At 47.4% G+C, this 63,236-nt stretch overlaps 1 protein-coding gene across 2 annotated transcripts; it reads right to left on the minus strand.

The window, feature by feature from the left end:
• Nucleotides 1-4,378: 4,378 nt before the first annotated feature.
• LOC126516601 (kelch-like protein 10) lies at nt 4,379-52,157 on the minus strand. Of its 2 annotated transcripts, XM_050166720.3 has the most exons (12): nt 51,785-52,157; nt 44,758-44,977; nt 41,820-41,969; nt 39,807-40,009; nt 28,299-28,377; nt 24,350-24,585; nt 23,698-23,866; nt 19,199-19,353; nt 12,152-12,330; nt 9,172-9,291; nt 5,951-6,076; nt 4,379-4,500 (listed from the first exon to the last, which is right to left on the minus strand). In XM_050166720.3, the coding sequence occupies exons 1-12, from the start codon at nt 52,027-52,029 to the stop codon at nt 4,487-4,489; spliced, it is 1,896 nt and encodes a 631-aa protein (XP_050022677.1). In that variant the 5' UTR covers nt 52,030-52,157; the 3' UTR covers nt 4,379-4,486. The 2 variants fall into 2 exon arrangements, with proteins under 2 accessions (XP_050022677.1, XP_054919762.1); XM_055063787.2 differs by lacking the exon at nt 41,820-41,969.
• Between the last annotated feature and the right edge of the window lie 11,079 nt (nt 52,158-63,236).

Genomic DNA, 63,236 nt, shown 5'->3' on the forward strand with positions numbered 1-63,236 from the left:
TGTTGGCAGGAGGTAAAAAAGTCATTTGATTCAAGATGTGAGACTAGATTAGACTAAATTACCTGTTCTAAAAAGTTGCACTCCTATAATTTATTATAAGGTTTTAAAAATCTGCATCGCTGCCGGTCGCAGCACATCCCTCGGCTGAATTTTAAGCCGCCCCTCCCATTCTCATTTGACGTCATTCACCCCAATGACGTTAGTAGAGCGAGCTATCCGATTGGCAATCCACGGCACGTCATCAATAATTTTTCCAACTTTATGGTGAACAAATGTTGTTCGTAATAGTTGCAATTGTCTGGTTTGCCGAAATGCGCAAAGCAGCTCTTGATTGGCGAGATGGCTGTTGGTGCGGGGGTGGACCCTACAGAGACTACTTCGGGAAACCTGGTATAATAATCAACAATCAGCATGTAACCGCGCCCTTAAAGTTGAAACAGATCGATGCCAATGTGCTGGCATGGCCTGTCGGGCATAACCGTTGGCAACATATGCTCAGAAGTTTGAACTCGAGTCTTGGCGCATATGGCACACAGGGTCAACATATGCTCAACATGCATCTTACAGCTGGGCCATCAAACAGGCTCCCTGGCCCATTCTTGGCTGCGGCGCATTCCCCGATCTCCTTCGTGTAAGCGGGCGAAACTGCCCTGGCGTAAAGCTGAAGAAATGACAAGTCGTCAGTCCAGCCAAAGGATGCTGTCGCATATGCTCAATCTGTCCCTAGCCTTCCAAAATTGAGCGATCTTCAGAAGCACCTTATTTTTGTCTGGTCATCTTTTCATGCAGCACGTCATGACCACAGAGCTGACTCCATCTTGGGCTTGGTGTATGCGGACACCTTCTAGCCATCTTGCTACAAGAGGCGGTAATTCCTTGAAGACTTCACTGACAAGCAACTCCAGAGTGTCTACCCTAACCGTCACAAAGGTCTGACATAGGCAAGAGCTCAAGCCCTCGCCCGAGTCTTTGGCGAAGGCACATCGGACGCACCAGCCCTATACACCGACGTGGCCCGGTACAGATAGGCGGGCCCTGTGCATAGTGGTACAAGATAACACACTCTGTGGAGGCTTCGGCCTCTGTCATCCGTGTGGACAGTGGCGCCGTTTAGGAGGCCTCTGTCACCCTGGCCGTGATACACGCTTCAACCATACGGGAACCAGACCTATCAGTCACAGCGGTCACTGATTCGGAAACCGCCTGCAGGACTTTGGCAAATTATTTGGCGACACCTTACACACAAAGTATCCTTACATCATTACAACCCACAGCGTTACACAGGGTGCGTATCGCCTGGACACTCATACACGCCTCTTTCCATAGTAAAGAATGAATGAATGAAGCTTTATTTCCCATTGAACAAAGCAGGAGAGGGAGGAAAAAGCCGCAGAGAGACAGCTTGAGAATGTGCTAAATCAGTAGACCGAGAGCTCGCTAACTGGGCGCCATTGAAAGAGCAATCAAAACCAGAAGACGCACCGACAGAATCACTGAACTGCACTGAAACGCTAACACACTACATACTTAGCAGGAGGCACTTCTCACCACTATACCATTTCTATAAAGGAGAAGATTCCGTCGCGTGGCGATAATTACAAACAAATTCATTCCCCTGTCTCTTTACCTTCACCTCCTCCACTCCACACAATATCCCTCATACTATGGCCAGGGATGGAAGTGGCCAAGGAAGCTATGGAGCAGCTCTGGGAGCAGAGAATTTGGCGCATTGGAGCAGGTTTCTCGCAGGAATCGTTTCTTCTGGAGCAAAATATATGCGTTTTGGAGCATACTAGGTAAGGCTGAACATTAGTGAAGTACAGACAAATCAAGTAAAGATGTTCTGTATTTGATTTTGCAGAACACTATTAGGTTCCGGTGAATCAGTTCTGCGGAAGCACTCGAGGTGGAGAAACGTTCACTAAAGGAAAAAAAAAGTGTCATACACACGGCAAAGGAAACCCAGCTTCGTTCCTCGGAAATCACTATTAAGTTACATACCGGACATGGCAACTAAATGGGGCCAAGAAAAAAAAATAAAGGGATTTACACGAACAGCCCCCACTGCACGTCGCTAGGCTTTTGTTAATACGAGCAACTAATATTTAAGCTTAATTAGCTAGCATTTATTACCTCACTCATTGGACAAAGATATTGGATAATGCAAATCCTAGGTTGGCTTTAAATCCAATTATCGCTTACGTTTCGACATCCTCCACAGCTTATTTCACTGAGATCTCGCCGGTTAAGTAAGTTCATAAAGTTAGCTAATCAGTATTTCTTGTTCATTGTACGCGAATAAATCTGACTGTGACAACCATGAACGATACACATCAACATACAGTGAACGCTGTTCGCGTAACATCCTCAGTTATTTTTTCAATTCTTGGTGACATTCTTTTGCCACAGAAGATTACCACAGAATAAATGCGAAGGTATTTTGTTGGTCATTGCATCTTTCCCAGTATTCCACATGGCTTGTCGAGAAGAAAATGAACCTGTGACATTTATGAAAGGAATAAATGGAAAAAAAAGTGTTTAGTGGCTTTCCTACCAGCATCACCGACCAATATTTTGCACAAGCTCGGATATTAGAGCTCCCTTAGAGTAATTTCAAAACGGTGACCTTTGTTTTGAATAACAAACTTCCGGACTGGGTCTGTGCAAGTCGCGTCCTGAACACGATTGCCACGAACTCAATTTCTGTCGTTCGCGTATTCTTCGACCTTTTACGGCCGTCATTTGGCCATAGACTTGAACCTGTTTTACTTCTTCAGTTTTGCAGAATATAGAATACCCTGAGTGAAAATTTGAGTGACGAGTACAGTTGGACGTTGCATATTTTGGTCAAGAAGTTTCGAAAAAGCAAGCAGCTCATTTGTCAGCAAGCCGTACTACGATCCTGTGGTGCAGGGGCGAAATGTATTTTAGCGTTACACGCATGGTGTCAGCCTTAATCGATGCAGATTTACCAATAGGGAGCGCAAACCACCCCTACATATGTAACGACACGACCTATTCCCTCAGCTAAAACTGCGGCGTTCTTTCCCGACTGCCCCATTTAAATAGAACCAGTTCAAATCATCTTTAGATGGGCCGAATATTACGCAAACGCGTAAGATATATTTAAAGCGTTCGTAATGCATTGTATCCAAAGGAGTTTCGTTTTCCTGCAGCCAAGTTACAAGGCGCCTCCAAACACACCCACACTTCAAGGACGCCGACGTTGTAACGGATTGATTTAGCTCGGCTTGTGGGGCTAAATGCTAGCCAACACACGGCTGTACGGTTTGTCACTGAGCACGAACATCCCGCAAAATTTCTCGACTTCATTCGAAGTCAATGTTTAGGTGCACGCAAATTCGCGCAGCTCAGTGGTTTGCGCATGATGGAACAATTGGCGCAGCACTTCCATCCCTGTGTGGCCTACATTGTATCACTGCACATGAGAATGCCCGCACCCTCTGGGCTACCATCACATACCTTTATCCTCGCCTTTCTCCCGAGATACTGCACTGACCAGCTGAGACCGGCCGGAGCAGCGAAGGTTTATACAGCGGGCCCGCGGTGCGGCGCGATCCCCCCCCAATGGGGCCCTTCCACTCTATACGATGAAGGCGTGCCACCCCAAAAAGAATAAACCTTTGTCTCTCTCGCTCTCTCTCTGTGCCTCCTTGCGCACTCTTCAGGAACACTGATGGGACGGCAGGCGCATACGGCTAAGCCGTTTTTCATCGTCGCTCCTCATTCTTTTCTTCTTACCTGCGTTCTCCCCTTACCTTTTACTCCAATGTGAAGTAGCAGGCCTGAGACATGATACTCCGGCCAAGCTCTTCGCTTTACCCCTCAATAAACATTCGCCTCTCAGTTTCTCTTTCCATACAAATGTACCGCTGACTCAACGAATAATAATAGTCATCGAGCGCTTAATTTATGTGAAATCGAGGTTTTCATCCCCCTTCTCCCCTACTTTTGGTGAGTCTGCTATTTCAGTGTCTCAGTTGGTAAAATGAAAGGACATTGGAGACATATTCAACTAGGCCAATCTCGAAAGTGCTGCAATGAAAACTGGGCCCATACTGGAGACGGTATAGCCTGCAGTCGTATAAGTTGCGTTGCGTGGTCACGGGGTGCTGTCAATTGGTGTGCTGATGTGGTAAAGTCACCCACTTCATAGATGTGCAACACGTTGTCCATGTTTCGTTATTCAGTGTACTGCATTATATCGAATTACCTGCTATTGCTATATAAGCAGTATTCAACGAAACTGTACAACCGATTTCCAACAAGGAAACTTTGACAATCATTATGAGTGGTTGCTACTGGAATTTTTATTTAATTCTTTCGTACGGGTATTTTGTTAAAAAAATTCACACAATTTTTGTCTTTTCTCAGTTGTGTTTTATTCTGCCAGCCACCTTGCGCAAGTTTCCGGCCCAACTGAAGTCTTGCTTTTCACACCCTGGTGGCTCTTCATCAGGGTGGCCTATACCCAGGTGGCTACCGGAAAAGTAATCAGAGAGGGCAAGAAAAGCAGACAAATGTTATTTAGCTGATAAGAAAACAGATTGAATGAACGCTTGCGATGAACAAGACACAGCGAGAAATTGTGCTGAAGCCGTTCACGATGATAGATGTAAGCGAATAACTGAGCCTTTCTACAAATCAATTTGTCTTCCGAAATAAATGATGCGCTTGAAGGATAATATTGATTGCCGCCACAATATTTAGGTAGGTTTTGTTACTTTATTGCGTAATTCCGTGGAAGACAGAACTCTTAGCCAGAAGATCTGCAGCCACCGATTCATATCATCTGTGTTGTCTCCAGCGGACGGCCTGGGTGGAGAAAGTAACTCACATCCTCCTCTCCCGCAGATGTCACATGGGGAGAGGGTGGCGAGAGAAGAGGAGCGGCATCCACAGTTTCGCCCCAGCGCTATGGTGGGACAGCACGTACAGCGACTAACGCACCCCTTTGAGCCGTGCTCGCGCAATAATTGCACAAAATAGCGCCTCTCTGTTACCACAATATATATATATATATATATATATATATATATATATATATTGTATATATATATATGTATATATATATATGTATATATATATTGTGGTAACAGAGAGATCTCGCACTCCTCAAGTCGGCTGCACAAGAGCACACACATTTTGCGTAGCCGATGATAGACCATGCACCACCGGACACGAAAACGGGCGAAAGCTATAGGGGCAAAGAAAGCCATTCAAGCACATAATTCACTTCTTAGTGCAATTACCAATCTTCGACTACTTCACGCAATTTTTCTCTGCGACCCTTTTGCTATGTAACCGTCTTCCCAGACCGCTTCTCTAAAAAGAAAAAAAAAAGAAACTCGTTTGCTAGGCGGCATCGGACCCACGTCTCACGGGTACCTAAAGCACAGCAGCCCACCGTTTAACGAATTCCACCACGAATTCACTGAATAGGTACTGCTCTTCATTGACCCAATTTCTCGCCATCTTAGGTCACTGGAAGTGTGCCACTGGATATGCGGACAACTCGCAGCGTGGTACCGTTTTACAACGACAACTGTGTGCCCGCGGTTTGGAAACGAAAAGCTGCATGAAGCGTGGCAGTCTGCCTTGTGACTAAGCTAAACACAGCTACCATAAATGCAATGGGTCCGCCCCGTGAGCGTCATGTACGTGTTTTGCAACATGATTGCAACGCGTTTAATTCGGCCGTCGCGCCGTCATCGTCGTCTTTTTGCCAACGCTTCGACTAATGGAAATCTTCAATCGCACTTCCACCATTACGAGGAGCGGTTTTCCATTTCTGTTGTCCACCCCGCTGCATGGTCTATCTATACTCGGTTACCTGCTCCCTAATTCTTCCAATTTACACCTTAAAGATTAATATGGTACGCCAGATAACAAGGGTGACCATTATGGCCATCACAGCGATGAGACCTACCAGGGTTGGCGACGTCCTCAACGATGCAGGCGGCGGACGCGCTGCAGCTCTTTGGGATCTTTGATGCCCTGTACCACCTCTCGGAGGCGATGTCGTAGCGCCTGACGATCTCTGTAGTTGTCACTTCTGATAGGGGATAAAGAAGTGCGGTGCAACAGATATTTGGCGAGGAAGGAAAAAAGGCTTAGGATTTATTTGTACATTCGATATCGCTAATAAGGTGCTTTCGACAATACGTGGACCATCGCCTCGTAGCACACAGTCAGAACTGAATTAAAATTAAATTATGGGATTTTACGTGCCAAAATCTCTTTTCTGAACAGTCATAACTACGGTGCGCGTCAAAGCATAGGCAGTGTTCCGCCGCAAACCCTCTAGTGCGTGATGCCATGTTGAAACGAAGGTCCAGGAACAAACTGTCGTGCACAACACGCACATTGACAACAGCAAACTCAGCTTTCCCGCTACATCAGTTAAGTCAGTTCGCTATGTCCGCCTGTCCTCGCGGATCACTGGCAGATTTATCGTCGTGTTCGTGCTCCTCGAACGGTGGGCTACCGATACGCGGTGGCGATGTGTCGATCTGACACAGCACGCCGGGAAGCTGCTGTTGTGTCTCAGAAATGGGTGCTTCTCAACGCTGGTCTGATGAGGAGCTCCGCCAGCGGCGTTGCGGGCGTCACCCATCGAGAGCGCTCGATTCGACACCGCCGAAAAAAAAAAAAAACGTTGGCGTTCGTCAGCTTGACGTCTGCTGTGCGTTCCACCAGTGTATGCACCACGGTATGTTGGCGCGTCTGCGGATTGTGCATCGTACATTGCGCAACCTTGTTTCCTCTGCAAAAATTATCGAGTAGCGCCAAGCGCACAACGCTCTCACCTGTGGACATTCTTTTTATACCTCCACGCGGGACGCGCCCTCTGTTCTGTGCACGGCGACGACGATGGTGCCAGAGAAAACGCGCTTCGAGTTGCGATAAAATTGCCATCACGAAAATATATGCTTTTCTAGCCCTGTATAGCACCTGCACTCGCCACAATGACGCAACGATCTATAGTCCGGCATTATGTAGCCATCTTCGTTTTCGTAACCATTATTCTAAACGCGAACTACCGTTCAACAAATACGAACACCGCGCACCACCATCACCGAGATTTTAACGTGTCCCCTTGCGCCAATTATTAAGTACAGGACACGTTAGGAACAGAGCTATGGGGCGCCTCTAGTGCGTGGCAGTAAGTCTGTGCGGATAGCCTTGTGCGCGCTGCAAGGGACTGCGGGTAGTGGCGCCTGCGCACGCATCTCGGAAGCCGCGGAAAGCAAGAGGCACCTAAAACCCCTTAAAACTTCGTAAAGTACCGCCATGCTTTGAAGAATGCCGCTTCCTCCTCGCGAGCTCTGGCCAAGTCCGACGCCGCGTCGCTATTGGTCTAATAGCATCACGTGGGCCCTCGCGCCGTGCATCAGCGCCATTTTTGCTCGAGAAGCGTCTACGGAGTGGCGAGGAGCACATGTTGGCGCCGTTGCTCCGTTCGAGCAGTGTAGGCGACGCCACGGTTGAGGAGGGAGCGTGAAAGAGAGGAGAAACGAGGAGAAATGAAGGCAAAGGAGGAGAGTGTCACTACTTTACGAAGTTTATGGGGCTTTCGAGGCGCCCGCAGTATAGCGCCACCTAGCAGTCGTCAGCAGCGGGGTTTACAGCGTTGCTGCACTTTCATCGTTCCCCTAGCAATGACAGCTCTTCGCTCTATCGAATGTCGGCCGATCAAGCGTGGTCGTCAAGGCGTCGTCGCCGGTTCCCCACCGCCGGTATCGTCGTCATACCATTCGTTGTCATTATAGGTTAATGTGCAGCGCATTGCAGGAGTTAAACACGAATGTTGTTGGGCAGTCGGAAAAATGAGTGCGTTCGCAGTAAATTATTTGAACTCGCTCAACCAGTTCTTCGGTGGAAACAGGATAGCACCCTGCCAAGTGAATCGTAAACAAAATAGAACAGCCCGACTCGCAAATTGGAGCAAATGACGCTTGTTGTCGCCATGCCAAAGTCCATGGCTAACACGCGCCTTATAAATGAGCGACGCCTTAATATGGCAGTGAGTGCAGGCTTCTCTGCATAGTGCATCTTAATGCGAAAAATCCAACTGCGGCTAAAGCGGAAGATAATTCTCGACAAGCGAGATCGGTGCTATATTCTAGAAATGCCATTATTTAGCTGTCACATGTTAAACTTCTTCAATGTATTTCCGTCAACCCATCACATGCAGCATGTGTATGACCTTGCGTCATGCTCCACGGTGCACATTCCTACACCTTTACATCGCAGCTGCCCATGACATCTTTAGAATACCGCCGCAAATAATCTCGTTACCGACTTTTTCATCAAGTATACTAGCCGCCTGATTTATGCAAGCAGCCAATCCTTCCCCGCAATACATTTTCCGCAGACTCGAACGCAGTGTTCGGTCGGTGTTCCATCATTGTCAGACATCGTGCCCGTCAAACGAATGCAATCGCCTCCACGCATCAATTGCACCTATTCTAGACGACCATGCAGTCTTGGATGTCATACCTAGCTGAATAGTAAGGAAATAATCGTCGTTATATATTTTATGTTGTATTTGTAGACTCCTGTTCATTATAGAACTTTTTGTTCTCTCAAATCGAATATTCAACAAGCAGCAACTGCAAAATGATTTTGCTCCCTAATTCATAATAACCTCTCCACCCTCTAATTTAATTTTACATTGAGGGTAACTGTAATAAATAAATAAATAAATAAATAAATACCCCGAAGTTGCTTAGTGACAATTTGGCGTTGAGCTGAGGAGCTTCAAGTGGCGGTATGAATTCCGGCTACGGCGCCCGCAATTCATTGCGGGCCAAAAACGCTCGTTTAAAACTTTTAGGTACACCTTATGGGGCACCATGTGGGCAAAACGAGTCCGAAGTTCCTGACTACTGTCTGCCTCATAATAAGATTTTGGTTTATGGCGCGTAACACCCCTGAATTCAAGAGAACTCCCAAGCCATGCTTTTCAGCATGGCACGACAAATAAATCAATGACATTACTGCTGCTTTTTGTATCGTACATAGAGACGATTCCACGGGCTCAAACGCGGACACCTGTGAATTTTCGTAGGGGGCATATTAGGATATACACACACACTGGTTGGCAACACTGCGCGCGATCTCAACAGACCCGTTGGCCGGTCTTACGTGTGACGCCCCCTATGGTGTAGATGCAACCTTCAAGCAGGACGGCGGCGAAGTTGCTCATGGCCTCAGGCATGCCGGGTAACTGTGAGAACCTCGCTGTCCTCACGTCGAACTTCTCCACTGAAAAACGGTGAATAAAAAGTGCCAATAAAAACGAGTCAGAATGCTTGGCTCGGCTTCAGAGTCGAGAAAAATAAGAATAAATCGACATAGCGGAAAGACGGTACAGCGCAGAGCTCGAGTTTCTTTACGCCCTTTGCGATAAACAGAATTAGAAAAATTATGCAGGTCTCCTTGCATTGCTGGAACCGGCGCAAGATAACTTTCGCATCTATTCCGCCGATGCGGCCGACCGGAGTGCCGGTGCTCCATGCCACCCCTCCTCCTCCTCCTCCCTCAGTGCACGAGGTGTCTCCACTTTAAGGCCCAACAACAAGGAACAAGTTCCCGACGATTTTCGGCGTTAAGCGGCGGACGTCTGCCGGCTTTCATGCTGTACCAGACATTTCGTGCGTCGACGATGTGATCTGGTATGGGCAGACTTCGGCGTCGAGCGAGCGTCGCCCCCCTCGTCACATTAGAGAGTTACAGCTTAGCGAGCCAGCGTAGGCGCCACTGCGCAAGTTGTACCGCGCATGCGCACTGGCGCGTACGCTGGCCCGCTGAGCTGTAACTCTCGATTGTTCGTGGTTATGCCGGCCGATGCAAAATCTTTGGGAAACGTGATCCTTCCGGTTGAGGCGGCTTAATTACGTCATCGCATGCGCCAACCAATCGTCGCCGCTACGCGTCCTCTCCTCACTCTGACGTATTACTGGCGTCAACCAATGGCCGAACGAAACTCTTGTTTCTCTCGCCTCCTTCCTCTGGGCGCAGCCCTTTTCCCCCATCGTCACTGCTCGCAACCTCCCCTCCATCACCGCCGACCACAACAACTGAACCCGCAGGAGAGCACTAACCTCAATCAGAAGTCAGCACTCTCAAGTGAAATCGTCAGTTGACGCTTATCTGTTGTACCGAGATTTGTCTGTGATATGATACAGTTTATTAAAAAGGCACATTCAGGCTCCTATCATACAGATATTCAGTTCGGGTCTCAATATTGTTTCGTGCACCTAATAGGACACCAAAATACAGCTATATTGAAAAATTAGGCCTCTCTAAAAAGCAATTCACCATTCGTAGCGCGAGCACGACTTTCGTAATCGAGGAAATAGCAACAAAGGAAAATTGAAGTGGCGCAATCTATTTTTGACTCTGGTACACCTCATGTGACGCCAGCGCTGGCTGATTCACTTAAGGCTCGTTCACACTACAAAAATTCGGCGAGCGAAGCGAATTCGTTCGCCGGAAAAAAGAGAGCGTGTTCTCATCTGTTGACGCGTGCAACGGCGGATCCGCCGCCGCTTCAAGCCTTTCCGCGACGACAGTGACATCTCGAGGCAGTTTCTTTTTTGGTTTCGTGACTTCGCGAACGAGACGAGAGTTCACGTGTGTGCCTCTCGTTGGCGGGCTTTTGTTGCCTCTGCTTGTATTCCGCCGTTTCCACGAAGAAGGCCGGTCGCTCAGACATGCTGGCTGCCATATTGAGATTAGACGGGTTGTGACGTCAAAAGGCAACTTCCGGCGGCGGCGAAAGCGGGAAAAATGGGTCCTGGACCGATTACCTTCACCGCGCCGCTTTCCGCCCTCCTCGGCGTCAAAAGCGGCCGAATCCGCTTCGCTCACCGGATATTTCGTGTAGTGTGAACGGGCCTTTAGAGTGGCAAAGGAGTGAGGTCATATGGGGATTACGTCACTTGAAGCGGGCGATTCAAACCGAGGAGCAGCAAGGGACCAACGGTGGCTATTTTCTATGCAAAAAAGTCGCATATCGGCACACAAAAAACTATGATAGACTTCTAGAGAAATAATCTATCGGTATAATTCGGCCTAATCGGTTGACCTATATTCGAAGATTATGGGGGCGAAATGCGAAAACACCCGTGTACTTAGATTTAGGTGCACGTTAAAGAACCCCAGGTGGTCGAAATTTCCGGAGCCCTCCACTACGGCGTGCCTCATAATCAGAAAGTGGTTTTGGCACGTAAAACCCCATAATTTTTATATTCGAAGATTCAGCTTTCGCGACAGTTAGTTAAAAACTGACACTCTTAACAGCAAGAGGACGATCGCTAAACTAGACATGACTGAAATATATAATAGGGGTGGTGACGCCATCTGTATCTTCGCGCAATACTTAATTCTGTAAATACCAATTGAATGGAGAAAAGACAGAAAGCTTGAGTATTCCGTTATAGAGGTCCTGCAGCACATATATTAAAAGGTGAGAGACTTGCCCGATAATAAAGCCTATCAAACTTAGTCATAACGTTTAATCAAGCCTGGCCTATAGCCGTCGTGTTTATTGATTAGTCAGAATGTACGGCCAAAATACGCAGTGATTACGTCCCTAAACGAAAACGCAAACAATCTTTCTAGACAATTGCGTGCGCTCAAAAGTATGCCGCGGGAGTAACTTGTGGATCGGTTTGTTTATGAGGGCATAGTATAGGCGACTGGACGGGTTCATTAAACATATTCCCAAAAGTGTTTCAGAGCACCTTTATATGGTCGGCGAAAGAATACCGGAGACGTGCGGATTGGCCAGAAAAGACCCGGAAATTTTGCCGCCCCTGTTGCTTGTCTTAACTTAAAATAAAAATAAATGCGTCCTAATTCACGGTAACTTGTTCTAAATTATAATATTATGATGGAAAAATAACGGTATGCCAAACATTTACATCGATGGGAGTACGATTAGCGGTAGGCAACAACATTAAAACAACGAGCCTCATGCAACGTAGCCGCACCATGCCGAATGACCGCGAAAGTGGGTGCATTTTGCCCAGAGCAAATTTTCAATAACATCGATGCCGCGTTGACACATGACGAAGACGATGCTTAGCGCGGTAACGATTTACAACAAATAAAAGCTTACTGGAAGCGCGAGTGTGGGTGCCGTCAAAGCCGCCCATGATGTACAGCGTCTCGTTGTCGGCGACCACCATGAGGCCACGACGGGGCGAGGAGATGGCTTGCAGCCGGGTCCAAACATCGGTCGACGGGTCGTAGCACTCGACGGTGTCGAGAATAGCGCGACCCGTGAAGCCTCCCACGCTGCAGGCGAGAGTATGGTAATGGTAATAATCATCATCATCATAGTTAAGCATACACTATGATTAGAAATCTCCCCTACGGATCTCTATCTCTTCTATACGTGAATATTGAGGATATTACTCCTTTAAAGGTGAGTGAGGAAAGGACACCACTCCCCACTAAAGGGTCCCTAAAACGGTTCAGGCAAATTTCGTAGACGTGTAGGGTACTTCGTCCGTTGTTTTATTTGGTGCCGTCGTTGTAATCATGTATAAACAACTCGCCCACCAGCACGGGCTCGGTAGAGCTACAGTAAAACCATCGCGCCACAATTTTAAGTGAAGCGTCTCATATTAAGATAGCTACGCACGATTACAAGTTAGCCTGCTCCCTAGCCATGTGTTTTCCCCTCAACTCGTTCGCCGAGTGATCGGGGCTAGGCTCCGCCTTCACTGGCTCTGCGTCATGATGCGACGACGTCTTGTCTACTTCCGGTTGTCCTGGAGAACCGCGCGAAGCCTCTCCAACCTCTCCGCGAGCCGCCTGGCCGTCGATCCCCAGCGAGAGCTATCCAAGCAGCGTGCGTTGCGAATGTTCTGTCGCAGTGTAGAGCGTGTCCGGCATTCCAATAACAACAAGCGAGCTGGGCGTTTTGTTAAATCCCCTCTGTACTACTACCGCTGTGATGAACGAGCTTTAGCGTAGATGCAGTAGACGTACGTGAGCCGCCTTATCGGCCTGCACGGCCCAGCCATTTGATGGCACAGAGCTTAAGCAGCCAGACACAGCACTGGTATTAGTGTAACCAAGTATCAAACATTTTAAACATCTAAGAAGACAATTTGTTCGTGGTTATGCTCCTTTCAAACATGTACACCAGCAGCAACGTAGAATACACTTGGTTACTGATATAGTGTAGTAGTAGACTTCACTTACTGCTACATTAGCTCTGTTGGTTGAACTGCACGCACCGCACGCGGGCGGTTCGTGAAAAGCGGGCGGTCGTCGCGATAGGCCACAAAATTGCATTTACGCTGAAACCGCATGGTGCCGTGCGGTTCGCATGCACCCTCTGGTTGTCCAAAACAGGCAACCAGCGACTGGCAACATGCAACAGCGAGTTGTCAGCCTCATGTGCTGGCGACCAAGTAAACTTCACGCCGTGCCAGGATTTTGTTATTACGTTTGCTCTTTTATTAGTTATTGTTTTTATCAGCTCGAGCGGTTCACATGTGCCGGCATCCGCACTCCGATTTGGGGATGCGACGTCTGTTGAAAGCTGGCAACCGTTCGGCCGTGTGCAGAGCAATGCAGTTCGAAGTCGGCAACTATCGCAAACAGCAGACGACACTGGCATTTTTTTGTCGATGTAGGTTGAAGCGTCCACATCATCATCATCATCATCATCATCATCAGCCTGGTTATGCCTACTGCAGGGCAAAGGCCTCTCCCATACTTCTCCAACTACCCTGGTCATGTACTAAATGTGTCCATGTTGTCCCTGCAAACTTATTAATCTCATCCGCCCACCTAACTTTCTGCCGCCCTCTGCTATGCTTTCCTTCCCTTGGATTCCATTCTGTAACTCTTAATCACCATCGGTTATCTTACCTCCTCATTACGTGTCCTGCCCATGCCCATTTCTTTTTCTTGATTTCAACTAAGATATCATTAACTCGCGTTTGCTCCCTCACCCAATCTGCTCTTTTCTTATCCCTTAACGTTACACCTATCATTCTTCTTTCCATAGCTCGTTGCGTCGTCCTCAATTTAAGTTGAACCCTTTTCGTAAGCCTCCAGGTTTCTGCCCCGTACGTGAGTACTGGTAAGACACAGCTGTTATAAACTTTCCTCTTGAGGGATAATGGCAACCTGCTGTTCATGATCTGAGAATGCCTGCCAAACGCACCCGAGCCCATTCTTATTCTTCTCATTATTTCAGTCTCATGATCCGGATCCGCAGTCACTACCTGCCCTAAGTAGATGTATTCCCTTACCACTTCCAGTGCCTCGCTACCTATTCTAAATTGCTTTTCTCTTCCAAGACTGTTAAACATTACTTGAGTTTTCTGCAGATTAATTTTTAGACCCACCCTTCGGCTTTCCCTCTCCAGGTCAGTGAGCATGCATTGCAGTTGGTCCCCTGAGTTACTAAGCAAGGCAATATCATCAGCGAGTCGCAAGTTACTAAGGTATTTTCCATTAACTCTTATCCCCAATTCTTCCCAATCCAGCTCTCTGAATACCTCCTGTAAACACGCTGTGAATAGCATCGGAGAGATCGTATCTCGCTGCCTGACGCCTTTCTTTATTCGGATTTTGTTGCTTTCTTTATGGAGGACTACGGTGGCTGTGGAGCCGCTATAGATATCTTTCAGTATTTTTACATACGGCTCGTCTACACCCTGATTCCGCAATGCCTCCATGACTGCTGAGGTTTCGACTGAATCAAACGCTTTCTCGTAATCAATGAAAGTTATATATAAAGGTTGGTTATATTCCGCACATTTTTCTATCACCTTATTGATAGTGTGAATATGGTCTATTGTTGAGTAGCCTTTACGGAATCCTGCCTGGTCCTTTGGTTGACGAAAGTCTAAGGTGTTCCTGATTCTATTTGCAATCACCTTAGTAAATACTTTGTAGGCAGAGGACAGTAAACTGATCGGTCTATAATTTTTCAAGTCTTTGGCGTCCCCTTTTTTATGGATTAGGATTATGTTAGCGTTTTTCCAAGATTCCGGTACGCTCGAAGTCCTGAGGCATTGCGTATACAGTGTGGCCAGTTTCTCTAGAACAATCTGCCCACCATCCTTCAACAAATCTGCTGTTACCTGATCCTCCCCAGCTGCCTTCCCCCTTTGCATTGCTCCCAAGGCTTTCTTTACTTCTTCCGGTGTTACCTGTGGGATTTCGAATTCCTCTAGACTATTCTCTCTTCCATTATCGTCGTGGGTGCCACTGGTACTGTATAAATCTCTATAGAACTCCTCAGCCACGTGAACTATCTCATCCATATTAGTAATGATATTGCCGGCTTTGTCTCTTAACGCATACATCTGATTCTTGCCAATTCCTAGTTTCTTCTTCACTGCTTTTAGGCTTCCTCCATTCCTGAGAGCAAGTTCAATTCTATCCATATTATATTTCCTTATGTCAGCTGTCTTACGCTTGTTGATTAACTTCGAAAGTTCTGCCAGTTCTATTCTAGCTGTAGGGTTAGAGGCTTTCATACATTGGCGTTTCTTGATCAGATCTTTCGTCTCTTGCGATAGCTTACAGGTATCCTGTCTAACGGAGTTACCACCGACTTCTATTGCCCACTCCTTAATGATGCCCACAAGATTGTCATTCATTGCTTCAACACTACGGTCCTCTTCCTGAGTCAAAGCCGAATACCTGTGCTGTAGCTTGATCTGGAATTCCTCTATTTTCCCTCTTACCGCTAACTCATTGATCGACTTCTTATGTACCAGTTGCTTCCGTTCCCTCCTCAGGTCTAGGCTAATTCGAGTTCTTACCATCCTATGGTCACTGCAGCGCACCTTTCTGAGCACGTCCACATCTTGTATGATGCCAGGGTTATCGCAGAGTATGAGGCCTATTTCATTTCTAGTCTCGCCGTTCAGGCTCCTCCACGTCCACTTTCGGCTATCTCGCTTGCGGAAGAAGGTATTCATTATCCGCATATTATTCTGTTCCGCAAACTCTACTAATAACTCTCCCCTGCTATTCCCAGTGCCTATGCCATATTCCCCCACTGCCTTGTCTCCAGCCTGCTTCTTGCCTACCTTGGCATTGAAATCGCCCATCAGTATACTGTATTTTGTTTTGACTTTACCCATCGCCGATTCCACGTCTTCATAGAAGCTTTCGACTTCCTGGTCATCATGACTGGATGTAGGGGCGTAGACCTCTATAACCTTCATTTCGTACCTCTTATGAGTTTCACAACAAGACCTGCCACCCTCTCGTTAATGCTATAGAATTCCTGTATGTTACCAGCTATGTTCTTATTAATCAGGAATCCGACTCCTAGTTCTCGTCTCTCCGCTAAGCCCCGGTAGCACAGGACGTGCCCACTTTTTAGCACTGTATATGCTTCTTTTGACCTCCTAACTTCACTGAGCCCTATTACATGCCATTTGCTGCCCTCTAATTCCTCCAATAGCACTGCTAGACTCGCCTCACTAGATAACGTTCTAGCGTTAAACGTTGCCAGGTTCATATTCCAATGGCGGCCTGTCCGGAGCCAGGGATTCTTAGCACCCTCTGCAGCGTCGCAGGTCTGACCGCCGCCGTGGTCAGTTGCTTCGCAGCTGCTGGGGACTGAGGGGCCGGGGTTTGATTATTGTGTTCATATAGGAGGTTGTGGCTAAGTGCTGCACCAGGGTGGCCAATCCTGCTCTGGTGAAGGAGTGCGTTACCGGTTCTGGTCACCGGGATCAGGCCACACTCCAGGCCTGTTTATGCAATTTTATCAACACGCGGATGTTTTTTTTATCCGGTGGAAAATTTCGCCGCACCGGGATTCGAACCACGGACCTCTTGCACGCGAGGCGGGTGTTCTACCTCTACGCCACCGCGTAGGTGGCGCAGAGCTTCCACGTCATGCGAAAGCTTCCACGTCATGGCGAAAATGCGACTATTGCACCGTCACGTTCTGTGCTGCATGTGTGGCGTTGACGTGGTGACCCACCTTTGGAACACTGTGCAGTCATCTTACCTGTGCCGCTTCTTTGTTTGTTTATTGCTACTGCATAACGTTGAGACAACCTACATCGCTTTGTACTCGGTTGTGTCCGGCGCGATGGCGCATTTTTTGTTGCTGTGCTAGCGAAAGCTTGTGTTGTGTACAAGCGACGCACCACCGCTCCTCGGCTGGACGAAGCACCAGCGCGGAAGAAACAGGAAGCGACCCCGCCCTGAGTCGAGTTCCAAGAATTCGCCGTCACCCCCAGCATCTCGGCCACCGGACAGGGACCGAGAGTTTGCCCCCCTTGAACACATGCGGCTCTCGTCTGCGTCTTTTGTAGAGAATAAACTCAGTCTGTTTTCTGCCACCAACCGATGTGGATTCCTTTCACGGACGGGGCCAGACCCTGTACGTAACAGCTTGCAAGAACGCGCCTACACGAACACACAGGTGTATCTAAGCCAATGACCAAGGGATCTGTCGCAGCAACAGCGTAGCACGCTGAAGCGCAGCAGCGTTATCTATTATCATAATCTTATACAGATGGTTCTGTTATCGCGGAATACAGCTGTGTTGATTGACAAGTCACTTCATCACACGTACACGAAACGTAACATCGATGCATTAGAAAGAATTCAGCGAAAAGCTGTACGCTTTATATTTTCTAAATACCGTCCAACTGACTCACCCTCAAAGTTAATGAAAATGAATAATATACAAACACTAAAATTGCGAAGGAAAATTCAAAGGATTAAGTTCCTCTATCTGCTTCAGAATAATCAGCTATCTATTAATCCGCAGCAATACATACAACCACTAACAGGGCGATTAACAAGGCACCGGCATGCCAAGTCGTCAACTCCGTATGTTGCCAGGACCAACACCTTTATATATTCCTTGTTTCCTCGCCCAATAACCCAATGGAATAACTTGCCCATATCACTTCTTCTTAACACTGAAAGCATTGAATGCGTTCACACCTGACGATGCGATAGCTGAAAAATGTTGTTTGCTTTTATATCTTGTTTTGTTACAGTGTTTCTGAAATTGTTCTTTTTTATTTTCCTGCAATCATTCCGATGTAATTCTTATTTCTGTTTTGCTACTCACATACTCTTGCATTTCCTTGTTATTTTTTCCTGTACTTCTGCCCCTCCTGCAAGGGCCACTACAAGGCCTGCAGTATTTTCTAAATAAATAAATAAATGCGCCCATTGGGATGGAACGACTGAAAACTCGAGGGAGCGGCGCCGCTGCAATCGGAAGCGCTGCACATACTTAAAATGTTATAATAAATTATACGCTTTTCTCGGACCGCTTAAATGCGTCACCTAATTATTAGAAGGACCTAACCTAACGACTCAGTACGCTTGTACACAATCGTCAAAATCGTTTCTTGGTCCCTTTCAGCCAAATGCCAAGTAAATATAGTAAAGAATAATTGCCCGAAGCCGTAAAGAGAACAGCCACGGAGATAACTAACAGCCCGTTCCTTAGCAGATAGCATGCAGGCACCTCTAGCGGGGTACCGCGCAAGTACATGATAACCCGCATAGGACGTCAATTCTAGAAGTGAGAAAACGTACATGCTAATAACATGACGGCTTAAGAAATAAAAAAATAAACAAGCTGAGAAATAAAAATAATCAGAGGACCAAGGAGAATTTAAGTCCGAATATCACTTCAATTTCAACGCACCGACACCCCAGCAACCTTCCAGCCATCGCTTAGCCCCCACACCGAATTTATTTATCTTCCCCTGGCTACCCTCGAAACCCAAATCCTTGAACAGGCTAACTGCTCCCACATTTACCGTTAGATGTATACTGTGACAGTTTAAAACAACATGATCAGCGTCTGTGGCACTTTCGCACGCTGTGCGCGAAACGGAGAAGGAATGACGACAATAAACTGAAGGAGAGATAGGCGAAATTCTAGGTAGCACTTTATATAGAAAAACCGAATTAGGTTGAGTGATTTCACGCTACGCAGAAGTAACAATCATCATCACAACAGTCGTCCATTGGTGTAGTCGATTAGGAAATTTGAAACGAGAGCCGTTCGATAGCATAGGCAAGTGTCACACAGCTTGCACCGAGTCGTAAATTGATCAATCGATTCAGTGATTCTATGAGTGAGTCTTCACTCCCCACAAAGTGATTGTGAAGATAGGGAATTCGAAAACGACCTCACATGTAGATACGTCCTGCAGCTACGGCGGCGCTGGCGTCACTGCGGACGTCGTTCATGCTGGCCACCATGGACCACTGGTTTCTCTCCACGTCGTACCGCTCCACAGTGTCGGTACAGTTCCGGCCGTCAGAACCTCCCATGGCGTAAATGTGACCCTGGGAAGACATGACAGCCCGTGAAACGACTGCCAACAGCTGGGAAATCTCCCACGAGCTCAACATGCTAAATAATAATAGCGGATGAAGCTAAAGAATTGCTAGAAAGCCGTAAGACCAGCAAGTACACCGATAATCAAAAGCCCCGTAGCAGATGACAGGCACCCCTAAGGGTGAGTCGCGAAACTACAAAATAAGCCGGATGTGACGTAGCATACACTATGCGAGGGAAGTAGAGAGAAGCCCCGACGGTTCACTTAAGGCACAGTCCGGGTTCTACGTCACTTCTGGCGAGCTGCAGCTGGGGGGGCTGTTTACAGTTTCAGTATGAAAGACACGTTTTTGATGCATCCCTTCATATTTCGCCTATATAATAACGGACTGCGCCTTTCCTGCCTTCTCTAACTAATACATTATCACTAGAACTAATTTTTATCCAAATTTTTTGCGACAATTGGCATTCGGGCAGTTACGCTGTAATAGCTCAACTGATGCGTAGTTAGCCCAGCTTCAAGCAATTTTCCTGAAGGAAATGAAGGCTCCCTGCAGTGGACAGTAGGCTGGTGCGTAGAGGGAAATGCAGATGCTCAAAGAAGGAAAGAAATATGGGCGTTGTAGTTCCGTTGGTCCATCCAAGGAATGGTGCTTTCAAAACTAAAGAAAAGCCTTTTTTTTCATGCGACAGCAGTGTAACATTCGCAATGAGTTCCCTAAAAGCCCTGCTAGTTTTGCTTCTAGTGGCAGCCTGTTCGATATTTTACCGCCTGTCCCGCCACACCATTGTATGCTTGCGAAATTTCATAGTGCGATCTCACTCACCAACGTAATCATCATGAGCTGATCTTTATGTCCACCGCAGCACAAAGGCCTCTCGTTCCAATTACCGCTTTCTAGAGCTATAGCCTATTCCAAGATGCGCCTGCAAATTTCCTCCCTCCATCGCACCTCCTTATTCTATGGCGTCCTCGACTTCGCTTACCTTGCCACTCATTGTATAAATCTAATATTAAACTAATAATGTAATACTGTAATAACATCTAATGATGTAACTGTATAATAATTTAATAACGTTTAATAATGTAACTGTTAGCCCCACACATTACATGGCGGGCCAAGCTCCATATTTTTCCTTTCAGTGTCGACTGGAATGTTGGGTTCCCCTGTATGCTCTGTAATCCACACCGCCATCTTCCTGTCTCTGAACGTTACACCTGAAATTTTCTTTTCGGGGATAGCGGTAAGCTCCCGGTCATGATTTGGTCATGCCTGCCGTCCCTTTTAGGCAATTGACCAAGGTAAACGAACTCTGGCACACATTCTAGAGGCTGACTGCAATTCAGGAATTCTCGCTTCCTTGCCAGCAACATTGCCTTTGTATTCTGCCATATTAATCTTCAACCATAACTTCCCCACTATCTCTACTAAGGTCATCAGTCATTTGTTCCAATTTATCCCCGTCGTTACTGAATAGGACAGTGTCTTCGATGATGTGTGGTGTTTTCTGGCGCTAGGGCCAGGTATGGCCATAGAGCGCCATGACAATTGGTCATGTTAACGATGTATTGTGAATGGCGTGGACAATGAATTCCTCATGGTATATGTGACGTGGCTGTAAAAGGGCCTAAAACCTGTCGCTGTAAATGGTGTAAAATATATAGGTGCTAAAATAATGACACTGACTAGGTAGTGATGGGGGCTATGGCAACGGGGTTTCGTTAACAACATGATGCAACATAACATAACAATGACACAATAGCTTCAAGAAATCCCTTGAGTACAACGGCTGTTATACGTGTGCTAAAAATTACCTGGCCAAATGCTTTTAAAGGTACGGACACACTGGCGTCAAAACGCGCGCGGCACGCCGCCGGCGGCGCGCCGCGTGCGTTTTGACGCCGGCGGCGCGCCGCGTGCCGCAAAACCTGCCGCGGAACCGGTTTGGTCTGCCGCGAAGAGGATGGGTCGAGGAGCCATTTTCCGCGGCTTGCCGCGTACCGCGAACCAATGAGAGACGTTCGGGCTTTCTCCTAAGCGCCACCTCTTGGCTACTGCCGAAGTTAACTTCCAGCGGCGGCGGCGGAACCACGATCGACGACCGAGCGCTCCGAGCCAGCCGCGACAAACAGCGCTAGTGCTTCGTCTGCGTGCTTTTTGCGCGCGCCGCCGTCGCAACAGCAGAGAACACACAATGACCAAAACGCTCATCGTCGTCAGAACATCGTCGTCTGCATCTGCCATTGCAGGAATCAACGCGATCAGCGCGGTATCTGCTAACCGAGCAAGGAAAAAACGCGCGACAACCGCGATATCGCGCCTATGCTCGCGCAGTTCGAGACAAGGCGAGATCAGCGCTGTCACGTGACTCCGCGGCGGCCGCCGCGCGCACAACCGATGTGGCCTCTCTGCCGCGCGGCGTTCTTGCCACCGGCGGCGTGCCGCGCGTGTCTTGCCGCCGGTGTGTCCGTACCTTAAGGGTCTGTTTCTGCTAAAAACTCTAGGACTAATTTCATATTAAAAAGCGGTTCATTGCTAAGAAAAAACGTCGGGTGAGGAGGTAAATTTTCGCGATATGCAGAAGTGAAATACTTTTTCCTCTGTGCTTCTAATGCAGGGCATTGAATAAGATCCTGCAGGACTGTGAGATTTTTGCCGCACTTACCACAAGTCGGAGGATACCCCCCAGTCAAGAGGTAAGAGTGAGTGCCATAAGTGCGTCCTATTCTTTTTCGGCAAAGGAGCACTTCGCTATACCGTGGTGTTTTCTCCGATATCCAATGTCCTAATTTGGGTCTGATCAAGTGCAGTTTATTGGATATCTGAGTATTCCACTGTGTCTGCCAGTTGAGTTTCAGCTTGTGACGCAAGTATGGTTTAAGATCTGTTGCTGGGATGGGTATGTTTGTGTCCATGTCGCTAAAAGCTACTGAGGTAGCTTTCTCGTCAGCAGCTCCATTGCCTTTTGTGCCACAGTGGCCAGGTACCCAGCATAGGATGATCACTTGTTTAGCATAGGACAATTTCAACCGTATATTGCTGAGATATTCCCCGTTGAATCTCACTCCGCATTCTTTCCAATATCCCCTTCCGCCATGGCATCCACATTTGTGGACGTGACCTACTTTCGCCATTTCTGTGCAGTGGTACGTAGCAAGGAATAGAGCACAAACATTAAGCTTAGGGCAAATTGAGCATACTGATAACCTAAATTGCTTCCATTTTGCTTCTGAATGGTATGTATCGTTACAGAGTACCGCTTTGGTGGATCCACTACCATGTTTTACGTGATGCTTGACGTGGTGCATGTCGTTAGCAACCTTGAAACACAATTTTTTTTTTCTTACATGAAATGCTTGAGGCCAATGAATAACTTGTGCGTGTAATTCGAATGGGGGCTTTAATCATTTTTATGAAGAAACGTAGCATGACTGACTTTACAATATACAAATATTTAGTTACTCGGCAATTATAATGATTCATCATAAAATGCTCAATGAGTCATTCTACCACTTTTGTTTGCTTTCAGTGTAGTCTCGAGCACCACGTCTCACACATGTATCGACAGTCAATCATAATTCGTGACTGAAGGGGATATATTACCTTGAACAGGTTAACATAGTAAACAGTGGATAGCGTTAGAGAGATTGTCTCTGACTGCCTGACCTCAATCTCAATAAGTATTTTTACGCTTTTATTATGAATTTAGGGCCAGGAAGAATTAGTGCAGGATGCCTTTTGCGCCAGTAAGGGCACGTTTCAAGACTTAGACGATCCTAGGTCCAAAGTAACAACGTCGTGGACCCGCCGTGGTTGCTTAGTGGCTATGGTGTTGGGCTCGGCCACGGCGGCCACATTTCGATGGGGGCGAAATGCGAAAACACCCGTGTACTTAGATTTAGGTGCACGTTATAAAACACCAAGTGGTCCAAATTTCCGGAGTCCCCCACTACCGCGTGTCTCATAATCCGAAAGTGGTTTTGGCACGTTAAACTCCATAAACTAATCTAACAATGTCGTGGCTTTTACGCCGGGTGACAGCTGAGGGCGCGGGGTCTCGTGGTTCGTTAGTGTCAATGTAAGATTCGTAGCAGCATTTTAAGTGCAAGACTCGAAAAACCGAGAATGGTAGTACATACAGTAATCAGAACGAGAAAGTGGTACTTGGAATAATATTTCTTATTATTCCAAGTACCACTTTCTCGTTCTCTTTTTTCTTTGCTTGCCACAGCACTGTATGCAATTGTTGCATGCAGTGTGTACAGTTCCCAGAAAAGCTCGCGCCGACCGTATTGTTTGGCTAGTTTTGCGGCAATAGTAATGTGGTTGCCCTTCGTCAACCGTGCTTGCCTGGAGAGCTACAACGCTCACGTAGCTGCGTTCATACGCCATGCTAGCCTTGGCGCTCCATCGGGCCTGAGCCACGTCGAAGCAGTCGACCGTGCGGTAGCACACGCGGCCGTCGTTGCCACCCACGATGTAGATGCACTTGTTGACCACGGCCACGCCATGGCACGCCCTGCGGTGGACGTTGACGAAAACCTTTTTTTTTTTAAATGCGATGTACACCCCAGCAACTTTGCATAATCTAGCCATCTGGCCTCGAAGCTTTATCGACGTTATGCCTCGGTACTGCTGGAGCGCACTTGCATGTATTTTCTAAGGTGTGACCACAAAACTGCACACCCGGAAAATAAGGAAAATAAGTTTTAGCGGTGCATGAAAGCTATAACATCACAGAATGCGAATATCAAAGCGCTTAGTCAAGGCCGCGCTTTCTCAACAATACGAAGCCTTATCACTTGCTTCCATCATTTTGCACTCGGAAGCTGGTACCTGCGAAATATTTGTGCGCGTGGACTTCCGAGCTAGTGGTGACCATTTCTGGCACGCTGCCTCTCTTTTCAGACTGTGCGAAACATCTAATTGAAAAAATCTGCCCTTTTTTCTGCATGCTGACAGCCACTTGCAACAATCTAGCTTGTTGAGGGGGCCACATTACCTGGCCGTAGCGTTCTGGTTCTCCATCACGCGCCACTTGGCAGCACGACAGTTGTAGGTCAGCATGTCGTTGGTCGCGCCCGTTGTCCATCCGCCGAAGAGAAAGAGAATGTCCTTTGGCAAGCGAGGCTTGAGCCACAACCGCCTGTTTAGGTCGACGCGTGCAACATATCCAACCACCATGTAAGGTTCATCGCCGGCGAACGCGCCAAAAGGCATGGAGGGCTGGGTGAGCGTCTGCGGGGAAAAGTTCACGCATGTGTCCGGTAAAAATGACCTGCCGTCCATAAATCTTGGAAAGCAGAGAAATGATACAAAGTACGTAACAGCACGAATGAAAGAGAGCATGAACTTGTCCGTCTACGTGTACCGGGTTACCAAGGATATAGACGAGATCAGCACCGTTAATAGCGCCTTCGTCTAGCGCAGAATTCAGCCGGCCAGTACACAGCTATTATTCCTGCGACCAATCAGATTCTGCTTGTGTGGCTGCTGTGTAGCGCCACGTTGTGCTTGGAAAAAAAGTCACAAGACAACCGTATGAGCGTTGTTACTGCATAACACGCCTGCTATAGGTCGTCATTCTGATGAGCTTTCTGCGGATAAAGAAAAACTGCTAGGATCGGAGCTGCCGCAGCTTCTTACCAGGAAAGGTGGAGCCAATGCTTGTATGCGTTAAATTACACATTGTAGTTTACGGAATATGGGAACACCGGATATTGCACGGCAACAGAACACAAAGCCCATATATACAACAAAACCGCCAGAAACTGTCAAGCTGTTGTAAACGACGAGATACATAAATTGATGATTACGCTGCTGCCGGCGCCTTAACAACTGAAAATAAGCTGCAGTCATAACAATAGTGTTGTGTGCTCTAATTGCATTCTATATGACGCGATGGTGCTGTCAACGCTGCTGTTCGCGTTACGCAGTAACTGTAGGGCAGGAGGATCGTCGTAGCACGAGATCTTACGATATTGCAAGGTCCTGAGCTTCTGCATACCACTACAGTGCATAAGCACTAATAATGCACGACAACATTGCTGGCGCAGCATGCGCCAACATCCCTAACAGCGCATGCGTTGTTTCCTTCTCACTACAAGAGAAAGCTGCAGTAGCTTTCGATACTATCTAAAGCCCGACCGGCCGCTCACGGCACGGGCACATATATGCTGGAATGAAGTAGGCAGGCAGCGGCGCGCCGCGGCCGACTGAACCAATGAGGATAAAGAAAAACTGCTAGAATCGAAGCTGCCGCAGCTTCTTACCAGGAAAGGTGGAGCCAATGCTTGTCCCTCGTTCACCTGAAATAGAGCCTTGCCGGGTGATGTCCGCTTACAGATAAAGTCATTTGGCTCGGTTATGGTGATGCTATAGGCCAATTTGAAAATAAAAGCTGGTTGTTCAATAGTAATTTCTACTGAATATTGATGACCTTCTCCTCAATACAATATGCCAGGATATTCTGATTTGACTCTAATACCAGTAATACTGAATTATACGTAGATAAGCATCTGTCTGGTAAAATAAGCCATGACTAACGAAGGAGGTTGATTAACTCGTGGGAAGTGTGCGAAAAGCGCTTCATCGTTTTCTTCGTTTATTTATAGTTCTCTTCACCTTCGGGAAATACATTCCACTCCAGCAATTCTTTAACCTCCTTGGAATGAACGGTCGTTCCACTGAGGCGGCACTTGGCGAGTCCTAAAGTTTCACCAACAGCGACAGACAATATCCTGCAATTGATTCGCACCTCACGTATAGCAAATTAAGACCTAATTCCAACCTTCTACTGCACTGCTGGCGATAAGGTGAAAATAAATGCATCAAATTCAGGCGCAGCGTTTCACAGTGCTTGCACTAGTACTCAAATATGGCCCTCGAGATGACGTTAGTGCGAACCACTTATGCGCGGATTTCACGTGTGGTAGGCACCGTCATATTAAGTGGCACTCATACTGTGTACGCATGTGTGCGAGAAAAAGCCGCAAAATTTCATTAATATCAATAATTCGTTTCACACACATTTCTGACGACTAAACTTACAGCATACGCATGTCTAAGGTGCCTCGATAGCAGCGCCATTTTTCAGGGTGCAGACAACCTTTTACCCACGGAGCAAGAAAAAAGATAGTAGAGAACATGACGTCACGCAGCCAGCCTTTGCAAGCGAACGCTCCGTGACGCCAGTCCCTTTGCTCAGTGCATTTCTTAGTGTCGGCCCAACACCTGACCTCTTGCATCGAATCACTGAGCAACAATCGAGATTTGCCGAGACGCTTGGGGTGCGATAGTTGGTTGTTTATCCCATGAGCAGTGTCTTAAAACGAAGCTTTCTTTGCTTCTTCCTTCGAGTTTCCCACTGCTGCTGCTGGGGCTGCTGCTGTCGCACACACCACGTCGGGAATGGTTCACAGCGTGTATATAGATGAGAGGCGCGAGTAAGAGAGGAAAGGCAACGGAAGAAACTCGTTTTCACCCCACCGCGTCAATGTGCAAAATGCTCTCTGGAGCTCCCTGGCCGTCGCTACGTTAGTCACTTGACAGCTATAACTATCCGTGACTCCCCTCAGAAGCTTTGCAGATACAGCGGCGCTTCCCTTTCTACTAACGTGCAAGGCCAGAGGGCACGCAGATAGAACTGTAGAGAGGAGAAAAAGAGAAGAAGGAGCGGGAGGGAGAAGAGGCAGTTCCCATATAAGGGAGGGGGTGAGGTGGCGCGAGAAGGCAAGGAAACCCCACTACTATACGACAGCGGTTGTGGGGAAACAGGATAAACTTAAGTTCAAGGTACGGTACAGTACGCTGCTGCTATTTCTGAAAAATAAGCGCCATGCAAATATGTCAATCTGACAAATTACGCAGGGTGTGCAAGCAGAGCTGCATTAATTAAAGCACACCGCAGGGTCCAGGTGACACTACGGAAGTGCTCGACCGTCAAATCAACACTTCTGCGCCCTCCGCATTAGCTTTGGGGCTATGGCATTGCTAGAGATCGTGGATTTGACCCCAATCGCGGCAGCCGCATGTCGATGGGGGCGAAAGAGAAAACGCACGTGCACACACGTTAAAGAACATCACAGTGTCAAAACTAATCCGGAGCCCGCCACTACAGCTTGCCTCCTAATCCGAGTGTGGTTTTGGCCCGTACAGCCCCATAATCCAATTCAAGTTCAATACTCCTCCAGAATGCGATATCACAAGTCAGGAAATGACAACGCTCAACTCTCTCAGTGGTTATAAGATATGGCGCACAACAACGCCTCAAGCAACCACCTCTCTCTCTGTGTTCTGTTTACTACGCAGACAAATATCAGCGGTGCACGCAAAGTAACGTTTAACTCACCACTCTCATGTTAGCCTAAACGGCGAAGAAATTAAGCTTTAGCCGTCAACATCGCCGCTAATTATCGTCAATCAAAGCATCCAGCACGGAAAGCTTCGCTTACACCGACTCCCACAGTGCGTGGGATATGCATATTTTTTATGGAAACGCGCTCGGCCGGCAGCTGCTCGGCTGCTGTACCTGTATATCTGGTCACACTTTGCTTGTATCTCTGGCCACGTGCAGGAACGACACTCCTGGCTTCCATCGGGTTGCGCGAGGCTCCCTCCTAATTTTTTCCTCACTCCATGCTTTGACACATTCGGCGCCACCTATCTGAAGCGCCGGCGCCATATTGGTTATCTCTGGTGCGGTCGTGTACTGCGGTTGCTGCTTGCCGGATGAGTTGCTTCAGCTTTCGTACGCGCTCCGAGGCGGCACCGCAGAGATGAGAACCGATATAGCGTCGGTGGAGACCACGTCGTCCTTTTGAAAGCCTCGCTTCGTGTTAAGGCGCCCTAACGCTCGTCGCGATCAGTGCGCGTGCCCTGTGCAATTGTAGACACGTGCCATCAGTAATAAAGCGAGGCCCCAGCTGCAGTGCACAGAAAAAGCAACTAACCCGTTCAATCACTTTCAGCACCTTCACGCTGTCTCCATCACTCTGTACTTGTGGGTGAGAGACAACCTTCTCGAAGTCTCTGCAGAAAGACGTAAACTCTGCTGTAGAAAGTGAAGCGGCACGAAATGACACAACAAAGCAGGCAACTCAAGGTTAACTACTACATATTTGGTGTGGTGTTCCCACGTGAAGTGTCATTGAAACCAGCTTTTCTGGCGTAATTTCACGGCCCGCTGCCTTCGAACACGTAACAGTAGTGGAAACTTCATCCTCTAGACCGGCTACTAGGCTTCGAACGATGGCTGCATTTGTAGCAGGATTTTGCTATTTGCTGTGATCATCGAGATGGGGCCGTCCTAGAGTTTCGTACAATGATTACTAGAGGGAACGCTGGTGCTGGCGTCTACGGGAGCTGCAAGCGGGGTGGTTCAGCCAGTTTGGGAATGATGGGTAGTAACATGGATTTCCCTAAACTTCGTCCTTCTCGCTTTAAATGACGTTGCGTCTTTGTAAATTCGTCATTTGCATACAAAATACTGTGTAATAAATAGCTAAAGAAACATTAAATAAAATTATGCGAAGGCAGGATTCAGACACAGGACCTCTAGCACAGAAGCCCTATATTCAAAGCATTGTACCACGGACGTCCATATGCATGGACAAGCGACATAGAGCGCACTTACGAATTTCTCGCAAGAAAGCCAGCATGTTGAGACGCTTTGTGCGTCTCGATCGATTTGACTACCTCGACAGGCTAAACCAGAGCAACTGGTAGTAAAAAGTAAAAATTGCTCTGAAATTTAGGAAAATTAAGGCAGACTAAACAATAAACCAAACCGGAAGAACGTCGGAATCCACGAGCACGAAGATCAGAAAGACGCGTGTACTACCCATCAGTAACATGGTGGCTGAGTGATTGCAATGCCAGAGTTCCCTCTAGTAATTATTGCAGGGAAATCTCTGCGGCCCATGGTGCCAAGCAATCTCGGAGGCCAGGCGTGTTCGTTAACTGCTCCCTATTTACCGGTAAATGGCATCAGACGTGAACCACTTCAAAACAGTAAATGGGAAGAGCAATGCTACAGGCGCTTACAACAAATAAGTTGATAATTTAACGAACCCGCGAACATGGTTGCCGTGGGTAAAGCATCGTCAGCATGGTGCTTGATAAAGCAATGGGCGCAACTAAGGTATTCGGCTTCACGTGTGCCACAACTAAGTATACGTATGACAGCCCGCATTAGTAAATACGACGTCGAATTGCACGTTGAAGCCTGTGTTGTCTTCCTTTCTATCGTTGTCAGTGCTTTATGCTGGGAATCCTAGTTTCTTGCAATATGCGAACAAAGGTATCAGGCAAACAGTATTCTATATATCGGTCCTTGCGCTACACTGCAGCCAACACAAAGACGAAAACGTGTATGCAGCCTTGTGTACATGAATGGGACAACAGTTTGTCGCGTTTTTTAGCGCATTCACATACTGCGACACCACATGCACGTAACATATCGATGATGGCACAGCGGTGGCAACGCATCACGTCACGTTCGCCGCAGCGCTTTCAAAAGCAACACGCGAGGCAGAGGTGTTTCGAAGGAGGCCGCGTCTATTCACCGTCGCAACGACAACGCTCATTCATCATCATCATCACTAGCAGCTGCTGCCTATTTTTTTATTCCCACTGCAGGACGAAGTCGATCTCGAATTACCCATGTCTTGCATGAGCTGATTACAAGTTACGTCTGCAATAATTTCATCACCCCACCTGGTTTCATCACGTCCTCTCCTGCCCTTTCCTTTCCTTGGTACCTATTTTGTAACTGTCTCCCTCTAATTGTCCACCGATTATCTACCCTATGCATTACATGGCCTGCCCAGCTCCATCTTTTCCTCTTAATGTCAGCTAGAATGTCATCTATCCCCGTTTGCTCTCTCATCCATACAGCTGTCTTCCTGTCACTTACCGTTGCGCCTAACATGTTTCGTTCAATAACTCTTTCCACGGTCCTTAACTTGTTCTCGAGCTCATTTATTAACCTTCAAGTTTCTGCCACACATGTTAACACCGGTAGAATGCAATGATTGTAGACTTTTATTTTCATTGACAGTGGTAAGCTGCCAGTTAGGATTTCGTAATGCCAGCCGTCCATTTTCTGTTGCTACGTTTCCTGAAAAAGGCGTTCATTATTCTCAGCTTATTCCTTTCTGCGAATTCTACCATCATCTCTCCTCTAGCGTTTCTAGAATCGACGCCTAGGTTTGCAGTTGCCTGTTCACCCGCCTGCTTTTTCCACACATTTGCATTGAAGTCATCCATTGCTACTGTACACCGAGTTTGCACTTTTCTCATCGCTAATTCAACATCTTCATAAAACTGATCTACTTCTTCATCATCATGAGTGGATGTTGAAGCGTAGGCTTGTACTAACTTTAATCTATACCTTTTAAGTTTGATTACAACTACTGCTACCCTCTCGTTAATGCTGTAGAATTCGTCAATGTTGCCAGCTATGTCCTTATGGATTAGGAATGCTACCCCGTATTGCTTCTTATCAGGGAGACCTCTATAGCAAAGGACATGGCCGGTATTTAAGAACGTGTAAGCCTCACCAGTTCTTCTAATTTTACTAAGGCCGATAATATCCGAAACAATGTCTGATAGTTCCTCAAAGAGTCCTGCTAAGCTAGCCTCACTCGAGAGGGTTCGGGTGTTAAACGTTGCAAGGGTCAGTTTCCATTCACGGCATGTCCGGACCAAGAGATTCTTAGTACCCTTTGCTGCGTTACAGGTCTAACCGCCGCCTTGGTCAGGTGCTCCGCAGCTGCTGGGGACTGGCGGCCATTGGTTAATGGCGAAACAAGAAATGGTGAAACAACAAATGAAATTGACTTCATACTTTCTACCGATCCCAGCATAGTGCAGGATGTAGAAGTGATAGGTACAGTAAAGGTGCAGTGATCATAGGTTAGTGAGGGCTAGGATTCACCTCAATTTGAACAGAGAAAGAGTAAAATTGGTCGTGAAAAAACAGGTCAACTTAGAGGCAGTAAGGGTAAAAGCAGACAAATCTAGGCTGTTACTTGCAAACAAATCATCATCATCATCAGCCTGGTTACGCCCACTGTAGGGCAAAGGCCTCTCGAATACTTCTCCAACTACTCCGGTCATGTACTAATTGTGGCCATGTTGTCCCTGCAAACTTCTTAATCTCATCCGCCCACCTAACTTTCTGCCGCCCTTTGCTACGCTTTCCTTCCCTTGCAATCCATTCTGTAACTCTTAATGACCGTTACGAGACTGGCTTCAGAGGCAGCAATTGAAGTGGGAGGCAAGGCACCAAGGCAACCAGTCGGCATGCTCTCCCAAGTAACAAAGGAGCTAATAAAGAAAGGACAAACAATGAAAGTGTCCAGCTCAAGAGATAAGATTGTATTCTCGGAACTGTCAAAACGGATCAACAAAATGAAAATAAGTGATATTCAAAATTATAACGTGAGAAAGGCTGAAGAAGCCTTAAAAAATGAACGCAGCCTGAAATCAGTGAGAAGGAAACTTGGCATAGGACAAACCAAGATGTATGTACTGAAAGATAAGCAGGGTAATATCATCATGATCTCGAAGGTATAATAAAAGCAGCGGAATAATTGTATACTGACCTGTACAGTACCCAGAGGACTCAGGAGTACTCTATTCGAAACAATAATGAACAGTATACAGAAACTCCTCCTATGACTAGAGACGAGGTCAAAAGTGCCTTGCAAGGCATGAAACGGGGGAAAGCGGTAGGAGAGGATGGAATAACAGTCGATTTAATCAAAGATGGAGGAGAAATACTGCTTGGAAAACTGGCGGCTCTTTATACGAAGTGTCTATCGACTGCAAGGATCTCAGAATACTGGAAGAATGCAAACATTATACTAATCCACAAAAAGGGAGACGTTAAAGAATTGAAAAATTATAGACCCATTAGCTTACTTCCAGAATTATATAAAACATTTCCCGAAATTACATCCAATAGAATAAGGGCAACACTGGACTTTAGTCAACCAAGGGAACAGGCTGGCTTCAGGCATGGATACTCTACAATGAATCACATCTATGTCATTAATCAGGGTATCGAGAACTCCGCAGAGTACAATAAGCCTCTCTATATGGCTTTCATAGATTACGAAAAGCAATTTGATTCAGTTGCGATTTTAGCTGTTATACAGGCATTACGTAATCAAGGAGTAGAGAACGCTGACGCAAATACCTTGGAAAATATCTACAGAGGTTCTAGAGCTACCTTAATTCTGCACAAGAAAAGCAGGAAGATACCTGTAAAGAAAGGAGTCAGACAGGGAGACACAATCTCTCCAATGCTATTCACTGCGTGCCTGGAGGAATTATTCAAGCTATTAAAATGGGAAGGCTTAGGAGTAAGGATCGACGGCGAATACCTCAGCAACCTTCGGTTTGCCGATGTCATTGTTTTATTCAGGAACACTGCGGACGAGTTACAACAAATGATTCAGGACCTCAACAGGGAGAGTGTAAGAGGGGGTTTGAAGATGCTTAAAAGTGCGTTCAATCATTTACTGTAATTCGTCCCCAGTGCTGCTGAAGAGGACAATATCATCTGCAGACCGAAAGGTGCTTAGATATTCGCCCTTGAACCTCACTCCTAACCCTTCCCATTCCAATACCTTGAATACTTTTTCTAAGCATGCAGTGAGTAGCACTGCAGAGATTGTTTATTTCATCCCAAAGGAACAATTCAGAGTGTTTATTAAAGATTCATCTAACATAAGCATTCATTACACTGATCCACGCACCCGCAGCGCCGACAAGTGGATTGTTCCTCTTTCCCGAACTACCTATTTTTTGCAGTCTCCTAGATTCACACTGCCGTCCCTACACAATAAATACGAAGAGAAAGAAGCCAACTTTTCTACGTTTACAAAAAAAAAAAAGAAATGCGTGAATTTTTTCTAACTCTTGTATAATGTATTTTATAATATATTCTCCGAACATGATCAAGAATGTTTCATTACCCTTTGTATCGCGTTTATCGTTTTCGTCTTTTTATGATGGGTTCACGCGAACATTGAATATTTCAGCTACAATGTACAATCGTCCTGGAGTGCACTTATATATTGACCTGATTTGTTCTATTGTTCCGTTTTTGTATATGCACAACCTCTATTTAATTTATTTTTTCTAAACTGCATTTTTAATTCTATTCTTGTAAGTTTGCTGTTGAAAGTATGAATTTTAATACCGCTGTCATGTTGCCTTTAGGCATCTTCAAGTGGTGTTATTACCACTTTTCGCCTAAGGGACCCCCAACGGTCATGGGAAGATCTGATTGATTGATTGATTGATTGATTGATTGATTGATTGATTGATTGATTGATTGATTGATTGATTGATTGATTGATTCTTCTTCTTTCCTGACCCTTTTCTTGATAGGTAGCTTTCTACTACGGAGAACCATGGCAGCGGCGCAAGCTTTGCAGCTATTTCTCAAGATATTCACGTATGTCTCGCGTACTCGTTCATTGCGCAATGCCTCTATGACTGCTGGTATCTCTCGTGAAACAAATCACTTTTCATTATTGTTCATCATTGGGCCACAGTAACGGGATTCGGCTTTCATGATAATTTCGTTTAGCCGCGTCTTGATGAGTGGGACTGTATGGCATCGCATTAAGTCTACGTGCAGCGCTCGTGAACTTCCGAGTGATGGCCGACGGAAGAAGCACGTCCAGCGACAGCGCGCGTCGACGATGCACGGAGGTGAGCATTGAAGACAGCCGACACTTTTTCCTTCGTGCCCTCTCGAAGCCATTAACCACTTACACGAATTCGGTAAAGTCCGCTTGCGTTGCCCTCGTCTTGAACTCATCTGAACGCCAGGAACGGAGTAGAACGTTTCGGAGTAGAACTTTCGAAAGAGCAGCACCTCACGAATACTCTACAGGGTGTTTCAGCGAACACTTTCAAAAAACCCTAAAGGTAGGTTTTTCGAGCAAAAGTAGGAATTCTCTTAAGGAGCAAGCTTTCAGGTTCGGCGGACGTCAGAAATTATGAAAAACAGGCGAATTACATATTTAACTACGAAAATTGCATAACGAAATTTTTAATTAGCCACGTTTGGCGGTTATTGCCAATGGCGAGTTCGTAGCCACGAAGACGACGATTCCGTATCAGTCTTTAAAGCAAAGAAAAAGCTACTCTAAGGCCCTGCAGCCCGCGAAAATCAAGTATTTTTTCCCGCATGATATCTTAACGCGGCGAACATGGTACGCCGGAAATCTATTGCAAACGCAACGTCCGCTGATGACGTGTTGCGGTGACTACGGCGCTCAATTCGAAATGTCTGTGGTGATTTCCCAGGCTAAGGAGCCTCAACGCTCAGCTTAGACCACGGCTGGCGTTATCTTTTCTTTCGTTGGTAGGCGGAAGAAAGAGGCTAGTCATCGCCCACTACACGGTCCCCCGTTTTGGGAGCCCTTTTAGGCGTTTCCGGCAGGCTTGCTTTTTTTTTTTTTGTCTCGACTACTTCTGACGTGGCTACCTGAAGAGCTAGATGTGAGGCATCACCATCCGTTCATTTATTCGTTAGGTTTATGTGCTGTTCGTTTATAATCGCTGAGTGTTAGGAAGCGCATGAGACGAAGGAAAGGTTCGTTTGAGGAACAAGGAGGACTTTCGCGGCAGTGGCTGCATGCTGTTAGTTCTTGTGGCTTGTGGCGCCAGTTTTACAAACACGTTGACGTTTCCCTTTAAAGTGCTTGTTTTCGGGGTGCGCGTGCGACATAGCCATTGCATTACCACTGGTGCGACCTCGCCCATTTGAGGATCAAGGTTTCAACGCCGCAGCGTTAATATTGTGCAAATGACCGCGCCAGCGCAACTCCAGTACTCCGTTGCTGAGAAAGTGGACATTATGCTGGCTTATCTGAGCGCGCAAAAGGACGCGGAGCTGGCATCGATGCTGTATGCTGCCCAACATCCTGGCTGTCGTGTTCCAGCTCGCCCCACATTCGTATCGATATTTAATCAGTTTAGGACCGCTGGATCAGTCCATGCACAGAAAAGGGAGTGACCAGCCAGTGCAACCGATGATTTTGACACCGATGTGCTGGCATACGTCGCTGTCAGGCAGGAAGCAAGCACTAGGGAAATTGCCAGCGCATATGGAGCGAGCCCAGCTTCAGTTTGGAGGTCACTTTCAAGGCACAGCTACCACCAATATCATGTGTGTCTTCCCCAAGAGCTGAGACCAAGCGACTTTCAGAAACGGCTCGATTTTTGAAACTGGTGCCTTATTCAATGCGACGAAGACCCGGAATTTCTCAACAGAACGCATTGAACCGACGAGCCCCAATTTTGCAGGGATTCGAATGTCAAATTGCAAAACGCGCAGTATTGGTGCGATCAGAATCCCCACTGGCTTCGTGAGCATAAGCACCAGGTAAGGTGGTCAGCGAACGTATGGTGTGGCATTTATAACGGCCCTATTGTTGGCCCTTATTTCATCGACGGAAACATTACTGGAAAGAAGTACCAAGAGTGCGTTTTAGAGGGCGTCGTCTCCGAGTTTGCCTCAGAGTTACCACTGGCTGCGCTGAAAAAAAATGCGGTTCCAGCAGGACGGAGCCTCACCGCATTTTTGTTCACCGTCTCGTAAATTCGTTGACGAGTCCTTCCCAACCAGTGAATTGGGCGTGGCGGAAACACGCCCTGGCCGCCTAGGTCATCCGATTTGTCATCATTGGACTTCTTTCTCTGGGGATATGTTAAAAATGAGGTTTTCAAGACGGAACCAACCAACCTCGATGATACGAAGCAACGTGTCAGAATCTCCTTCGACAACATTCCCAGACGGATGCTTTTATCTACAATGAAAGAGCGCCTTCATCTGTGCATCGCAATGGAGGGAAAGTAATTTGAGCACATCATGTAAACATTCTATGTTGTCGTCCAAAATGATATTACTCTCGTGGAGTGTCCGAATAGGCCTACAACCAAATGAAATATTGAAATAAACCATTTTTGTTCATTGATGTTTGTTACATGACTCAAAACTGCTAAACATAGCATGAAGTCAGGATTTCCTAATCCTAGGCCAGCACTTACAACAAATGGGACGGGAGCTGTTACGAATCAACCTCGCACTGCAATGTCAAGAAGTTGTCAGCTACGGATTCCTCGTTTATTTAGCTGTCAAGCCCATACCACTTAAATATAACTCCTGATAGTTGCATGTCACGATACCAGCACCACTAAAAAAACCACTGTCGCAAAAGTGTGGCTTTATTCTTTCAACGAAGCTAGCGTAATGTAAATGTAAATTAAAAGATTGCTTCCGGAGGCAACTGCACTGGCAGAGCTCCAGGCCAGTGCCGAACAGCACCTTAAAATGGACAGCTGCATAGTTGGCGATGACTAGCCTCTGCCTTCCGCCGAGTGAGTAAGCGAAAGATAACGCTTTGCTGCTCCCTTTGCTTAGCATTGACGCTTCCTAGCTAGGGAAAATAGCACGTACATTTCGAATTAGCCGCCACAGTCATTGCAATACGTCACCAGCGTACGTTGCGTTTGCTCACGACTTCCGGCGCTCCTCAATCGCAGAGTTTCGTTTTTCAGCGGAAATAAACGCCAGGCTTTCTAGCGCTGCAGGGCTTTAGAAAATGAGTTTTTCTTTCTTTTAAAAACTGATATGACATCGTCTTCTCCGGGGCTACAAACTCATGATTGACAATAACCACCAAATTTCGCTAATTACGAGGTTTATTAGTGAAGTTTAATTAATCAGCTAACTAATTAGCCCGCCCTTGATACCTCCTGGTGTCTGCCGCAGCTAGCAGTTTCCTTCTGAAGAGGTATTCTTTTTTTCTCGAAGAGCCTATTTCTAAGAATATTTGGAAATGTTCGCTCAAACACCTTGCATAAAAAATTAATATTTGATTGAGTCTCGTAGGACTAGAAATACGACCGTGATTGCTGTTAATCTACTGCTGTCCTTGCCATAATTTAGCAAACTACCCCCCCCCCCCTCCCCTCCGCCTACCTTCGTTTCATTTTTATTTTCTTTCCACTGAGCTCGGCGGAAACACTGATGCGACAACCATAATAAAGAGGCCGTGTTGCTTCGCACATTATCGCGCTGACGAGACGGTCATCTCAGGAATCACCCATCGTTTGTGCGAAGGCGCAAGTACAAGCAAGCGCGAGGCATGAAATCTGGGTGCTTTTGCTCCTTGAATATCTTACTTTGCCTATGTACTACGGGGGAGAAGCTTCTTCGATCGTTTTGTATGCGCTTGTTCCTAAGCGTGCTGCCATTGCAGTATAAGGTCGTGTGTGCGTGTTGTAGCCGTGCGTCGTCCACAAGTTTTCCTCTTACTCCTTGGATGTTGCTGGTGAGGTGCGTTTTTGTCCCAACCGTAACGTAAGAAATCATGTCATCGTCACCAGGGGATCATTTAACCTGTGAGACTGACGACGAATCGGATAACTTTAACTCTCTGTATAAAGGGGCGTCGGACGTACGCGAATCACAGAAGTTAAACGTTCGTTGCAAAGACTTTCTCGCACCTGTGGCGCTCTACCTTCAAAATAGCATCAGTTGTTTTCCCGGGGAAGCAGTAGGCGCCGTAGTTGAGTCGGGGCCTGCTCTCCTGGAGCAGCATCTCCGCTCGAGCAAGGCTTTTCGTATGCTACTCTCTGAGACTTTTCAAAGGCGTTTTTAATGGTCCCTTTTCAGGTAAATAAACGTCTTTCTGCAAAAATACGTGCATAAATCGGTAGGTAGTTGCACACGAGAAATCTGGCACGAGCGAAGATATTGCTGCAGGAGAGCAAGCCCGGTATGGGGGCTCCCTCGAGAAAATCGGATGTTATTTTCAAGGCCGAGCGCCGTAAGGTGCGTGAAACGTACAATCCGGCATGACAGACTCAACGCGAGCGCCGCAGGCCCGAGAAAATGAGTCTGACGTACCTTTAGACGAAGTGTTAATGTTATCTAACTCGCCGTCAATGTCACAGATTCAATGATCCGCGCACGATTATCGCGCAATTTCCTATGTTACCGTCGCCACTAAAATGCAACAAACTGATTCGGAACATCCGCGGAGCAAGAGGAAAGCTTGCGAACGACACACGGCATCCACGCCCACACACAACCTCGCACCGACCGTAATGCCAGCACGCCTATGGACAAACGCATACCGAGCGATCAAATCAATTTCTCCTCCGTACTACCTAGGCGAAGTCAGATATTCAAGGAGCAGAAGGCCCCAGATTTTCTCTCTCGCACCTGCTTGTACTCGCGCCTGCGCACAAACGTCGGGTGATTTCTGAAATGAGCCTTGAGGTGGCGTTGGCGGTAACAAAACCCAGCTTCGGGGTGGGTTTTATTTCGGAGGCCAGGCCACCTAGTTGAGTGCATTCGCCATCAGATGGTGCTACCGGCACTATCAGTCACGATGTTATCAGTCACAGTATTAAAATCCTTGGGATTTTAATACTGTGAGGAAAAGAGCAACTGGTCGTTTGAGCATGAATGTCATTATATATGCTTCAAGGAGTTCAGCGAAGTCTCTTTAAGGGGATGGGCAACCCCCGTTACCGCGCGGCTCCTTCTCTTGCTCGATGCGCCACATTTATTTCGTCCAGAAATTATCGTTGCAATGTTTCATATTGTCGCACTAACCTGCATTTCCAATATTTAGCACCCCCAACCTGCAGCGACTGGAACCATCTTCTCAATTCCAGCATTAATGCCAAAGAGTTAAAGGGACACTAAAGCGAAACAATAAATCAGTTTAGACTAATGAAGCATTGTTTGAGAACCCTGCAGGCTGTCATTTCAAAAAAATATTTTGATTATTAGATAAGAAAATGAAGTTCCAAGTATCAGTATTTGAATTTCGCGCCGAAACCCCAGCGCCTCTACGCCAGCGTGACGTCAGCGATTCCAAAGTACGTTTTCGTATCTGGGCCGCGTTGGCTGAATAAAGGTTCCCGAAACTTGCCATGTGTAATATTTGGTTCCTTTATACCAAAATGTAGTCAACCTGTACCGCTATATATAATTAGTAGGCCCTAGAAGATGCCATCAAAATCCAAGACGTCACAGCCACCAGGTGCGGGAACTTAAGTGGGCGTCGCCACCCGTATTTCGTTCTTGCGCTTTTTCTGGCTTACGAAAAGTCTTATCGTTGTAAGAGTGGTGTTTTTGGTGTGGTAGAACGGTAATTTACTGATACAGAAGAAATCATTTTTCACTTTAGTGTCCCTTTAAAGACAGCCTGTACTAACAATTTCATTTAGCCTTATACTATATCCTCGCTGTCAATCTAAGGATGCAATACAAGCGCTTCCCACTAAACCGCTTTGTGTCTTTATGCACCAAGATAAATTCCGCGGAGCGTCATGATTGATAATGTAAGGAAGTTAGAAACGCTAAAACGTTGAGTGCAGACGTGTGGCTTATGACGTCGTGAGGGTGTGCTCACGTCAAGGGGCATGTCCCGAAGCGCACGAGCGGCAAGAACTCGGCGAGGTGGGCCTTCCTCTTTTTCGGGTCGCTGGAGATCCACTTGAGTATGGCGGCGAACGTGTCTTCCACTTCGTTGACAACGCTCAGGCGGTCGTCTGCGAGGACGGTACGCATCTCGTCCGGCCTCAGATCCTGGAACTGAGGGCTGCTCTTCCACACCTGCGTCACGCATACAGACAACCTCATTCGCTGTTGACAAACGAAGGCTCCGGAAGATTTCCAATTCCGTCCCTTTATACCACCAAGAACTGCAGGTTTAGCCAACCGACACGCATAACCTCGCTATTGCGCGTTATGAACTTTTAAGTACATACACTCTCCGCCACCTTTTTAATAAAATGGCGATGCCTGCAGTAAATAAAAGAGAAATAGTTAATTCTTATTTTATGTAGAGTTGCCAAGCGCTAATGCGATGTTCTTTTTTCTTCTTTTTTCTTTTTTTTTTTTTGATGCTGTGGAAAAAATGTCTGGCTCCGATGTGCTACTCGTTTATGCGAGTTCACTGAGGGCAACCTTCTCCACTTGGGATTCCCACGGTTGGCGCATCCAAGACCAGCTGCAACAAACTTTGATTTTGGGTAACTTGGCGACAAGCGAGTTGTAACCTACTCCTGAAACAATCCCGGCAATTATGAGGGCCTAGTAATTGTGTCATTTTCTTATTAGGAGCCTTTAAATTGCACGTAAACACGTAATGCCCAGCACGTCCCCAGCGAGACTTTTCAGCGCACTGTGCGTAGTGTCCAATACCGCAGGTCATGCCGGGGAGCCGCGCGTTTCAAATGATTTGCACTTTCGGCGAGTGGTTATGACGGAGTCTTTTTGACACGATAGTGTTTTATAAGGGGCCTCACCAAAAAAATCTGTCTATTGTACGTACCTCGCGCAATCATCATCACGGAGATCCACGAGACGGCAATACCTTGCCGTTTTGTGCCTACCTAATGCTTAGGAATGTAGGCATAAAAGGGTAGAAAGGTCTGCTCTTTTTAACGAATCATCCCCTTGCTGACGTATATTTGTTGCGATGAAGATATTCAAGTACATTTTCTTTTATTACTGAGTAACATTATGGAAAATGTGGCCGCTGGCCTGTAAGGGTAGTAAAGATGTTAGTATAAATGATAGAAGGCTTTTCTAGCCCCTAATAAAGGTCGGGCTTGGAAGTGTCTTGCGACACACTACGGGCAGCGGCGCTACCACTGCGTTTCCGGCGCTGTTTCTAGGGAAATCCCCGACAACTGCGACAACCGTTACCGCTCGGTGGCACCGCGGCGGCTCATGCTGTTTGTATTGGTGCATATCAAGCATTGAAGAGACTGATAGAACCGGAGTCATTGCAAGCATAGATAACGTAAACTATAGCGATAAGTATGTTAAATAGGAAATTTATGCTCGAGGTCAGATGGGCAAAAGTCTAGGCCGTGATAAATGTACTAGCCCGTTTTAAAGGGGATGCCAATAAATATAATCATCACCGTTTTCACGCGTCTGCTGTTTTGCGTGTGCGCGCATGCCGGGCACGTGTGGACGGCCGCGAGCACGTGACCGCACCCGAGTTCTGACGGCGATGTTTCGCCACGTACGCACTCACCGTCGCGTCGGATGCACCTGTGACGCCTGGTAGCTTATGGGGTGCTGTTTACGCTGCGCGACAACACAGGTCTTCCGTGCTTGCTACCTTGTTCACTGCTTCGCTCTTTGAGTATTTATCTCAAAACTGGCGCAATGTACAAAACTTCTGACAGCTTCAGTGCTACAATTATAACATGTCCTGCGGGCACTACTTAACATTAATGAAATGATGTAATCTCATGGGCGATTCTCACACGTATTCTGACACCAACCACGGCCGAAGAACTTTGCAGTTAAAATTTTCTGTCAAATTCCTGACTTCTCTTAATCGGATGGCCGTCGTAGAGGCGCACGTAATGTGGTCGAAGCCCGTGAAGCAGGTCGCTTTTGTTACCTCGTTGAAGTTGCGAACCAGGTAGCGCAAGGCTTCTTGCGCGAGATGCAAGTAACACCAGCTGGCTGCCAGTTGGTAAGTTCCGATGCAGTTCTGCAGGTCGAGGTCCTTCTCGAGGGTGCTAAGGCAGTGATCCAGTAGCCAGAATATCTGCGTCGTAAAGAACACTGGGCTGAAGTGACGGTGCGCGGCTATGTGTAACCGGGGACATGGTCCTCCTACACAGTGCATCTGGCTGGCAACCTAGAGAACGATTGCTTACCGTGTAGGAAATCCAGGCACGTAACGTCATGCATGTGCTATGGTTGTACAAAGTATCGCTTTCATCAAGTGCCATGCCTATCAAGGCCACCAAATTTATCTAAAATAAATAAATTTGGGCTCCTGTGATTTTACAAATGTAGCGTCAATTTTTACGAAGAATGCACTTTGTTCACGAAAAAGTTCTAGGGGTGTTGAAGAATGGGGCGAGCACTATTGACCATAAGAAAATCCATGCAAGGATGAAGTTTCTCTAGTGCCTGCACCGCTGTTTTGTCGTGATTCAGGGCGTTAAACAGCGGGCTATTTGCTTCCATAATCGTTCTCCGACAACTTTCTAATCCAGGCTAAATGGGCAAAAGCAAGATCTCTGAAAAAGTCACTGTGATCTAAAAACGCTACATTGCTTCCGGTTCTCTGTTGTGCCTAGCTATGTGCTCCTTGTATGCAGTGTCTAAACGTGAGTAATCGTAAGCAGAGTGCGTACGCATCTCACAAAACGTGTGCGATCAAGGCAGACAAGAACGAAATCGTGCGCTGCTCCGTTATCCCACACCCATCGATTTGTAATGTCCGTAAGTGTTTTTACGAATTTTAAAGTTCATAGGTGTGGCCGGCACGCAAATGTTCCCGTATAACGCTTCACTGATAATGACAATATAATAGCGCCCCCCCCTCCCCCCCCCCCCCCCCCCCCCAGCAACGGCGGAAGACGGCTTGCTGCAGGACGAACGTGGCACCCCTAACGCTGTTTCGGTGGTTTGCCGATGGAAGGCTTGGCGGCTGATATAAATACTTGCCTCTCCATTTGCATGGTCTTCAAAGTTTGTTTCACTTTGAAGACCATGCATATGGAAAGGCAAGTATATGTATCAGCCGGCAAGCCTCCCACTTTAAATTCAATACTAATTTCCGTAAAGAGGCTATGCTAGATACGTAATATGTGCTTGCATGAGCGCTTTATGCACTTTGGAATGCTTCTGTTTTGAAATATCGCTAATCAAATTTTATTCAGTCAATTTTGCATTCAGAGACGTCAATTGCGACAAAACGTTGAGTCCCCACTGTGACGTAGCTTGCAGCGTCTGGCAAGTCGTTTGCAAATTGGCCGAAGTAGAAGACAGGTTCGCTCTTGCTCTCAGCTGGCGAAAACAAGCACCTACTGACTTTTTCCCTTTCCCTCACGCGCGCAGCAGAATAGAGCCCTAGTCAGACGTGCGCGTCGGAAAGCGTCCGCACGCGCCGCGCCGCGTCTGCGAGCGTTCGATGTCAAGCACAGAGGCACCGTCGCACGTTGATGCCTGGCAGCGTCGTGACCAAGCAATGCTAAATTTTTCACCGGCATTGGAAGTTGCCGTTTGCTTCGCCCGGGTGACGTGACCTCACGTGAACATCGCGAGCCAATGTGAATCCCGGAACAAAACTGGATGAAACGCTATAAGCGCCCAAATGGTTTCTAAAGACTGAAATATGAATTAAGGTAAAATTATTCTGAATGATTGCCATTTTTAACACATCGCTAAACATGGTTGCTGGACTACATTGAACGTGGCGTCCTATCAACGCTGCACCGTCGTGAGTACAAGCGCGGCAAGGCGCGGCAACTGGTGTATCGTGCGGTTGCGTGCGGTGCTCCTCCGCCGGGCGCGATGCGGCGCGACGCCGAGCGCAGGGCAGCGCTTGCTGACGCGTTCCATCGCGTACGTCTAGTGGGGCTTACTCGTCAGGCTGAGAACATGGTAAAAGTTTTGCTTGATGGTTTAGCGACCCAACGCTTTTATCCACGCCCTTGAATGCGAAATTAGCTGAGTGTCAAATGTTACGAGAAATATTTCGCAACAGAATTGCTCCAGCAGAATCAAATAAATTGAAATCGTCTTCAAATGCGACAATCTTACGGTTTCAAATATTAACATATACCGCTATTGTGATATAAAAAGTTAATTAAGAAGATTTTATTGCTTATGCGTTCGATGACAAATTTTTTGCGTAAACTGTGTGCACCAAAGTGCATAAGACATCTCTTCAAGGAGAAATTGAGTAGCTAGCATCGTTTTTTTTTTTTTATTAGAACTACTTAACCCCTCAAGACCCTCTATATCAAGCCCGTATATGTGCTTCAATGTGCTAGTCAGCGGGGCTCGGTAACTTAATAACTATCTAATGCATTTGCAGCGCTTAAGTGGAAACGGGAAATCAGAAGGAGAAAATACAATCCGACAGGGGGATGCAGCGTCCTGTCTTTTCCTTTTTTTTCTTATTTTTTGGTTTTCCTGTTTCACATTGAGCACTGGAAATGCACTAAATGTCGAAATTCCAGCTAGCCTAGCTCTCTGCCATGATTTACTATCTTTTCGCGCGACTGACAGAGAGTGACTGAGCGACTAAGTGATAGGCCGGACAAGGCAAAGGCAATGCAAGTGACTGAATGAGGCAAGGCAATGGCTAAACAGCCCGGTTGTGAAAGACGCCCCGTGGAAATGCAGCCATCGAGTTGTGCACATTTCAACCAGCGACCTCTACCTTACGAGAAGTCTGACCGGGGATTGTAAACAGGGCACGCCTCTTGCTTGATTCCCTACTGTTTGCTGGCTAACGTAAACTCCCTTCGGCGCACCATCTTCTCAAAATGAAGTTTCGAGAGACCCCTTCACCAGCACTGCAACCCCTGACTGACCCTGTTCTTCTGAGCCAGCTCGAGAAACTTGGCGACGTTGTGGGGGCCGATGAGCTCGTCCAGCGGAGTGTCGTAGGCGAAGTCGACAAGCAGCTCCATCATGTCGCGCTCCAGGTCTTCCATCATCACCCGAATCGATGGAGTCCGCTTGTTTTTCTGTTTCTCTTCGGGACTCATGCCTTCCCTGGCGACATCCAAGAGTGCGTTGCATCCCGAGTACCTGCACACGGAACAACCGACAGCGATGACACAGTGACTTAGCTTAGAGTGCTACGCACAATCAACAAAGCTAGTTCTGGTAACTGCGTTTTTTTTTTTTTTTTTACAAATGTGTAAATTCTTCCCCTATACTCCCTTCCCTATTCGAATGTTTGTGGGCGCTCGCCGATGATGTCGTTTGCGGGTTCATGCTCCAACAACTCGGGTTCAAGGGCTGCTGCTGATCAGTGAAAAATCCATTCGGCACTTTTCGTACTTTAAGGTCATGAGCAGCACGCGCTAATCCAACTTGAGGTTGCCTTCCTGACAAGAAAGTGTGAGAAAAGCAGAAGTGCACGCAAGACTGACCACCATTGTCATTACAACTTATTCTGTCTGATTGAAGTGAATGGAACAGGTTTTACAGCTACAGTCTCCCTCTTTTTTAAAGCTATTTAATGCGAGTAACCGTGAGTAACCGTAAGCGCAAGATACGTGTAGCTCACTGAGCATTTTCGAGTAGACCTGTTCACATGAATTGGACAACGTTTCCGACGAGTTGCTTCGCCCGGCAAAAATCAGTCGTGAGTTAATCAAGTAGGTCTTGGCGGCTCGTAGTGTCCTCCAAAATTTCCCCGGTAAGCTATTATGCGCTTTATATGGTTTAAAGGAGGTGACGACATCCTGTCCTGCTGCGAAGCCTGCGTAAGAATCTTTGTCGTGCTTTGTATACTGATAAATGTGCTGCGTTAAAAGGAAGCTTTGGCTCGGGTGCTCCTATCTAAATAGATGTAAAAGAGAATTCGTTTTATCGGCAACCACTCCACCAAACTTGACGAGGTTTGTTGCATTTAAAAGAAAATCATTATATCTATTGACTGTTGGTTTAAAATTTTTTATTTAGGTTGTCAATTTTTTACTAAAAATTTGCAAAATCGCAAATTTCCAGAAAATGATACTATAAAGTTTACAACTTTGTAACTCGGCAATGAAAAATGACATAACTATTCTGTGAATTGCATCTCATAGTACATCCATCTAAAGCGGACAAAATTGATATGTTACACATCAATCTCAAAAAATTTAATAAAGCACGAATAGACCTTTTGCAAAACTCTTGTACACAACGTAACAAATTCCCATAATATATAAATTGGCATATCAAATTTGTCCACTTTCAACAATCTAATGGATGCCATTTACAGAACCACGATATCTGTTCTTGACGGAGAGCTATTAATTTGTAAACTTCGTGCCTCTATCTTTTTCGAACTTTCACATTTTTGAAAATTCTTTCAATAAGATACAGGCCCTAAATCGAAATTCCGCTTCCGACAGTCAGTATAATTTAACTTTTTCTCTCAAATGCAGCAAACTTTATTAAAAGCGGTCTAGCGGTTATCTCAGAAAAACGTTTTTTGCGTTTTACATGTATTTGAATAGGCCGCGTCGGAGTTGGGCCCGAGCTAAAGCTTCCTCTTAAAGCAATTTCGTGGTCGTATAATACAACAGTTTAGTCTTTCGCGCAAATATTTAACTCAAAATCCTTCCCTCTAGCAATAGCAGTGTTTCACAGTGAAAACAAAAATATGAATAATGAAAATTTGCATAGAAATTTTACAAGCCATCTTTTGCCCTACGCAAGATCTCTTCATTGCATGACATAGTGTTTTACGGAGAGACTGGCTTATGGCATTGAGCGTTTATTGGAATATGTGTCGTTACATCCATTTGGTAACAGGAGACATGGAAAGCGCAATTTCTTGTTATTGATTGTTAGTTCCTTACAGCTCTAGCAGCAGCGCTGAATCTTTCACATTAAAGAAGCACTCGATGATGTGACTGAGGTTTTTACCTCTATGAAATGCCTAGCTGTACGACTCTTGCGCTGGGCTGTCCCTTTCGACTTATTTTTGTGAGAAAAAAAATACAGTTTTAGTTTAGCATACGCAACTTATAGTGTATGCTCTACGCTATAGTGTAGCGTACGCCAAGCAGCGCCCGTTTTTTACAGTTTTAGTTGGCTGGCGAGATCTTTGGATCTCGGAGGCTATATGCCATTGTTGCGGCTATTTCCAGATTATAGCTATAGGCGGCGCAGACATGTCCAATGTTTCTCGAATGTTTCATCTCGAATGTAGGGAAGTTAAAAAGAGTACGCAAAATTAAATAATGAACAGATAGCGCGAATATCGGCCGGCATAGAGCAAGCAATAGAAAAACATCCCATGGAAAAGTACGATTATAATCAGTTAGAATTACTCATTAGTACAAAAATAAAAGAAGTAAAAGGAGTAAACCGCTGGAGAGGAAAGAGGAAACCACGAAGTTGGTGAAATAAGGAAATTAGGGAGACCATCGAACAACGACGGTTGACATCACGGGAACACAGAGAAGCAAAGAAGGCGCAGTTATGGGAAGAGGAAATAGGCCAAAGATGGGAATCTTGTCCACATAAGAAACAACAAGTGCAGGTCCTCGTCCAGGCTAAAATAAAGCACTCCTCAGATCGCTGGCTGGCTGAAGTTCGATGGAACTAAAGGGGGGTCAAGAAAATTCTGGAACCAAATAAGTTGGCTGGGTAAAGCGAATCACAGAAAGCAGGAACAAATTCACGATGCCGAGGGAAAATGTTTAGAGAGAGATGACGCTGTGAACTATATTGGTTCAGTTATAGCTAGGTCATTTAGGAAAGATTATAGGGTAATTGCCCCAAATGAGGGAGCAACACAGTATAGCACAATAGAAAACAGCTTAGAACTGACCAATCTTAACTGGAAAAAGGCGGAAGCAACTGTTCCAAAATGCACGTCCGCTGGGATATACGAAATTCCAATCAATTTAATTAACTTGGCCCAAGAAGCAAAGAAACGCTGATAAAAGCATTGGAGGCAGTCATGACAAATAAGCAAATTTCGCGCAGCTGGAAACAGAGTAAAATGAATTTGATTTGTAAAGGGAAAGGCGATAAGACGAAGATAAAATCATTCCGACCAATTACGATAACATCAGTTATATATAGGCTGGCGATGCAGGCGGTGAAATTAAAAATGCAATCATGTGTAGAAAGTAATAGAATACTCGGAGAACTTCAGAACGGGTTCAGAAGTGGTAAGCGCATAGATGGTAGCCTGTTCGTGCTTACCCAGTGCATAGAAATAGCTAAGGCGGAAAACAGACCTCTGTATTTAGCCTTCCTGGACATAAGTGGTGCATACGGCAACGGTAACAGGGAACTCCTGTGGAACATATTGAAAGATGAAGGTATCGCTCATCAGGTAATTGATTTCCTACAGGAAATATATCGAGAAAATAATGTTGAAATAACATGGGAAGGAATTAAACGTACGACAGCTGTCGAGGTACACAAACGATTAAGGCGATGTTGTCCTCTATCACCGCTGCTGTTCATGCTTTATATGATAAGTATGGAAGAAGACTACAAGGAAGCAATCTAGGGTATAATCTGTCGTACATATTAGGCGGAAAGGTTGTTGAGCAACGACTACCGGGTTTAATGTATGCGGACGATATTGCACTGTTAGCAGATAGCCAGGAAGATTTGCAAACTCTGGTTAATTGTTGTGGAGACGAAGGAGACAGTCTAGGCTTCAGTTTTAGCGCAGCTAAGTCCGGTGGGATGTTTTTCAACGATACAACTGATCAGGAGCTTACAATACAAGGTCATGAAATACCCCGAGTGGCCGAATACAAATATCTCGGGGTATGGATAAACAAAGGGCAGATGTACACGGAAAAGCACGAACAGTCTCTCATAGCAAAAGGGCGAAGAGATGCCGGGATAATGAAACATAGGGCATTGTGGGGGTACAACAGCTATGAGGTACTGAGAGGTATTTGGAAAGGAATAATGGTGCCGGGGCCTAATTTCGGGAATGCGGTCCTGTGCTTAAGGGCAGAAGTTTAGTCGAGACTGGAAGTAAATCAGAGAGCTGTTTGAAGATTAACACTAGGTGCCCACGGGAAAACCACAAACGAGGCAGTACACGGGGTATGAGCTGGGGCATCGTTCGAAGTACAGGAAGCTCAGAGTAAAATCCTATACGAAAAACGCCTGAGGAAATTGGATGATAACGGTGGGCAGCTAAGGTATTTAAATACCTATGCAGAAAGAGCCTTAACTCACAACGGCGGAAAAGAACTAGGAAGCTAACCAGTAAGTATGCCAGGCACGAGGACGGAGAAAGACAGAGCATTAAATGACAGGTTAAAAACGCGGAAGGTAAAAATTGGATGAATTCAATAGAAAAGAAGCATAGTGTTGAACTATATCGATACTGGAAACAGAAGATCAGTAAAGAAGCGTTTTATGATAACTCAAGAGGCAGTACCCTACTCTTTGAAGCTAGGTCAGGATGTCTTAGAACGCGCAGCTATAAAAAGAAACTTAACGAAGAAGACACATGTACTGCATGTGGTAAATCTATAGAAACAATAGAACACTAAAAATGTGATGATATCCGTCCCGATGTCGATGCGGGCACAGTCACGCTTCCTGAGGCCCTACGGTTTAGAGATAACAATAGTCATGTAAATAAATATGCGTTGGAAATTAGCAAAAAGCGATTGGAAGATTGGTGGCTCAAAAGCAGAGAGTGGACATAAGGTTAAAAGTGTAGAAAGAAGTATTTAAAGAAAATGGCGAATTTGTGTAACTTACAACACAGTTAAACAATAATAAAAAGCTGAGCATTGTGGCAACTGCCATCACCCCGTTTCAAAGAGGACGTTCCTACCTTCCATCCATACCATCCATCCATTTCTTTCGTTAGGCTTCGACTCGTTCGAAAGGAGAAGCAATCTCGAAAACACCACAAGGTTATCCATAATTCTCTTTCGTCGAAGCTGCCTGAGACTAAGCGAAAGCCGTTTACGCAATCATTTGCTACGAATGAAGTGCATTTTACAAAAGCAACACCAAATTCAATTCGAATCGGGTAGCCGGGAAACCGCCATGTTTCACGCAAACTCCGCAAACCACTCAAAGACGCCAACGCTAAATCTCAGAAATAGCGTGCGTACGCTATACGCTCTGGGTCCTTTAGCGTTCTGCGCATGCGCAGTGACGACCCGCTATTTTATAGCGTACGCAATGGTATAGCGTACGCCATACCAAAGCTGTCTAATATCGGAATAGTTTTTGGGAGAAAATTTTTTTGGCCCAACTAATGTGTTTAGTCTACTGCGCTAACTCATAATACGTATTCTGCATCAATGCCCTTCGGAGTTTACCCCTTTGAGCGCTGGTTGACACACAAAGCCAGCGAGTAAAATCCCAGTCTATCAAGTCGGGCGACGCAGCGGACGTTACGTGTGCACGCAAATGTGAAAGTATCCCCGTTAGTGAATGCGGTCGCAAGTCAATCACCGTGACAAATCTGAAGCACTTCGTTTTCATTCGCTGCCCGGTCAAGCAACATGAGCAACAACACGAACGCTACAAGAATGCACGCATCAAGTCTAAGGGGTCCACTTGTTCTGTTTTTGTTCGGAACTCATGCGCTTCCTGGCGAAAGTGAAGAGTGCGTTGGAGGCGGAGTACCTGCACGCGAAGAACCGACAGCGACAACATAGTGATTTAGCTTAAGGTGGCTGCATGAATTTAGATGGGGTTATCTGTGGACTTGTCCATGCCGTGCCCATTGCACTTCAGAGTGACCAATAAGAGTACTGCGGTTTGTTCCATTGTGGTTATTAAAGGCTACTCATAGTAAGGTAATTATTACTCATATAAAAAGGAGTAACTGCCAGATCCGCTTTAGTCGTATGAGGTCTACACTAAAAAAATTTACATCACTTAGGGTTTATCTTGTCCTCTAGCAGTTATCATCGTGATTCTTGCGCACGCTTTCCTTATTTACCGCTGTTGGCTCCCTGTGTCATATACACTTCTGTCAGAGGGGATATGTCACGGTACGAATATCGTTAAACGATTCTTCTCTCACCTGACTCTTCTCTCACCGTCACTTGAAGATGTGTCCACTGGGTTGCTTGCTCTCCCGAACCGAAATGCTAAAGCTTGCATGAACCCCCAAAAAAAGTTTCTCACCAAGCTCTTCCTTTAATGCATGAACTCGACAAATTCGGGTTTATTTTTCTTTTCGCACCAAAATTTGACTGCCGGGCTTTTGCACACGTATCAAAATGAGGTGAGTGGGCGATAAACCACATGACTTGCTTGGAAAAACTCACGTAAACATATTCGCGCCTCGTTGGCAGTCGGTGAGAAAACAGTACATGGCGGCGAGTTGCGATCTCCCCCTAAGCTAAGATCTCAAACTAGACCAGCGCTAGCCCGACGCGAAATGGCCCATGAACCGACCAAATTCGTGGTAAGTAAGCTTTCTGTCGGGCCAAAATACGCGGTAGTCGGATTCAAGGAAACGGAAGTGGGTTCGGCCGAGAGAGCGTCGTCGTGGCAGGTTGGGTCAGTCAGATTGCGAGGTTTAGGTTGACTTGCTCGACCTGCTTTGGCGTGACGACTGGCGTGACCTAGACGACCTCGCGTGTTGAGCTCGACGCGAGCGGGTCGAGTTCGTGGAAATGTGGCGGCTAGCGAATAGGGATGACTTAGACGGACCCGCCGGCCGACAAGACCCGCACCTTTCGGGTCCACGCGTGAACGACGCCGCGGCCACTGAGGACTTGAACTCCGCTACTGCAAGTTATCAGCAACACTGAACAGCACCCGGATAATGTACTCGCACAGGCGCTGCAGTTGCCAAAGTCTGCAGCGCGTTCGCAAGCACGCATGTATGGGCAACACTCCTATAGACTAGAGAAAAGTATCACGAAGAACGACACTCACTTGGCAACCATAATGGATCGGTGTGCCCACACCTCGACCCCGCCGGCCACGCGGAAGACGACATCGCAGTCCTGCCGCGAATTCTTCAGATCGCGCAGTGCCGGCATGGCCTTGGCCGCGGCGGCCGCCGTGGAATCAAGCTGTCGGCCATCGTCGTTGAAGAGCTGCGCAGCCTCGAAACGTACGGTGATCATTTTCTCGTCTCCTGTCTCGGTGGTAGTGTCGTCGGCATCCATGGCGTCCATAACTGCTTCAGCGTCCGCCTAGATCCGTGAGTTAAGCCGTAGAGAACCAGTGCACTGAGTCGGGCGACCAGGTGGGCTTCACTTAAAAATGTCTTCCGGCTGGCACTGCCACATCATCGGGGCGGCGAAAGAATGGAGCACGCGGGTTGACTGCACGTTCGTTCCTGGGCCTCGTGCACGGCTCGAACAGCACGCGCAATTGCGCTGCCGGATATTTGTTGTTGTTGTTTTTGCCTATTACTTTTGCGGCTTCTACCCACGGTGGGGGATTGGCCAAGAAATGGGTGGATTATTCCAAATTATAATGGAGCACAAATTTCCTAATATCTATGGAATTAGCACTGAATAGCGTAGAATGCGCTGCCATGGCTCGTAGTTTGTTGCTGCTTTCCTCGTCTTCGTTCTTGTTGCTGTTATTGCTACGGTGGCCTGGTGATGAAATGGCCAGGCTTAGCTTGGTTAAGCCAAGAATTCGTTGCATATTGCGCGCGAGTTGGGGCTCAGCTTTTCCTCCGGCTGTCGTGACGTCACGTCACGTGGTTGCGCTAAAGGTCAATGGTGGCTGCCCGGTCGCGCCCAAGGGCTGAACTGAGTGATTGCAATATGCAACGCATAAAAAGTAGCGGTCTCAATGCCAGCATTCCGTGGCTACGTCTGTTTCTCGTCACCTGTTGCACTTGTGCTCTTTGAGATTCCTGTCATCAAAAGCAAGACGGTAAAGAAAGGTAGTTGTGCAGCCCAACGTACGGGACAACTGTAAGCGCTGGGTGAGTTAAGGTCGCAGAGGCGACGCTGAAGTACTTGGACGCTATAATGCTGCACGTTTTTTTTTTCCTATTTATGTTTTGTTTGATTTCGTGCCACATTACCCCAGTGACACATACAGGAGATGCGCGAGCTGCGTGCCCGTTGAAGCGTTGGCCTTTTCCAATTTCGTCGCTCATGGCTACCTGAGACCACACTGTAAAAAATTTCCGTCATTATACGGAGAATTGCAGGTAAAAATACGGAAAGTATTTCATATTTCAAAAAATATACCGTAGCAAAAGCACCCGTTAATATACGGAAAGTGCTCTCCTTTTTAAGCTTTACGGACATTTCACTGTAATCATACAGCGGCTATGCACTGTTTTGCACGAAACAGACACAGAATTCAGACACAGACACAGACAGAATTCCGTATTTTTGTTATGCGAACATCCGTATTATTGCGAGAAAATTTAAGCTGTCTGAATGAGCGCTCGTACTCACAAAGTTTCAGCTAAGAATATTTTATTGAACACGCAAACTGCACGCATTATGAAGATACGTGCAAAATGTGAGAGCTAGCCTTCTAGCAAAAGCTGCAGTAACACATCGTATAAATATATATACGCATCTTCTATTCCGGTCGCAGTTTGCCGCGCATACCGGGCCTTGTAACGTTGATCATATGCTCAAATATATGCGTGTTCTTGCAATGTTCTCAAATTAAGCGCTTTGCAGTTAATAATACAGCATATATGTTTAAGTGAACGAAGAGCCGTGGGCATGCATGCTGTTAGAATCTCGGCGCTGGCACGAGTTGTTGCAAACTCAGCGCTGACGCCCGTTGTTGCAATCGGGTCGCAAGCCCCAAGGGTAGCGTTGGCCTGGCGGCCTGGGGCACTGGAAGCATCCGAAGGTCTCGGCAAAGCATGAGTCGACTGGTAACAGAACAACTGGTTTATTCTAACATCGCAAAAGAGCGCGCGGTCAGGTCGACCGAAGTGAGAGACGGGAGAGCACGTAACTCGACAGAAGAAATCGGAGCCTCTCTCTTGGCGTCCGGGGGCAGCTGCTCTTATACTTTCGCAGTTGAGGGCAAGAAGGAAGGTCACGGGATGTGACCACGTGACGGCGGGGGACGGACGAGCTGAGATGCATGTTGAGACGAGTGTAGTGACTCAACCGCCGGCCGGGCGCCGGACAGACCTCCTCGCTTCACACTTGGGGAGCTCCTCTCCCCGGCTGCTGCGCTTTGACAAGCGTGGCACACACACACACACGCACACACGAAGACACGTGGCACTGAAACACGCCTGGACGCGCTTGGCGGGGAGGCGTATCTGCGGCGCTGAACGGGCCAAAATGTCCGCTGCTTGGAACGAAGCCCCGGCGTCCGTTGCATCCGCGCCGGCTATACCCGCGCGTCGTAGGCGAAACGTAACAGACCGCCCCGCCGGGGGAAGGAGATCCCGATGGTCAGGGGACTGCATCCGCTGTCCGGAGGGATGTCGCTCGATGATGCTCATAACCGAAGTCGGGCGTCCTTCGGCGTTTCTTGAGCGCAGCGCACAGAGAAGGCCTCGTTCTCTCGTTCAGGTTCACACAGGACACTGCAAAGTGACTTCGGGAGAGTTGACATTTTTGTTCTCGTTCCCGGCAAGCGTTAGAACTACGCCGAAACTCAACCGGTCAGTCAGCAAGCACGGCACAACCCTCACTAAGCCCTGCCAGGCTCTTTCCCCTATTATACTACTGCCTAGTTCCTTACAGTAGTTTAGCAGCACTCAGAACGCGTCCACAAATCGGAAAATTTCACTAGAAAGCACATCATCACTTTGAAACACTACACAAAAGCAATATGTTAAAAATCCTGCCTCAGGAAGAAAAACATCAGTAACAAACAATTTTGAGGCTGATTCCCACGTTAGGGGCTTCGACTTAAGCCATCGGCGTTACCGTTGAGACTCCCCTTTTTGTAACGCACCTCAAAGGAATGTTGTTGCAAAGCGAGGCTCCAGCGCAGGAGGCGGCCATTTGTGAAAGAGATAGTCTGCAGCCATTGGAGAGGGCAGCGATCCGTCTCAATGATAAACCTCGAGCCGGCTAGGTAGCATGACAATTTCTGAACGGCCCACACGATACACGCACACTCTTTCTCGGTGGCGCTGTACGCCTGCTCACGACTGGTCAGCTTACGACTAGCATACAGGACGGGGTGTTCTACTTCTCCATTTTCCCGTTGGCACAGTACAACGCCCATGCCTCGCTCACTAGCATCGCACTGAACAACGAACCCTTTGGTGTAGTCGGGCGATCGTAGCACAGGCTGGCTTGTTAGGGCGCTCTTTAGGGCGCTAAAAGCTCTTTCCTTTGTCTCGTCCCAGACGACTGTTTGCGGCTCTGTCTTTCTTAGAGCATCCGTCAGGGGAGCCGCGATATCAGAGTACCTGGGGATGTACCTCTGATAGTAGCCGGCGACACCTAAGAACGACCGAATATCGGTCTTCGTGCGCGGTTGCGGGAAGTCTCGCACAGCGGCCACCTTTATTTCAGAGGGGCGGCGACGACCCCGTCCAATCACGTGACCGAGGTAGACAACCTCGGCCTGTGCTAACTGGCACTTGGGAGCCTTGACTGTCAAGCCCGCATCGCGCAGGCGGGTTAGCACTGCCCGCAAGTGGGCCATATGCTCAGGCCAGGATGCGGAGAATATCGCTACGTCGTCTAGATACGGTAAAGCGAATTCTTGCTGTCCCCGCAACACTTTATCCATGAGGCTTGAAAAGCAGTATGGCGCGTTCTTCAAACCAAAGCTCAACACTTTAGGACGGAATGTTCCCATTGGTGAAATGAACGCCGCATACCTACTAGCCTCTTCTGTAAGTGGAACCTGCCAATAACCCCTGACAAGATCTAGGGTGGAAATAAACTGCGCGCTACTCACTCTCTCAAGGCGCTCCTCGATGTTAGGGATCGGATAAATTTGATCCTTAGTGATGGAATTAAGCCTGCGGTAGTCGACGCAAGGACGAGGTTCCTTGCCCGGTACCTCAACTAAAATCAAAGGGGAGGTATAATCACTCTCACCCGCCTCAATAACACCGAGCTGTAGCATTTTCTTTACCTCAGCCTCCATAATATCGCTCTGGCGGGGTGACACCCGGTACGCCTTGGATCGTACTGGCTCTGGGGAGGTAAGTTCTATGTCATGAGTAAGGACAGAAGTCCTACCAGGCCTCTCAGAGAACAGACCTTGAAACTCTTGTAAGAGCTGGTGTAGTTCGGTTTTCTGCTCAGGCGACAGCGATGCTTTACTTATTAAGTCACTAATGACTTGATCGGTGTCTTTCCTGTTCGTCACTGAGCCTAGTCCCGGAAGCTCGACCGGAAGCTCTTCGGGAACGTTTACCATCATGCACACCACTGCTTCCCGTTGCTTATAGGGTTTGAGCAGATTACAGTGGTAAACTTGCTGTGCTTTCCGCTTTCCTGGCAGACTCACCACGTAGTTAACGTCCGACAGTTTGTGAACAATCCGTGCTGGGCCCTCCCACTGCACGTCGAGTTTGTTCTTTAGCGATGTGCGCAATATCATGACCTCATCGCCCACCTCAAAACGACGGGCCCTGGCTGTCCGATCATAATAAACCTTGGCTCTCTGCTGGGCCTTTGCCATTGCTTCACCTGACAACTCCTGTGCCCTTCTTAAGCGTTCGAGGAGCTTAAGCACGTACTCCACCACGACTGGGTCGTCGCCCCTGCCTTCCCATGATTCTCGAAGCATGCGAAGCGGAGATCGCAGCGAGCGACCGTACACCAGCTCAGCTGGCGAAAACCCCGTAGCCGCATGCGGCGCGGTCCGTAATGCAAACATCACCCCAGGCAGACACAGCTCCCAGTCAGTTTGATGTTCAAAACACAATGCTCTCAACACGCGCTTCATGACGGAGTGGAGCTTCTCAACGGAATTCGACTGGGGGTGGTGCACTGAGCTGTGTAACAGCTTTACCCCGCACCTTTCAAGAAAGGCTGTCGTCAAAGCGCTAGTAAACACTGTGCCCTGATCTGATTGGATTTCCGCAGGAAAACCAACTCGCGCAAATATGGACAGTAGTGCATTGACTATCTCAACTGAGCTTAGTTCTTTAAGCGGCACTGCTTCAGGGAACTTTGTCGCTGGGCAGATCACAGTCAAAATGTGTCTGTACCCCGTGGCTGTTACCGGCAGAGGTCCCACTGTATCAATAACGAGCCGTCTGAAAGGCTCCGTAATGATAGGTACCAACTTCAACGGCGCCCTCGATTTGTCCCCTGGTTTGCCCACCCGCTGACAGGTGTCGCATGTCTTCACAAAGTGGTCTGCGTCCCGAAAACACCCTGGCCAATAGTACTCCTGCAAGAGACGGTCCTTAGTTTTCTTAACTCCTAGGTGTCCGGACCACGAACCCCCATGCGACAAGCGCAACAGATCCTGACGGTAGCACTGAGGCACGATCAGCTGATCGAACTCCACTCCTCTGCGGTCTAGATACTTCCGGTAGAGGACCCCACCTCTTTCCACAAAGCGAGCATTTTTCTTGGCGATACCTTCCTTGACAATGCAGCGTATGTTTTCTAGGCTGCCATCCTTCTTTTGCTCGGCTATCAAAGCCGACCGGCTGACTTTTAGCAACCTGTTAAGTCCATCTGACGTAGGCGCGATGAGCAAATCTGTGTCGGGAATTTCCTCTCCAGTATCTGCTGCCTTTAACGCTACAGGCGCAATTTTATTCAGTTCGGGCGTGCTCTGAATATCAGCTTGCTGCACCTCTGACCCTTTCTCATTGTTTGACAACGTCGGTCCTGCAACTACCGCCTTTGCAGCGAGCTCCCGAACCTTCGATCTGGTTAAGGCCTGAACGCTAGCCTCACCAAACAAAAGCCCCTTCTCGCGCAGGAGGTGATCGGACCTGTTCGAAAATAGGTACGGGTACTGGGGGGGCAGCATAGATGACACTGCCGCCTCCGTCTCAAGCGCTCCGAAAGGTCCTTCAATCAGCACTTTTGCTACGGGCAGACACACGCTATGAGCTTCCACGGCTTGCTTGATCCATGCACACTCGCCCGTGAACATATCGGGTTCTACGTAAGAAGGGTGAACAACATCCATTGTAGCTGCGGAATCGCGAAGCACTCGGCACTCTTTCCCGTTCACGAGGAGGTCTCGCATGTAAGGCTCGAGAAGCTTCATGTTCTCGTCAGTGCTGCATAATGACAAAAAGACGACTTTTGTTTTTGTTTCTGGACACTGCGCCGAAAAGTGACCCGGCTTCTGACACGTATAACACACGCGCACTTGCCTCGTCTCGAACCGCTTTCTGCGTTCGGCTTCGGCTGCCGCCGTCTCCTTACGTTCGGTCGGACTGCTTTCACTCGCATCCGAACTACGTGTGTCCCCCTTTGCTCTCATGGGTGTGAACTTCGGCCTCTCAAACTTGGAGCCAAATTCACCCTTTTGACCGTCCTTAGCTCCGCGAGCCCGACGCGTCACAAACTCCTCGGCTAGCTCGGCGGCTCTAGCCACCGTACTAACGTCTGGCCTATCCAAGACCCAGTACCGCACGTTCTCAGGTAACCGACTATAAAACTGTTCTAGCCCGAAACACTGCAGAACTTTCTCGTGGTCACCAAACGCTTTCTCTTCTTTGAGCCACTCCTGCATGTTTGACATTAGCCTGTAGGCAAACTCTGTATACGACTCACTTCTGCCTTTCTCATTTTCCCGGAACTTCCGACGGAACGCCTCCGCTGACAGCCTGTACTTTTTTAGCAGACTCGATTTCACTTTCTCGAAATCCTCGGCCTCCTCTCTCTTCAAGCGAGCGACTACGTCGGCCGCCTCGCCGGGTAACAAAGTGAGCAAGCGCTGTGGCCACGTTTCCCGAGAGAACCCCTGCTTCTCGCACGTTCGCTCAAAGTTAACCAGGAACAAACCAATGTCCTCTCCAAGCTTAAACGGCCGCATCAGGTCAGTCATTTTGAACAATACTCGTTCTCCTGCACCGTGTGCCTGACTTCCATTACGAGCGCGTTCCATCTCTACCTCGAGACGCTTCATTTCCAAAGCGTGTTGACGGTCGCGCTCTTTTTCTTGTTGCTCTCGCTCTATCTGTTCTTTACGTTCACGCTCTTCTTTTTCTTTCTGTTCTTTAAGTTCGCGCTCCTGTTTCTCTTTCTGTTCTTTTCGTTCGCGCTCATCTTTCTCTTTCTGTTCTGTACGTTCGCGCTCCTGTCTTTTTGCCGTCTCCCTCTCCTCAATGGTCTCAAGGCATTCCGACAGCTCGTCATCCTCAGCCTCTAACTCAAGAATAGCCCTTAGCAGTTCTGGTTTTCTGAGTTTGTCTGAGACTTCGAGACCCAACTCTCTTGCAAGCTCCAGCAATTTCGGTTTGCGCAACGACTTCAAATCCATGGCTGCTATGAATGCTGCTTTCTCTACTGCCTTCTATTGTCTTGCCGCAAACTAACCCGGCAGCAACGACAACCACAATTACCAGCTCTGTTTCTGACACTAACAAAAGCCTGGCAAAACTCAGAAGAAGAAAGTCCCGCACTCACCAAAACTCGCAGCCAAGACCTCAGCGCAGTCGTTCCGCTGCAGGCAACCAGTCATCACACAGGGCTCGTTGCACTGCTCCCGGATGGTCGTTGTGCTGCTCAGCATACAGTCAACCGCATATCTTCGCTGCTGGCCTCCGTTGTCGCGATCTCACCGCTACCAGCCAGTTGTTAGAATCTCGGCGCTGGCACGAGTTGTTGCAAACTCAGCGCTGACGCCCGTTGTTGCAATCGGGTCGCAAGCCCCAAGGGTAGCGTTGGCCTGGCGGCCTGGGGCACTGGAAGCATCCGAAGGTCTCGGCAAAGCATGAGTCGACTGGTAACAGAACAACTGGTTTATTCTAACATCGCAAAAGAGCGCGCGGTCAGGTCGACCGAAGTGAGAGACGGGAGAGCACGTAACTCGACAGAAGAAATCGGAGCCTCTCTCTTGGCGTCCGGGGGCAGCTGCTCTTATACTTTCGCAGTTGAGGGCAAGAAGGAAGGTCACGGGATGTGACCACGTGACGGCGGGGGACGGACGAGCTGAGATGCATGTTGAGACGAGTGTAGTGACTCAACCGCCGGCCGGGCGCCGGACAGACCTCCTCGCTTCACACTTGGGGAGCTCCTCTCCCCGGCTGCTGCGCTTTGACAAGCGTGGCACACACACACACACGCACACACGAAGACACGTGGCACTGAAACACGCCTGGACGCGCTTGGCGGGGAGGCGTATCTGCGGCGCTGAACGGGCCAAAATGTCCGCTGCTTGGAACGAAGCCCCGGCGTCCGTTGCATCCGCGCCGGCTATACCCGCGCGTCGTAGGCGAAACGTAACAATGCAAATGTAAACAAACTTGCGGCACTCAGGTGCTGGTGCACTGGGAATGACATTGGTTCTCTACGCCAAAAATTGTGCGCACTATAAATCAGTACCGAAACGCAGGGACTGATATAATGACCGTAACTGCGTTTACATTTAGCAACAAATGGTCTCGAAGGGAAATGGCGGCCTATAGATCCAATTACAACGGTCGGATGAAATTTTCGGATGCGGGAAGCAATTAACCCAAGTGTGAAAAGGGCTTTGCTGAACTGCAATGTAGTTGGTTTAACTCATTCCCATAATATTTCCTAAATATTTCGTCTCTATCAATAACTGCCCATTCATTGAGACAAATCGATTACGCATAATCTTCACTGTTCATGCGTTAATTCTTGCGGTAAGATGTAATCGCAAACATTTGGCGCTGCATGTTGAAACAAGACCGGTAAGCGCGCTCGTTCTTGTACGGCAGAATAAAGAACGCGAACATGCAACGACATGTGTGCAAACTATTGGAAGGTGACTGAAAATCAAGGACCTATGACCGTGCTAGTGCTGTGTGTACTGTCAAAAAGAAAAAAAAAAAAAAAACAGACGGAAAGAAAGAACGCCCAGTGCCGAAATATAGGGATTCAAGCTTTATTTCTTTTTGACCCAGAATGCATGCAACACCATTAGTTCCATGCGCTTTATCTATGGGTCAATGTTATGACACAACTCATTATTTACCCGCTCATTACATGCACGAACCAGCCCAAAGTAGCACTATACTAGAGCTTATTGACGCATCGCAATGCACTGCTTTGCACTTCGTTGCAGTGCAGGGGTTTGCTATCCCCAGTAGCGAACGGTTCGGTTGACCTCCCTGCCTTTCTGCTTCTGGCATTCTCTCTCCCTTTGTATAAAACGCACTAACTTGTGGGAGAGAAAGCGTTCTCCTCTGCTAGAATTCAATTATTTGTAGAGCACAAATGCGAAAACGAAACCGATTCTGTTGTTCTCCGCGCTCACAGAGTACGGCACCAGGGGGCAGCGCGCGCTGCGCTTCGCTAAGGTCCCTCTATAATTTCCAAGGTAGCGCCATCTGCCGCGCGCGCCACCTAGGAAGTTCCTGTAGCAGACGGCGCCCACGCTAAACCGCGGCGCCGCGGCATTCGTGAGGTGAAAAAATATCTGCATACGCGCGGAAATAAAACCTTCTGGTGCCTGACTGTGGCGAAAAACGAAAGAAGGACCCGAACTGCTAAATTTAGTCCTTTAATTTCACATAAGTGCTCCAAGAAAATAGCTCAAGAGAGCGTAATGAGGGCTTGATCGCCTCGATTCCGCGTGTTTACATTTCGTTCGTTTGCGCTCAATCGCCGCGCGAGCCTTGGTGATTGCTTACGCTTAATCCCGTATGCTCTGTGGAATCTTTTGCATGTAAGTGTGCTGCGTACACATAGCGATTGCACTGAACGAAGAAGTCGTGGAGAAATGAAGGCTGACAGTCGCTTGGACCGGAAAACTTTCGACATAACGTCGCTCAAACGTGCGATTCTCAAAGCGCGCGACCCTCACGGCAACTAAACAACATCCTGTGTGTTTGTGGAAACGAGTGCGCCAACAGTCTTCTTGTCGCTGGGTGTGTCTGTCGTGTGGCGATTACACGACGACTGCTGTGTCTTGTGGTTCAATGCTACGAGCCAGTGCAACTGTGGTGACATGATGAAGAGGTGGTATGGATCGTGACAGCGTGTCTCCTCGATCGTGTTCGGGCTGCCAGCGCGATCTGATCTCGCGGCACACCAACATCGAGCGTAGTGTGTGCGCGTGTGTGAATGTGGTTGACTGTTCTCGTGAACCGCGCGACGTCGCCGCGTAAACTGGAATCATGACGCGCATTGTTGTGTTTATCCCTTTTCGCCTCCGTGCACCGCTAAATCCCCGTAAGAATTAGAGGGCCCTTATACGAAACGCACGCGGATTGACCCAGCTATTACTGCACTGTGTTTTGCTGGCAATCCGCGCATCGCTTGTGGCGTTTTTCTTATGCTCATTTGCAGTTGTGTGTTTTTCATCAGTAAAATGGCATTGCCGATTACTGAAACATCTTCGAGTGTAAGGGAAACTTGGAAGGAACGAGCTCGCAGCTGTATGTAATGTACTTTCATATACTGTATTACGCTTTATTATTTGACGGCCAGTAGCTGTGGCTATGCAGTATTCGTTTTTAAAAACAGAGTAATGCAGGCACTTAGCAACATATTTATTCACATATGCAATGCACAAGATACGATTAGGATATTGGAAATTACATTTTGGACATGTTGTAAAGCGCAGTTAACAACGCGCGCACAAACACAGGAAAGTGTAAAAGCAGGATTCACTGCTGAATTTTATTTTTTATCGCACGTAACGCAATGCGGATATTTGTCAGCGAGTTAATGCGTTTCTGCCCCACTATTTATTTGCATGCTAGGTCATACTGCACTTGCTAAGTCAACGGGCTCGTAATGCACTAAAATCAGTAATCTCTACGAACTTCGGCCGTCAACATTCATGCGCGCGAATGAAATAATACTGCAGCTCTGCACACACAGGTGTATACTTTCTCTCGCACCTTCGTATCGCTCTACGTTACTTTCCTCGCATAGTCGTGCAGTTACCGACGGTTCAGTCTTTCCGTCCATTTCTATGCAACCAGAATTACCTTCTGGTTAGGTTTTGTTTGCTGCGCGGGATGCAAAATAACTTCTTGTCGTCCTCCGTCTGATCTCGGCACCCATCCGCACAGCAACAAGGCATTTCGGTCCTTCGCATCCTAGGTCATGCCGATCTTTTCAGCGGGCTCACAGCGAACTAAAATAAATAATCTCCACAAACTTCGGCCCTCAACATTCATGCACGCGAGTGAAATACTATCACCGCTCGACACACGCACGTGTATACTTTCTATGGCACCTTTGTATCGTTGTATGTTACTTGCCTCGCATAGTCGTGCTATTACCGACGGTTCAAAGTCCGTCCGTGCAATTCTGTGTAACCATACTTTTCGTCTGGTTAGGTTCTGGTT

The sequence above is a fragment of the Dermacentor andersoni genome, chromosome 1 (genome assembly GCF_023375885.2).
Source record: "Dermacentor andersoni chromosome 1, qqDerAnde1_hic_scaffold, whole genome shotgun sequence".
Taxonomy (NCBI): domain Eukaryota; kingdom Metazoa; phylum Arthropoda; class Arachnida; order Ixodida; family Ixodidae; genus Dermacentor; species Dermacentor andersoni.

Bases quoted from the DNA above. Each gene is read 5' to 3' on its own strand.
- LOC126516601 (XM_050166720.3), bottom strand. From the start codon at position 52,029: ATGGACGCCATGGATGCCGACGACACTACCACCGAGACAGGAGACGAG. The intron at 28,378-39,806 runs GTGAGCACACCC...GTCTTTCTGCAG, and splicing joins TTCGGGACATGCCCCTTGAC to AGACTTCGAGAAGGTTGTCT. The intron at 6,077-9,171 runs GTAAGACCGGCC...ATCCCCTATCAG, and splicing joins CACCATAGGGGGCGTCACAC to AAGTGACAACTACAGAGATC.